The 72089-nt window shown below is 46.5% G+C and overlaps 1 protein-coding gene across 1 annotated transcript; it reads left to right on the top strand.

Moving 5' to 3' along the window:
• Positions 1 to 26866: 26866 nt before the first annotated feature.
• On the top strand, positions 26867 to 49008 carry LOC144180506 (uncharacterized). The gene is made up of 4 exons (XM_077708838.1): positions 26867 to 27056; positions 33414 to 33516; positions 43405 to 43700; positions 48245 to 49008. Exons 1-4 carry the CDS (start codon positions 26877 to 26879, stop codon positions 48659 to 48661), a joined length of 996 nt encoding a protein of 331 aa, XP_077564964.1. The 5' UTR covers positions 26867 to 26876; the 3' UTR covers positions 48662 to 49008.
• Positions 49009 to 72089: the final 23081 nt, after the last annotated feature.

Genomic DNA, 72089 nt, shown 5'->3' with positions numbered 1-72089 from the left:
ACCATTTGTGCACAATTATAGCTCCGTTTGTGCACTCTACCATATCTGTGCGCGTGTCTAGGTCGAGCGATAAACAACAAGATAAATAAACGTTAAGGAGCTTTCATGAAACCTTACTCACGCGCATCTACGTCCCAAAATATTCGCATACTAAGTACGAGTGTATAAACCTATGAAAACACTTTAAAAGCATCGCAATATTTTTATGTGCCCATCCAACGAACTCATCTTAGTTTCAGCAGTTTGAAATAGAGTTTAGCCGAGCAGTTGCATTCTCAAATACCTGCCTCTTCAAACCTGAATCTTCGGGCTCTTGAAGCCGGATATCTTTGGTTGCAATACACCCCCACGAACCTTTCGCCGAAATTTCACGCACACAACGGACATCAAATCACTTCCTCACACGTAAAAGGCACAGTGGAGTTTACACGGAGAAATTCGCTTCTGCAAGCACCATAAAGTCGCGTCGCCGGTCTTCTCCTCACAATAAGCTGCCCGCCAACTGCGGTGTTATGCCAGGATGCCCTGATGTAAAGCTGCATTAATCAAATTTACCAAAGCGACCAACGCAACTACTGCGTTGCAGGCGCCGGTTCGGACGTTATGCCGTTGTTTCATGCTCCTGGGGGGCCGGCGGCCCCACAAAAGATTTTCCATTGGTGGAGCGATCGCGCCTTCCCTCACACATACATTATCGCTTCCGGGAGGCGATGCACACCCACACGCACACTCCTGCACTCCTCTCGTTCTGTTCGCAAGATCGCGGGTTTTCGTCTTTTTATTTTTATCTTTTTTTGGACGGCGCTGCTGGTGTTCAGTTGAAGCCGTTGCGAAATGAGTGTGTCCGCGCGCAGCGTGGAGACAATCTCGCGCTTGCATACAACTGGTTTTTGTGTGATGTGCTTCGCCTTTGCGAACCGTATTTTAAGTACCGTTTGGCTGTTCGTATCGCACTGTAACAGCATAGCGGTCATTTGTTCTTTCTCTTGCTAATAATCGTACTGGGCTGAATGCTATGCCCCGGGACATCGTCTGCTAACGGAATTCAGCAGTTATGCCTTCGCTGTCCGCAAGATGGCGCTGAATACAGCACATCAGTGGCGCCACCATACCAGCGCACGAGGCCCATAAGAACTCCTCTAATGCTACGCTCACCGGAGGTTCGATTAAAAATCGATTAAAAATGCCGCGTCGCGAACGTCTTTGTCCTCCATTAATGTAACGCTACATAAATGCTACATAAATAAAACCATAATTTAAAACACCACAAACTAACCTGAACTATAAAAATTCCCCCAAAAAACTTGTAATGTAAAACAAATAACCGAGGTAAAAGCCGCACTCGAACCACCGCCCTTGGCACAAGAAGCTAAGCCAAAACCTCTACAACACGACAGCAGGCGCTCTGGCCTGTCTCAGCCCAGTCTTGAAAATTCGAACTCCGTCGGATGGCCCTCTAGTCATGGCTGCAGCGCTGACCTTGAGTGTCGTCAGACGGCACTCTAGACAGTACGGAAAATAAAACAACACATTTTACGTACATTAATGACTGAGTGTTCACTGATCTTTCGGGACTAATGATTACACCGCGCAGAAACCTTGAGAGAGCGTCGAAGCATAACCACGCAGAAACATTGGCCGAGACCTAAACTCGCATGAACTTAGCTGAGCCAAGAACACGCTAGGTGGGGCGGGCACCTTTGTGATGCCTCCCGCAAATGTTTTCTTCTCTCTTCGTTGTGATCGTAGTGAAGTGCCATTTAATGCAAAGTAGGATAGAAAAATTTACCAGAGACCCTTTATTTACAGAGGCCAAAATTTGTTTCGGTCCAAACTTGCCTTTATAAATCAGGGGTGTTGAACACCGGCGTCCTTATAACAGTGAAGAAAACGGTTATCGAGTACACAATATAGAAAGAGCTATCTCTTAGTGCACAGAAGCTACTCATTCAGCTGTGTGGGCATCAAAAGATGAATAGCAATTGCAAGTGTAAACTTATGCCGACACCGAAACAATGTTGAAAAATAAACCTTAATTTCACTTTATCTATTTATCGCGATGAAAAGGATAATGTAGAAAAGAAACGCTATGTGGACATTAACATGAGGTGCCTGAAAGACCGAGTATAAAGTTTGCTGAGAAGCACCTTTTAACGATCACCGCCTTGCAATCCAAACAATAGCAAACGAGCACTAGGCCAGTCTAATTTATTACTTTGAACCTCCCACTTCGTCATACTATTTCTCTGTCTTGGGTCACAACTATTACCTAGAACAGGAAATCAATTCCGGGGGGAGCTCAAGGACAACTTCAGAATTGCAGGTCGAGGTGAATTTCTATCATGTTGAACTCCGTATTCCTATACAAATTTTTCTAGTTCGTGGAAATTTTACATAAGAATTTCTTCTTGCAACGTTGCTCTTGCACTACCAATGTGCCATTGATCAACGTTCAAACTATAATTTTTCATGTTCAGTTGTAGCTAGACGCATATTCTCTGGTAGAGTTTGAATTCCGCTTCTTCATTTCAGGGCAATATGGGCCGATGCCTCTTATATCAGGATTTTTCACATGGCTAAGGAAACAACAGACTGACTTTTAGAACTGGCAATGCTCTGTGCAAGACCGCCACCGCCCTCTGTGCAAAACCGGAAACCGAAAGAATAAGTTTTTCTTTCGCTCAAAAAGGGTTTTGCACGCACAACCTTTTTCGACTTGGTGTCACCACACACCCTTACTGCGACAACTGCGGGTCGCCGGAAACCGTATAGGATTTGTTGCTGGAATGCTCCGCATACATACACGCAAGGTGCAGTCTTGTGCAGAAACCAGAGCATCTCAGCCCTCCACCAATGGCCTTGAAAGTACTTCTTGGTCCATGGCCATCTCCACCAGCTCAACGCTATGTACTGGAGGCGTTGTTCGACAATCTCGGCGAGATTGGTGTGATTTGAGTGATTTAGAGTTTAGGAGACAGACTTTTTAATCCCACTACTCACAAACTGAACGTCATTTTTTTATTTTTCTGTCGTATTTTATTTCTTCTCTTTCTTCTTCTTTCCTCTGCCTTGTAATCTATGCGCCCTTTTCTTTCCCCCTCACCCTTCCCCCGGCGAGCAGCATGTCGGTGTCGCAATTCCGGCAAAGATCTCGGCTTTCACTTCTAATAAAGAGCCTCCTCTCTCTCTCTCTCTCTCTCTCTCTCTGATACCTCACAGTGATGACAATTCATCATCTACCTGCCCATTGTAGTTAGGTCACCCTAAATATTGGAACATATGCTGATATTACGTAGATTTAGTGAGGCGCATAATTTTTAGTGAGATTTTTTTCTATTTCTTTGACTTAAACAACGGTTCCACCGGAAACCCGAGAAAAAAATGTGATCTGCCACGTTCTCGCGAGAAAAGACAAAGTACGAGGAAAGAAGAAGAGAAAGAGCAAGCTGACGTCCCTTCTGCTGTGCTGTTCCACGAAGTCCGCCTCCCGGAAAGAAAGCCGTAACTTTTTCGTTAGCTGAAGCGATCTAGCAAAGCACCCATGCTCCGGCGACAGTCGAACGCCGTGTCACCAGCCCCATCGCCAAGTGCTTCCCGAAAATCCTCAGTGGTCATCAGCAATGTTCAGAGGATCAGCCAATCGTCCAGCGTTCAGAGTGAGCTATGAACAGTTACGCTTTGCCCATATTCGCCCATACGATGTGTGCAGTGACCGTCGGGTCAAGAAAGCCATCCTTTGCACATTGAAACTGCTCACTATGGTAGAAATCCCTTATCTATCTTGCTCCCGACATGCCGTGGCAGCGCTCATAAATGGCGCCATTTTACGCGTTAAATTCAAAATTAGCGTGAGAGCGAGTATGACCGATTACGTGATGATTCTGAGTTGGTCTCCACTAATCAAGGTTATGGTTGCGGTAGAGTCTATTATCACGGCAACCGTGAGAATCGCCGTCAAAAATTTGTCATGGCAGTCGCCTCTCATTGGCTATGCACGCTACACGGAGACTCTGCGGGATATATATTCCCTAAAAAGCCGTGTTTGTACCTGCCCTTGAAGCGCTGTGGCATAGTACTGGGTTTTACGAGTCCGACAATGCGGGGCTTGTTTGGCTTTCTTTCGGAATTTTTCCGTCATCGTAATTTTGTTAATGCTTTTTTTATTCGGGTTTTTACTATATCAAGAGATCGACGCACACGACTTCTAGAATGTGTTGGGTTACGTTTAACACAGGTTGTGTTCTGTGTCGCTGGGCTGGGTTAGGTTAGGTTTGTTGCAGTTGGGCTGGATTAGGGTAGGTTCTGATGCGTTAGGCAAGGGTAGGTTACCTTAGGTTATGTGAGGTTATGTTAGGTTAGGTTAGGTTACCTTGGGACGTAGTATTATTCAGCAAATTTCAGGCCAGGCAGCTTTTATGGAAACTGCTTTGAAAATTTCCCGTGGGTAATTCGCACGGCTGCCGTGAGATTAAACGCAGCCTACGGTGGCGTTCAGAGGTGATCATACGCATAGAAATTAGCAAAAAGGCTAAACTACCTCGAGCGTAAAATAAACATGGGCTCATGTGCTCAAGCGTAAAATAAACATGTTTCTTAGTACCCACTCCTGCTGGATAGACTATTACGAGAAGTTAGCACAACTCTGACGACGCGTAATCAAGGAAAACGAAAGTTTAGTTAAACATAAGTAGTGTTATTGTGGTCGTGAATGCTATTTCGCTTTCGAGCGAACAGAACTCGGAGCATCAGCCATGAGCAAAGCAACAAGATAGAATACGACCTTTACAGCAAACAATTGCGGATGACAATGATGATTGCTCTTCCTGGTTGCTTTTGATAATGACTGATCAGTGAAACGATGCCACATTTGTATATTTAATCTGAATTTTTTTATGGCGGCTCACTGCACCGCCTTCTCACGACCAGTACCACTGAAGCCATACAAAAAACATAGGGCACCAAGCAGAATAAGAAAAAGAAACATAATAGAGCAAAAATAAATTGTGGGCTGGCTTCCAAGTCCGGAAGTCCATGGGCCCTCCTGGGGCTCGCCGCTCGGTCAACCAAGATTATCTGGTCGTCGAGGCTCGAGCTGGATAACATGTTCTCCCACTGCTGCGCGAAAGGGTTCGAAACGGGGGGAAGATCGGGGTTTTGGTCGCACTCCGAGACGATGTGACAGAATGTTCCTGAATGGCCGCAAAAAGCACACTCCGGGGAGTATTGTGTAGTGAATAGATAATTTAGTCGTAGTGGTTTGGGGAACGTGTTTGCTTGAATTCGTTGTAATGTGTTTTCCGGTCTTTTAGACAAACTGGGTCGGGCGGGGGAAAAGGTCCCTCTACCTAGTCTATACCTACCTATTCTATCTACCTAGTCTATCTACCTAGTCTAGTCTCTACCTAGTCTATCTCAATCGGCATTAGACTGTGCTTTTCCTCTGGAGCCCAGTTGGTGAGAGTGTGGGCAAAAGAATGAGCTGTGTCGTTGCCCGGGAGATAGGAGTGGGCAGGGGGCCACACAGTTCTGACCGTACGAGAGGAAGGGGGCTCAGGAGGCGAAGTGCTGTTGGAAAAACTGCGCTAGCCGAATAGCTTCTGCATGCCGCTTGAGAATCGGTGATTACCGTAATAGCGCGGGTTTGGGTTAAAGCCCTATCGATCGCCACTACTTCCGCTTTCTGGATGGAGCAGATCTTGGTTGTGAGGCAGGTGAGTGGTTGATCCCCTGAGATGACCACTGCTACCGCTGCTCCTTGGTAAAGCGTAGAACGAGGCGGCGCAAAGTTACGCCAAAACGTTTCTGCCGCAAGAAAGTCGCCCCCTCCTTTCTTTTGCTGGTTCGGCATGTCTTCACGCAGGGGCGAGCATGCACTGTAGTTTCCAAGCGCATGCAGCAGTGGAGATGAGTGGTGCTCTTTCGTGTTGGATAAGCATTTTTTTGTTCTGTTCGGGTTAGCATCGTCCGCAGAACGGGTTTTTCGGAAATTGTGTGGATAATAGCTATTCTCGCGCCAAAATAGCTGATTAAAGCTGCTTATATATAATTTGTGAGAGGAACGACCGATCACTTGTTTCAGTAGCTTCTACAAGGGCGTTACGCTTTCTTAAACGTTCCATGTGGTTGCCGGGATATAGCCTTCGGGGTAATCCCTGTAGGCGAGGATCGACATATCGATGGTAACGTAGTCCAGAGCCCCAGCCGAGAACCCACGGACTCTGGTATTACTATGTAGGCCTAATATATAGGCCCCCAAGCCACCATGGGCACCAATTTATTTGTACTTTCTAGTAATGATGGTTTATTGATTGTGGAGTTTAAAGCGCCGAAGCTACACTTGCGCTATGGGGTGCACCGTAGCAAGGCCTACGAATTAATTTCCACCACGGCGGGCTCTGCGCTGAAATGTCGGCACACCGGAGTTTTGTTTTAAAGCTGTTGGATGGATGGATGGATGGATGGATGGATGGATGGATGGATGGATGGATGGATGGATGGATGGATGGATGGATGGATGGATGGATGGATGGATGGATGGATGGATGGATGGATGGATGGATGGATGGATGGATGGATGGATGGATGGATGGATGGATGGATGGATGGATGGATGGATGCCTCTCCAAGGCTCCCGATAGAACTTTTGAGCAGCTCATTCTACTCGCAGGCACAGCCCCGAACCAAGCGCTGCCAAAAGACCAAAAAAACGTGTGCAAGTTCGCTGGACTCCTATTTCCGGTCTACCTGGCGCCGTTCATCTTTCAGGGAAGCCCGGTACGCTCAAACAAGGCCCTTTCTCGTCCGAGAATCAAAGATGGCATTCGCGTAGAGCATGGCCTGGCTACTTGCACTAATTATCTCCCTTCTCGTCAGTTTTTGCGGCATTACCTAGAATGCAGTTTCGTTCAGTTTTCAAGCTCACCACTGCTAATGTTTAAGCAATAAGAAGAATTGCAGAAATTTTTCACTTTAAAAGCCGTTCAGCGCTTTCTTCCACTGTAGCTGAACAATGACAAAATTTGACGTTTTTCCAAACTTAGAATATACTGACGGATACTTAAACCTATATCCTCCACCGATGCTGGTTTAGGTACCTCGTACATATCGTTCAAAGAAGAAAACATAGCGAACTTCTAGCTGGTATTGCTATAATTCGTAACTTAACCAGGGGATTATGTGGCAAGTAGCGTACAGTTTTTCTAGACATTTTCTAATGGTAACTGTCAGCCGTTTTCAAAAGGTTTCGATTTCGCAAGTCTAACATACGAGAGATTACCGCACAGCTACGTTTATAATTAGAAGCTTAAAGGGGCAAAGCAGCTGTTTTTCCACGGGCATCAGTTTCTCCATGCGAATTTCTCTGCGCGCACCAACTTAGAATTGGCGAGATATGTGTAAGGTTATTTCATCAGCCTCTGTCACCCCAAGGGGACCTCCAAAGCTGGGTGCCAATTTGTTTCATCTATGGGTACTGGCGGAGGGTTGGCTTCAAGTTCCCGATAGTGGAAGTCAGCATGTGAGGCTTGGTATAAGGACGCTGGTCTAACTTGTAGGTTCTTTCTCATTGCGCCCTGCAGGAGAGCCTGTGCTTGTACTCGGTGCTGCTACCCCTGTGCAGCTGGGCCACGGGATTAATGTCCAGCTGTGCCGCCGGCATGACACTCATGGTGACGTTGCCCACGCTGGGCCTCATGAGTGCCGAAGAGGCCGCCCAGGCATTCCTAGGCGTAAGCACCACTCATATGGGCGCGCTCCACAGCGCTAGGTAATCATTAAGGGCAGGGGAAAAGTTCCTGTGCCGAGGGGGACGGCACCGTGAGAGAACGTTATGGTAGGCCATAAAGATTGCGAAAGCAGGAAAATGTTTTTTATTATATAGTGTGAGAGCTCCTTAGTGTAGGCGCCCATGTGCTGTCGTGGATGCTGACAGCCGGAGAGCAGTATTTCCCATTTCTCTGGGCAGGGGTCAGCAACCTGTTGCCCGCAGAGCCCCGGTATGTTGCCCCCGGCATGACACCAAATCCTCCCTCCCTTATTAATTTCTATCGGAAGGCCGAGATGGCAGTTTTGGCCGTAAATAGCGTTAAAAAGAGAACAAAATATTACGCCCACCTCCTCTCGCGGGAACCCTGGTGTGATGCGACGCTGAAGGGGGTTCCATTGGCGTTTCCGTTGGCTCGATTAGTCGAATGGCGTGAAACGCGTAGTGGACGTCCATTGCGTTTCCATCACATCGTTGGGTTCCCGCTAGGGGAGGTGGGGGCCAAATATTCTAGTTCACTCTGGCCGGAGCGCGGTACTCCGCTTATATGCGCAGCGCGCCCGAAGGAGAGGAGACCACGGAGAGAGAGGGCACTGCACATGCGCAGCGCCACGCTTGCTCCGCGCGCAGTTGTTGGGAGAGAGTGTTCGCTATCGGCGCTAGCGGAGAGAGCAGAGGAGGCGAGCGGAGGAGAGACGCAGCTGTGCGGACGCGGACGACGACGACGCCGTAAGGACAGGGCCGCCGACAAGAGATGCTCCTCTCAGCGTCGCATCTGAAAAGATTGCTTCCAGCTGGCATTGCCCCCATCCTCACACTATGCCAGAAGCAACTTCACTTCCCTTTTTTTGCGCATGTCCAAAAAAGACCCCTCCCCATTTGCCTTCTGGCCCCCGCTGTGTCAGCTTCATGTAACTCTGCATTCCGCCTAAAAAAGGTTTCCCACAAATAGTCTAGCGGATGGGGACGGGCGAGGGAGGGGAAGGTCTCGGTTTTCGTTTTTTCGTCTTCGAGGTTCATGGCACAATTTATGTTTTACCAAGTATATTGTGGGGTAAAGTAAGTGCATACGGACTGAATTGGAAAAAAAATTCTTCTGAATAATTTTGCTCTTGGGTAAAGATGTGGGCCGACTGGGGAAGATAAGTTTCCTGCTTGGATACCACTGAAGGCATTCTGCACAGGTGAGCAAAGGTGCGAAAAAATGCCTAGTCTCAGCTGCTCAGCGAAAGAGATCTCGAGCCTCAGAAAGTGCAAGGTGTTGGTTGACATGTGAGGGGATGGGCTATTTGAAGTAACACGGAAACGTAACATCTCATAGCGTATAATGCGTGCGATCGGCGACATCAGTCATATCACCGAGGTCACAAGCGACTGTACAGTCACAACCAACTGCAGGTTCACCATGGCTAAGCAGCGTGAATCCGTAACATTTGTAGCAAACCGCATACAGCGCGAGGCTAATTATGGTAGGAAGAAGGCCGAGAAATTCTTACTTTTGTAGCGAGAATAATAATGTACACATGAGACCTTCAGGGTATGTTCCATGGGCAGGCGTCAGCCATATGGAAAAGTTGTCCAATCTACCCGTCAGACTATGCGCTCACGCCGGTGTCAGCGGAAGAAGCAGCTCCGCAGGAGTCGCTTTTGCGCGTGATATCGCCCATCGTATCGACGCTCAAATCTACGCTCGTTTCACCTTTCGCCCGTACATAGATCCCCAGAACCATCTGCGTGAGCCTCGACTATCTCCCTTACACTTTAAACACACATGGGAAGGCTGACGATGTGGATGCCGCTGTGGATTCAACGAAGGGGATGCAAGCGCCGCTTCTTCAGTATCAAGGGTACTATACTCAGTAGGGTGACACTTGTAATCAGACCAGTACCAGTAGACATGGCGACCCCCCCCCCCGCGGTTTTGGCGTTTGCGCTCGCGTATTCCTGAGCGTCTGCGGAGACTGTTGCTCTTGATGCGCCGTACAGGGTTTCTGTTGTTCCGCCGTTGTGGTGCTGGCGCTTATGCATCTTTGCACTGGGAGAAGCTTCAGCTTTGATCTTATTTAAAGAATTATGTTTTCGTCAGGCTCTGTTATTTTTTTTTTTTTTTTTTTTGAGGCACATTTTGAAGACACGTACCTCAGGTTCATGAGTACTTTAACAGTTTCAGATGGCCACATAAAAGAGTGTACCCAGGACAGAGTACGCAGGACAGGACTGCCCCTGCCCTGTACTCTCCTTTTCGGGGCCGTCTCAAATTTCAGAGTGCTTTACTTGCCGTTAGATACACCAACTTACCCACGAGCAAGTTCTTGTAAACGTCGTGAGTAATTGGCCTCTAGTCGACGTAGTGCTACTTGCGGGATTTGGGTGTTCAAGAGCACGTCTATAGGCTCGTTTAGGATATTGTTCCCTCCTAGCGCCATCAGGCCACCTGTTGAAAGGATTGTTGGAAGTACCAAGGCTTGTGTGTAGGCCTTGCGTATGATGGTATCGACCTTCTAGCGTTCTGTCGCTACGATGGGTACGGGTGCGACAACAGTGACTTGGAGAGCTTACCTTTTAAATGCGTTTTCAAGACTGGTCAATCGTGTGCGGTCTTTATACCGTTTGTATACCAACAAAAAGTGCAAAGCTCAAACTCTTGCCGTAAGCACGGACCAAAAATATATTTTAGTTCCCCAATATTTTCCGGACAATGTATCCATAATCTACCAACTCTAGAAGACATGCCATGTCTGCGAACTTTTTTGTCACCATTACTTATCCAGCGTCACGGTCGAGCAAAGAGCAAACTAGGTATTGTGATGCAGCCAACCACTTTCGTCCTATTTGTTCTCGGCGGCAGGAGTCTGTGCTCCAATTTACTGTTAGGTGTTCCTGCATTTGCCAGTAAGTTCAAACTTCGTAGAAGAGCTTGTTTTTCACACCTTACTGAGCTTGTATTTCAGAGGAGCTTTAATGAGGCAATTCGTGAAGCAATTAAAACCTCTAGTAACGTAGAAACCAGTGGGCAAGGTTTCTTCACATAGAAGAAACAAACGCATGGGCGGCTACTCGATCTCCTACCTCTGGCACACCATAGCTGCGGCACGACAAAACACACCTGTATAGACTGGATGGACGCATGCTGGAGGCGCTGGACACTTATCCCAACTCACTGTACAAAACGGCAGGTTAACGTGTGCTGCTGGAGTAGCCATCGGGATTCACGGACATTAAAACAAATATGTTGGTTTCAGCGTGTTTATGTGCCCCCCATAACGTCCATTCCCAATCACTGCTCTAATTTTTTATGCCAGAATAACTCCGTACCAGATTCTTGTGCAGCCTATAAAGAAAATGGAATTTTTACTGAAGGAAACGTATCCCAGTACAAAAAGCAGTGATAAATTTAAGCCTCAAACTTCTTTCTTCAAATAGCTTGAATGAACTAGAGAAGAAGCGAGACGAAATGGAAAAGTCAGGGAGCAAGCAAGCAAGCAAGCGGATAGTAGTTGCACAAGGTTTATCAGTTAAAAACGGCGCCTTTACCGCGCGCAGCCTTCGTCGCTGAGCGTGGTCATCCTCCTTGTCATTGTCACAGCGGGCTACACGGGCGGCAGCATCATTCCGAGGCTCAGCTTCAAGGTGTGCAGCAAGTTCGGCCTTCGGGTACGTAGCTTCCCTAAAAGTCACTCAGCGAGAAATCCACAAAACGGGGTATTGTGAAGTCTAGTTTATGTTACGTTTCGAATTGCGAAAAGTGTTGAGTATTCGGAACTTGAGCATGTAAAAGTGTTTTACGGGGACTGTCCATATTGTTCCAGTGCATTGCGGCGGCAATAGCAGCTCTCCTGCAAAAAGATTCGAGATAACCTAGGTATTCTTGAAATTTTCGTTCGCAAATAAGTAGGTCCTTATATCGTATTATGGCGGCACATATTGTTTTAGGAGAGTTGCCGAGTGCGATATGAGATTAATTGGTTGAACTTGTTGTGCATAATTTCAGTGACTGGATCCTGCCTCACAGGTTCCATTTGTTACTTTATAAAGCTCCAATACCGAGACAGAAATGATCAAATTCTGAAGTAGTTAAAATGCTGTTTATTCCTGGTACAGCAAAAAATGCTCTCGGGAAAAGACCCGGCTGGCTGCTGTTCTCAGCAGTGCAGGAAGACCTAGCGCGCGTCAAGGTGACTGAAGTTTAGCGCCAGGAGGCGCAGAGATCCTACGTTCAGTTTTCCGTAATCTTCGCGGCTTCCCACAGCATAGGGGGTGGAGATGGCTGGTCTGAAGCCTACCTGCATGCGCCCATGTTTGGAATTGGGTAGAAGTTTCTATTTTAGCGCATCACAGAGCTGCTAACGTCATTGATAAATTTACAGTACGAGTTGTAGGTTCAGGGAATTTTCATTCCCAATCAGGCTACCAATCTTTCGTGCTATTCACAAGCTACTTTGCTAGGCTACGCCTCCAGTTTCCGCATTTTTTTTTTGGACGGCACGCACCTGAATCACGTGGCATAATCGCTTTAGCTAGGTTGCCAGCGTACTCGTTATTCAGCGGTAAATGGTCAACACAAAATGTAGGCTGTTTGAAAATGTCATACGTTATCGGGGGGGGGGAAACGACAAACAAATCAGCTTTTTTTGCTACATTTTGAAACAGTGCTACTATTGTGTGTGACTTTTTAGTGTATTTCATTCATTGTCGCGAGAACATCGCGGTAAACGACTTTGCAATGCACAGCTGTACGCTGACATCTGATTCATAATCGCGCTGATACCTGAGGAGAAACGCTGTACTTTGACCAGTCTTGCAGTCGCAACATTGCACAGCCGTGGGAATCATTGCATGAGCACATTCAGCCGCGTTTTATAAAAAAACTTGATATATGGCACAGGTCCGACCGCTGTTTCTCTGGCTCATGGCCCTGACGTACGTGATGTCGCTGTTTCTGGACAAGACCGTGGTCACTGCGCTACTTACTTTGGCGGTGGACAGCATGCTGACATGTATTTACGACTGCGAGCTCGGCAGCAAAGTCATGGACGACGTAGACCTCAGGTGATCGCTTGTGCGCAGCCACTTTAACTCGAAGGGGTGCGGCAGTGGGTGTGCTTGTAGGTACTGTAAGGGGCACATGATCACGGAATGCTATAGGGTCAACCCGAAATTTGAAAAAGACCACCAGGCTATCTTATATGTGCATTTAAAAATAAGAAATAGCATCTCTTTCTTTCAAACAAAAATAAATCGAGTATGTGTACTACCTTCCCGACAAAGACGAAATGGTGCAGATATCATTGCGTCGTTTGACAACGTGTATCCTTCCAATATAAATGAGTTTCGATGGATCAAACTGTCTTTTCTGTGCGGTAATTCTATAACCCATACCGCGAGATAATTCATATTCTTGTTGCTCCCAGGGATCAATATCACGCAGTAATATCTCATTTTCCTCTACGCCTTAACGTTCCATACAAGCCATGAAGAATTTATTCGTACCTCAGACAGGTTCAAGCGAAGAATCATTTTTTGTAATCATTGCGGAATACCCATCTTCAATCAACAAAAAACAGACACTTCGGTCTTGAAAACATCCAAGAGTTTTCGCACACTTGCCTCCTTACAGTTTAATTCCTCAGGTAATGCGGAGATTTTCTGCATCGCCGCAGTGGAGAAGCGCCCCCACCTTCCTTGACGCCCAAGCAAGCGGCCCCTCCCACAGTTTCGCCGCAAGCAGAGCTGCTGTTTGCAGCCCTGGCCGAAGCCGTGGGTCACCTGGATGAAGCCGAATCCAAGAAGTGAGCCTCCGAGTAAAGCCAGCAACATCTTCCGTGCAGCGTCGAAAAACAGCCCGTAACAAGTGACGCTGGGTGCATAGTGATGAGCTTACGGAACGCGCATCGGAGTTAGTGGAATGTCTTCTTTGCTGGAGCTAGTCCTAAGGCATCGTTTCTTTCAGCACTGCAAAACAAAATGCATTATTAATGCTACTCATCAAAGTGGAATGAGAACCCTACGAGTGCGACTTGTATCACGCCGGTATGCTTGATCGCGTGCCTGTGTGTCTTGATTATAAAGTTTGGCATGTGAAGAAAACATAGCTGTTAAGTTATTATAAATCGCCGGTTCTGCATGTCGCGGCCATACGTATATCAATAGTTGAATAACACGTTCGTCCCCACCCCGTAAACGAGCACCACTGTTTTGAAAGAGGTAGTAAACCTCAGGTTGGCAAAATATTTCTGTCTGTCTGCGTTCCTGTTTGTCTGCAAGAGGGCGGGGGGGGGGGGGGGATCCTACTGTCATCCTCCACGTGCGCATCCCCCTCATCTGCTGGCTGCCTGAGCAATGGTGGTTTCGGCTGCCTAGCTTTGGTTTCGTAGAAAAACGCGGTTAGCTGGCGACTAGGACCCACTCTTAGGGTATTCAACGCCCCATTCGAGCTACACCAACTCCCAGGTACTTTGAGGGCCGTCACCTTCCAAGAAACCTATGCACGACGCGAACGCAGGCCCGGATAGCCTGGGTGGCTACCGAGGTAGGTGCTTGAAATGAAAAATCGATCAAAATTGCGGTAAAATGTCGCGAAATTCGAGTAAGCTGAACCCTCCTGCACGGAAACGTGCGCCTGGCAGCCGACGCGGAGGTTCCTGGTTGGAAAATCAGGTCGTACGCAGGGAACGCCTGGTTGCCAGGTCTCCAATTGACACCCTGGAAAGCAGTGGTCTCTGCGGAAAACGTGGTCTCGATCTTCTGACGAAAACGAGGAAAGAGTGAACTGGCACACCGACCGGCGGAACTCTCCTTGCTGAATACGGGCTAGTAGGGCCGCACTGATCTACGGGGTGTAGGCCTGGAGCGGCCGTTCGAGTGGCGTCCGCCTGTACTTGGGGATTGAAAGTTTACTGGTAAGAGGACACAACAGGTCAGGAGGACCGCAGCGATTGGTATGGTGTGTGCAGTTTCACGCACAAACTACGCGAAAGGCAGGGGCAGCCAAGTACCCGGATTAGTGAAAAAAAATTCTCTCGCACTTCCCCGAGGGGGAGAGTGTGTAAGTGCGAATGCACGGTTGTTGATTGCGCGATTACGGTGGATATCGTGATCTTAATGAGTAGTCGAGAGATTACACACACGCACACAACTACAAAGAAAGATATTTCACTCGTTATTGCTGGTACCGTCGCACGGTCCGCCATCATCGTTATCGAGATGCAGGACCAGCGACCGCTCTCGACGACGGCGCGCGCTCGACTAATACCCTCGCGCGCCACGCGGCCGCGACACGAGCGCCCTCACGCGTCGGAATGCAGAGAGCCCGCTACGCGAGCGAGAGCTCTCCCGCCCGAAGTGGAGAGGAGGCGCCCAACACCCGCAGTCACTGAGCGGAGAGAGGAGGAGGAGAGTAGCGCGCGCCCATCTCCCCCCGTTGCTAGGGGAGACGAGGAGCGCGCGCACCCGCAGCTGTTGCTATGCGGACGACGGCAACGGACGATTCAGGCTCGCTTAAGAAGTGCATTCGCGCTTAAAACTCCTTAGAGGAATTTTTAGTACAGCTGGTCGGGAGCTCGCTGGAAGCACGTGCGCCGAACCGAGTGTCACGGGATGGCCCAGGGCAGCTACCCCCTGATACCCTCTGATAGGTTTTCTCTGTCTTTCCCGGTGGAAGCCGAGCAAGTGTACCTTCAGGTGAGCAGGAGGGGCCGCAAAATGTGTGAAATAACATTGTGTGATGCCCTCTTGAGGTGAGAGATCAGGCCTCAAAAGGAGTCAGACACCTCTGGATCAGAACAAAAACTCGCAGCCCCATTCCCTTCCCATTTCCTATAACCCCTTCCCTCCTGGCTTTCCCCTTTTCCCTTCAACCCAGCCCTTTCCGGTATGTCCTAGGGGAGATCGTGGGGGTTCCCCCGGGCACGTACTCTCCTGGCTGTGTTCGCTGAGTACATTTTCCGCTTTATTTTATCTTCGCCCTGTGATCGTCAAAATTCCACTTGCCGTTTGGTCGAGTCATTTCTTCTACTGTTGGGTATGAAGCGGTTGTACGTCGTGTAGCACCGCTCGAGTAATTTGTTTTGTATTCTTTTTGCTCATTTATTCAATGTCCATCCGTCCCTCCGTCTGTCTCTCTGTCCGTCTGTCTGTCCATCTGTATTATCTCTTTCTGTCTGTCTATCTGTCCATCCGTCCGTCCGTCTACCCATCTGTCTGTTTCTGTCCATCTGTCTCTCGGTCATTCTATGTGTTGGTCCGTCCACTTGCCACCCGGGGTCACCAGTGAATCATGATTGTGTGACCCGGGAACGTGGCTCGAAAGGAGAGCAATGGGGTTGAGGGGATAGAAAATGTGAGGGGTATAACGGTATGAGGAGAATACGTGGATGGGTGTATGTATGGGAAAATTTGAGTGAAGGCAATAATGGGAAAGAGAAAGCAGAAGGTAGGAGGAGCGATTGAATATAGAGAAAGGGAAGGGGTGGTTACCTGGCCGGACGGTTAAAACGCTGTCATTTTTTGACGCCACTTGCAGCTGAGCAAGATGATACGCGGACCGTTTTTGCAGTGACCAAAAATGGGTTTCTTTAACTGCGGTGACAAACGATTACATAACTAAGATAAAAGGATTAACTTCGGGTCAGATGTTTTAGTGCGAGTAATATTGCACCAAATTGCTCAATCAACAAGAGATAGTTTGTTTCACTTCCTTCTAATAGTTACCATCCAACGAATCATTATATTTCTTGTTTAAGGGCGTAGCCTTTTGGCGGCCGTCTCTGTGCTGAGGCGCGTGGCCGTCGTCAGGACCGAGCGAACGATGGCAAGACCAAGGAATAAAAGAAAAAGCGAACGATGAAAAAAAGCAAAGGAGGAGAGTGTCGCGAAATTGGGAGGAAAGAGTGGTTCGCCGAGGCAGCGCAAGCCACCACTCTCCGAAAGTGTGCGGTGGAGGAGGGGAGGGAGCAGTATGCTGTGCCCGCATGAGGCGCTAGACGGCGCTACACTTGGCGAAAACGTGAGAGAGGCGTGCGGATGATCAGCGTTCACTTAAGACGCAGTTCGCGGTCCTTTCCTGAGACGCACTTGGCGCCGCCGACGCAGAGGCTCTTCATCGCTGCCGTCGAGATAACCCACTAGTCAGTGCTGCCTCAGCGCACTTCTGCTGCGCCCAAATATTGCATTAAGAAGCATTGTAATCGCCAGGCAATTTTTTGAAAGTCACATGGCCCGGAGAATGGCTATACGCATGCCCTGGAAGATATATCTTAAAAGAAATTACCCCATGGTGTTGGTCTACTGCGAATTAACATCTATTCGGAGTTTTATCTTACTGGTGACCGGAAATGTTGTAAAAACAAATTTTCAAAAGATACATGCATTAGCGCACTCCCATTCAAGTAGCCCTATGCACCAAGAGGTGAAGGGCTGTAAAACGAGATGTCTTGTAAAATTTCCTAGTCACTCAAAGAATCACAATTTCCTTCCGCAAAGACGTTAGAGCTCTTGTAAGTTTTCTTTTTGTAGTTACGTGAAACGTTTGTGCCAAGGAGGTTGTCATATACAACCTCCTTGGTTTGGGCAATCAAAATTGAAAATAACTGCACTGTGGTGTACGGCACCAGTTCTTCCCACCCCCGTCAACAATACTCAACGCTGCTTCTGGCGCCCAAAATTTTATGTTCGCTCCCTGTCTCCTCAAACATTACTTTAATCGCCTATTACTCATTGAAGCAGGTTTCCTAAAAGCGGCTCTACGCGATCCCCACGTGCACATCGCCTTTAGAGAAGACATCTTGGCATTTGCGCGAAAACGCTCGTTACACTGCATGAAAGAAGACCGTCAGCCCCATTGTACTTGTACTTACAGGTCACACTACGTCTGCAGAGCATGAACACGGTAATGGTTTTGCTGTCACTTCACCATCGAGTGTGAAACAAGTGTGATTTTTGTGACTTCAGGGCAAGCACGCAGGCCAACAAAAATCCCGACGTTCCCCAGGAACTTTGCGACAGCAGTGGGCCACCCTCACCTGCGGTGCTGCCTGACTCTCCTTCCTTCATGGGGTAAGAGCATACCTTACATTTTTATAACGGACACTCCTCACAAACCTCGATCGCTGTTTTAGGCATCTGGACTCGCAGTAAGCGAGCTAAACCGGCGCTACGCATACCCTGAGTGGCAGCAGTATTCACTGCGCCACTTGAGCATCCAACTGATTAAACAAGCTGTCCAAGCGGATCATGATATGCGCGCTGTGCTGACGTCACGTATTGCGTTGTAAACCACTATTATAGAAGTCGCGGTCACCTAATGCTGTAGCGCACGCCACTGCCAGCGCTACAGCGGAGAGAGCTAAGAATAACTAAGTCCGGATAGGCCGCTTGGAACGTGACCCTGGCAACATTCAACATACGAGCCCTTTCAAGCGAGGGTAGCTTAGCTGTACTACTAGAGGAGCTCTCACACATTAGTTAGGATATCATACGGTTAAGTGAAGATTGAAGAACAGGAGTGGACTTCAGCAGGCAGACTAGCGGGCATATTTTGTGCTACACAGAACTCCGTGCGAAGAAAGAACACGGACTGGGATTCTTAACTCATAAAGAATTAGCAGGCAACACGGAAGAATAGTTCAGCGTTCACGAAAGAATCGCAGCCGTTGTGGTTAAGCTAATAAGCGTTATAGCTTAAAGAAAGTACAGGCCTGTGCACTAACAACCAGCTCCGATGATGAAGCCGTAGACATTTTCTACGAGGACGTGGAATCAGCAATCAACAAGGGGACAACACAGCTCACGATTGGGGTGGGTGACTTAACGCAAAACCCGGTAAGAAGCAAATTGTAGAAAGGTCAGTGGGAAACGTTGGAATAGATAATCGCAACAGTTGAGGAGATACATTGGTGGAATTTGCAGAAAAAAATAACCTGCGGTTGATGAACAACTTCTACAAACGAAAGTAAGGAAATGGACGTGGAAAAGTCCTGATGGTACAAGAAAAAACGCAATGACTTTATTCTGAGCGAGAGCCCAGGTATTGTGCAGGACGTAGAGGTGCTAAATAAGATTCAAAGCGCGTTCATAGGGTGGATTTATGCAAGGTAAGCCTGAGTCTCAAAAGACAAAGAACAAAACTCATAAAAAGTAAGAAACCTAGCATGGGGTCAGTCAGGGTCAGACAGACGAGTTTAATATCTCTCCAAAACAAATTTTCGCTTCCTAACGAGGAGAACTGCGATGGTGTAGACCATCTAATTACAACCTAACAAGAATTGCAGAATCTGCCGCAGCTCTGGAGGAGCAGCATGTAGGATAGAAGCTATAAAACTGACTTGGAAAATGAAGGAAGTAATTACGAAACGTGAAAACATGAAGGTATCAAGTGCGGTGGACGAAATTGAGTTAGCAGAGCTGCCCAAATTGATTAGCAGAAGTAAAACAAACGACATTTGTGCGTATAATGAAAGTGATCAAGGAAACGCTGCAATTAGGAGGACGCTTGAAAGCAACAAAAAGGAAGCTCGCCAATGGCAAAGACAGAATGTAAGGACCGAAAGACGAGCAGGGTAACATTACGGAAAAGCTGGTCGAGATACTAAAATTAGCAGAACAATTCTACACCAGAGTGTATGCCAGCGACGTTACATCAGAGGAAACTACTGAGAGTACAAGCTCAACTTGCCATATCCCGCTAGTTAATGAAGCGGAAGTAGTAAAGGCTATCAAGGACATGAAAAGAGAAAATTTTAGGCGACGACGGCATAACAGTGGATCTTTTGAGGTAGGGAGGAGAAATATTACTGGAAAAGCTTTAGGAATGCTTAAAGGAGCCATGAAGAGAAAATACAACTTCGTTTAATTTGAAAGAACTAGGATTCAGTATCTCACTCAGCTCCATTACAGCCACAAAAGATGTTTTTTTAACGAAAAAAAAGCAAGAAGTATTTAAAAACTTTCAAATTTAGCGCCACAGTGACGTGTTATGAGCAAGAATGATGTCATACGGGCCAACAATAAAACATAATTTTCAATGCGTTAACTGCACGTTAGCATTCAAGTGATGCGGTCAAATGGAACTAGAGGCCCCATTGCAGACGTCCAGTTATGTGTCGTCGCGACAGGTCAGTTCGGCGGCCGCCAATCGCACAAACAAGGTTCCGTGACGTCATAGAAAAGTTGCGGGAAATTGGCTAGGGGGTCGCGACTGCTTCACACGTTTTCTTTAATATATCCGTTATTTTTTCGAAGATTGGGACGATATTGGTATCATTGTTATCGGGGCTAAGCAGTCTTTCTAATAAACCCAACTTGTATTTTGTCTTCATGGCTCCTTTAAGGACTTCAAATGTACCCATAGACTGGAAAAACGGCAAGAATATTTCTATACAGAAAAAAGGAGATACCAAGGACCCTAATACCTACAGGCCCGTTGGTCTACTCTCAGTAGCTTGCAAGGTGTTTACCAAAGTTATATTTGACCGCATTGGAGGCAACCTGGATTCTTAACAACCCAGACAGCAGGCTGGGGTCAGGAAAGGTTACTCAAGCATGAATAACATCAATGGATCGCCCTAAACCCATCTACATCGATTTTATAGATTACGAGAAAGCGTTTGACTCCGTACTCAATGCAGCTATTTTGAAGCACTAAAAGACCAGGCAATAGAGGAAACCTACACAAAACTTCTAGAAGGCCTATATAAGGGATGCACGTGCAGGATAATCTTCCACAAGCAAAGCGATAAACTTCCGATTAGAAAGGGAGTAAGACAGGGCGACACCATCTCTCGAAACCTATTCACCGCATCTTGGAAGGGGTAATTAAAAAGCCTAAGAAAACATAGGATTAACGATAAACGCAGAATACTTGGGCCATTTGAGGTGTGCGGATGACGTAGTCTTGCTAAGTGAGACTGCAGAACACTTGCAAAAAAAGGCTTCAGGAACTACAATCAGAAAGCACGGCCCTGGGGCTAAAAATATATATGAAGTAATCTATAGTAATGAGGAATAGATCTATAGTAATGAGGAATAAGCATGCCAAGAAACGCTAGAACTGAAATAACGTATCTACCTCGGTCAGATAGTTAATGCCTACCACAACCACGAGAGAGAAATCAGGCGCAGAATAGGTATGGCTTCTGGTGCACTTAAAAGGCACTTCTAAATAGTGCAAAGTAAGGTACCTCTATCAGTAAAGAGAAACATGTACAACCAGTGCTTCCTGCCGGTGATGACATACGGAGCAGAAGCTTAGCGCCTGGAAACTGGAAAGGAATCTTATATCGGCTCAACAGGCTATGGAACGAATAGTAATAGGAGTAACATTTAGTGACAGGAAACGAGCTTCCTGGATCAGTGAACAAAGTCGTGTAGATGATATCATAGTTCAAGTAAAAAACAAGAAATGGACTTGGCTGACCATGTAGTGAGACAAACCGACAACCGGTGGGCAAGTAGGGTAACAGAGTAAATACCAAAAGATGGGTCTAGAAGAAGGGGAAGGCCATTAACACGATGGAAGGATGAAATACGGAAATTTGGTGGCCAATTGTGGACTCGAGCGGCGCAGGACAGGAGCTGTCGGAAGTCAGTGGGAGAGGCCTTCGCCCGCAGTGGGCCTGAGAAGACTTTTGTTGTTGATGATGATGATTATCATGATGATGATGTTCTGGCAGTTATTCCCCAGAGCCAAAAAGACAACTAAAAATATATTGTAAGAAATGAAACCAAATTCTCAGAAACATCAAAGCTAAGTTACTCCGTAAGAAATGCAAGGTAATTGCATAAACCTCGAAATAATTAAAGGCTACGTAATAATGAGTAATTTGAGAGTGAATCCGAGAATTACTAGTAATAAGGAGCACTTTGTAGTAACATAAGGAAAGTGAAGGAAATTTCCCGCCTTCTCAGGAGCGAGTGTTCAACGGTGTAGGACTCTATCAAAGCCAGCCACCCGACTACAGACGCTGGCGTTTTTGAGCGGTATCACTGTAGCCTTTTATACTTTATCAGTGTTAATTGCACTTTATTGGACTTCATAGTCTTTTAGACTTCATACCCACTAGTACCAACCGGTTTCTGCCGCAGAGCAAGATTTCGAATTTTAAAAATAATTTTAGGGAACTCCAAACGAGTGCTAGTAAATTCGAAATCTATTTTTTAAGAGAGAACACGTAGCTCTGAGTAATTTCTGGTATTTATGCGAGTGATTCTGGTAACAACAATCATGTGCGATTATTTCTGCGGAATTTGTTTTTAATTCCGAATAACTTTGCATCGAACAACTAACTACATCATTTAAGTTCTTGTCATTTCCGTTCAATCTTTAGGCGGTTATTTCAGAACGCAGATTCTTTAAAACTTTGGGTCTAGTCCACGCTGCGAAGGTGGGTGGACTGCGACGCTGTAATAGACACCCACAACGATTACCCATCCGTCACATGAATTCCCACCGGTGGCTCTACAAAGAGTGAAACCAGGGACTCTGGCAGCCTTTACCTGGATTTCGCGGGTGCAGAATCCCCCACGAAGCCGCAACGGCAGAAAGAAGAAAATAGAGTGGCTGGCGAAGGGCGATGCGGAGGGTGGCACTCGCGGGTATAGCGCCATCTCTCTCACAGCCTCCTCCCTCTCGTTTTATACGTCCCCACCAAAGAGTGCCTCCGCACCCTTCTGCTCACCAGACGCTGTTCCGTTCGCCGCTAATACAATCCATGTGAACGCCGTTGTCATACATTATGGGGTTTGCCCTCTCACACGAGAGCTTTCAATGAGCGCAGGTAGGAGACCCGCAGCTCTACTCATGAGTACACCGTTCGTCTCCGCGTCTCCTCGTGTGGTCGTAGCTTAGTCGGTATGACGACGGGCTATCACTCCGTTATTCTATTCGGTTCCATGGTCGATTCCTGGCGGTGCCAGAAAGTGTTTTTATTTAGCCTGGGAGACGAAATTGTTCATGGCTGGTAGAGGTACACTGCTTCGCAGTAATAGTTTCAGCATTGACAGTGCAAGTAATTCAACATCATTCAATACTAATTTTTGACGGAAGAGTGCAAATAGTAGTTTAAAGAAAGTACGGGGCTCTTTTGCGCAGCACATATTCTTGCGGGAAGAAAACAGATAGTCTATCTTTGGGTGCTAAATTATAGAAAAGCGTTAGGTGCCCCATGAGGCGAAAAACACGGCTACCGAACTGTCAATCCGACATCTTAATAGGCATGGTACCCTTATTACGTCAAAACGAGCATAATCATCGTTTCCAACTGACAGTTGCTGAATTCAGGGGGTACCGACAAGCAAATCCTTCTACAGCGTACGCTACAGCCCATCCCAGAACAAAGCCCAGTTGCAACAGTCTATACAATCTTCTTCAAATGTTTCCAGCTTTTTTCTCAACAAACAATGCTCCACAAACGGCACTAAGGGCCCTTCTCTTGTATCCTTGTTTTTTACACGGTGGGTACCGCTATGTGGTTTGTAAAAAGGGGGTTAAAATGTTGTGTTCAGATGCAACTGGCGTTTGTTGCCCTTAACAATGCACCTAACCTAACCTGCAGAGTAAAAGCGTTCTGTACAGAGGAAGTGTAAAAGCAGTATCATCGAGATTACCACCGAAACTTGATCTAGAAACTGTGCTGATAATACTCAAACAAAAAACACAATCTTATAAAAGGAAGTACTAGCAACTTATTTGAAACAGCCACGAATACCTCCCGCAAACACCTGTCTAATCTACCCCAACAACCCGTGTACAAGATAGGGGTCTTTTACATCCTGAAAATAAAGAAACGGTTTACACAAGTTCACAAAAAAAAAATATGTGACAAACTAACTCCACATCGCGTTCGCCCCGGAAGAGAATTGTACGACTCGTCCGCTCCAATAGTGAAGCCCCAATACATGTTGCGAGAAGAGGATGCAACTTTACAACGTCTTCTATCGAACAATACTTGTAACATGTACCCCAGTTTTGTCCCCATCAAAAGGTCGCAAAGAGTTACGCAAGCGAAGATGGTCATTTTCGGGCTTTTCTAATTCCCTGCCTCTTCTCGTAGTTTGACAGCCTGTCTCCGCCATGAATGGTCAATGTCAGAACAATATCTAAAAGGCACGCCATTTATACTCTGGCCTTTCCGACGGAGGGGCGATCGGCCGCGCGAACGGCAATGGCACGTCGGCTTGGCTGCGCCAACCGCAATTTCTTCCCTGTACACTCCATCTTGGCCGGCGCAGCTCAGCTATGCGTAGTCAGCGTGCCCTCTGGCTGTCGCATGTGCAGAAGGTTTTGTGATTACTAACCCGACTGTCGTGGAATTCACGAAATGGTCGAGTCTCCGCTCTAGCCCGGCCGTGGGTAAGCGAACGGGTGTGAGGGTGTCCGGTCCGGGCGGTCTGGCGCGGTGCATTCTGGGATACGGACGGGCATGTATGACGCGCTCTGCGGAGATATAGGCTAGCCATGTCTCCACGGCCGTACCGCCGAAGTGCGCCGAGAACGTGACACCGGCTATTTCACGTCGGAGCATAGAACTCCCCGCATTCATCGACGTAGCGTAACCGTGCCGCGCGCGCACGCCTACGCTACTTTAGAATGCAAACGCGCTTCAAGCACCTAACCAGCGACGTTACCACCTAAAATTTCAGAATACCGCCGGTGTTGTACTCACCTCTTCGTACGAGACGTTGCGGCGCCTTTCCCAGCTTACAACACATCTACTGGCGTAGAAAAATCATTTTAGCATGCTGACAACTTGTGCGACCCTTTCTTGATCAACGCCGAAGACGGTTAAAATCGACGCCGATGCCAAAACTCAAACGTTCACTCCTCAATCCTCTGTTTTTCAATATTGTTACACCTTATGCAAACTTGCCTGAATGCCGATGATGACATGTACTTTGTTAAGGATAGTGATCGGCTTCCCTGGTAATCACGCTACATTAGGGGAAGCAACGGCCGCTCAGCATTCCCTCATCATCACTTCACTTGCGTTCACTTGCATCATCACCATCGTCATCAGCATCACCCACAGCCGACTAGGTCGGCTGCAGGACAAAGGCTTCTCCCATCGACATCCAACCGCTCCTCTCCCGCGACTCTCGAGTTCATTCTCTGCCTCCGCAATGCCTTATTTCGTCCCTCCATAGAGTAATCGGCCTTTTCGTTATTCTAGATCCGTCCCTCGATATCCGCTCCGAACAAAAAGATTTGATGCATATGGACCATTTGAAAGGAGGCATCGACACCCCTGCTTCTCTGACCAATCTGCTTCTACGCGCCCTTTTACCACCCGTGTGTACAGTTATCCTGGTTGTACAATTGTTGCTAGCCATTTCCGCATCTTCTAGCTTGAGAGAACAAACGTTGGTAAGTTGTAGAACAGGAAACGTTACGCGGACACAATCAAACGCCTTCACGCTTACACATCACAAAAAAACAGATTTGGAGGTATGCTTAAGTACGCTTTTGTGGTTTCAATGCGAACAAATTGTGGCTTTCATGGCGATATTCTGCTGGGGCATCTCCAGTTTGTCGTACTGGTTTTATGAAGCTACTAACATGCAGATTTCTAGCTTTAATGACCTCCGCACTGAAAAGCTACAAAATGGTAGAAATGTTTAGTCGACATTATTCTCGGGTTTAATGCAGTGCAGAATTCTCAATTCAGCGGCAATGTGTGAAATACCCTTACTAATGCCGGGGTCAATGCCTCCTTTTTGTCTTTCCAGGTCCGAGTTCAGGACAGCTCAGGACAGCGTAAGTCACTAGATACGGTTTGTGGTTAGCTCATGAGAAAATCGCGTACAGCACATAAAATGTATTGAATAAGAGGCCTAAACGTTGATGCCGCAGAGGAGCAAAGCGTGGAAGTCGGAAAGCGTTTTGTGATTTTGTTTCTCTCATATTCTAAGCAATATACTTCAGGGAAAACATGCCCTTGTACAGAGAAAGTCTTGCAAGTCGTGCGAACGGCAGAAAGGCTTTGCTAGTCTCAGTCATTCTGAAGAGTTGCATGGCAATAGATTGACGGGGTGGGGCCAGGGAGACAAGTAGGAGAGAGGGAGGACAATAAATTAAGGGAGGAAGGAATAGTCCGGGACCAAATACGTTCTAAGGTGACGCTGTGAACTATGGGTAAAGGGGAACCCTTTCTTGTCAGACACATGTACGGCCTCAAATTAGAGGCGAACTAGGATACAAAGCCGTGTGTCTGTAAGCCCCATGGCCTCGTGTTCTTAACGCAAAAAATGTGCCTATCTCGCTGCAGTTCCTTCTTGAACGATAGCCAAATTTTCGGGCTCTTCTTTGTGCAGGCGTGCCGTTTCTTTGATATTGACAGAAAAATATGTGCAATATTTTTAAGAGTACATTACGAAAACCTACGCTGAAATAACTTGAACATTTAGGTTTTGAAAATTATGGGTGTTTTACGGGCAAGATACAACTTGGTGCATGCGGCCCGGCCCACTGTAAGGCTGATGACTAATTTAGACCACCTGGGTATCTTTCACATAAGCCTAAATCTGACACAAAGGCTTTTCAGTTTTTCGTGTGCACACACAAAAAAAGAGCCGTCGTGGCAGGGATCGTGACCGGGCCCTAAGGGTCAGCAGAAGAAACGGCTTAGACGCTGTGAAACCGCCGCAGCACGGAATTATCTGCACATGTTTTCCGGAATGTATTACAAGTTTTCAAGAATTCCGGAGATTGTGCTCGTTCAGAAGTGCGTTCTACAGCAGGAAATTCCACGTAATTTATAGTGGTATGTTTCCGTTAAGCCAGTCCCTTTGCTTATTTTCGCAGACATCCGTGGGATCGACATCAGGCCTCAAGTCCAGCGCTTCCTCAAGCGTTACTACGGTCATGGACAGTCCGACGCCGGTGGCCAGCCCGGCTTCAGCAATGACATCCGTGGGATCGACTTCAGGCCTCAAGTCCAGCGATTCCTCAAGCGTTAGTCCGGCCATCGACAGTCCGACGCCGGTGGCCAGCCCAGCTTCAACAATCACCAGTGAGAACACGGCCAGCAACCAGCTCGGCGACAAACCTTTGGAAAGAGTGAAAACTACCAAGCTAGCAGCTGCATCAAAAGCTGACACTGCACGTTCCATTCATACTGACAACATGGAATCAAGCCAAGGTATTCCACTCTGGCTTCGTAAGAAATCATCGCCGAATACTGGCAAGGCGATAGATGCCCTTGAACCCGCTTCAAAAGAAGGCGGCGGCAGGAAACGCGCCAGAAAGTCGCGTTCTCGGAGACAAAGTGACGCGAAGAAGATGGAGAACAGCAGTCGGACACCGGTGAGCAAATCGCTTAAAACAAAAAAAGGAGAAATTGAGAGAATGGGGGTATAACAAATATGAAGTAGTAAGAGGAATGTGGAAAGGAGTAATGGTTCCGGGTCTCACGTTTGCGAATGCTGTACTCTGCTTAAAATCAGACGTTCTATCAGGCCTGGAAGTAAACCAGAGAACGGTAGGACGTTTCGCCTTAGGCGCGCATGGAAAAACAACTAACGAAGCAGTTCAGGGAGATATGGGCTGGGCGTCGTTTGAAGTTAGAGAAGCTCAGAGCAAAATATGCTTTGAGATGAGGTTGAGGGCAATGGATCCACGAAGGTGGGCAGCTAAGGTTTTTAGGTACCTATACTTGAAAAGCGTGGACACGCAGTGGTTAAGAAAGACTAGAAGGCTAACGATGAAATACGGAAAGAACAGTGGGGAATCCAAAACAGCCAAGGTAACCAAAAAAGAGGCAAGGCAGATTGAAACGAATAAATGGAGGGAAAAAATGGAAGCTAAAACGTCGTTAGAGATGTACAGAGCTCAGAAGATGAACATCTGAAAGGAAAATTTCTACGATAATTCCCAGGGCAGTGCTTTGCTTTTTGAGGCTAGAGCAGTTTGCCTGCGAACTAAGAGTTTTGTGGGGAAGTATTCACAAAATGATGGGGTATGTGTGGTCTGCGTAAAAGAAACAGAAACTATGCAGCACATAGTGTTAGCATGTGAGGGTATCCATCCAAATCTACATGAAGGGAATATTAAGCTTTCAGAAGCCCTTGGATTTGAGGGTATCAGAGAGGAAGTTAACTTCAAGGCTGTCGAGGGGACGAAAAGAAGATTAGAATGCTGGTGGACGAAAAGCAGAGAGGGGAATATTGCCTAGGACAGTTACCACCTGTAACAGGGAAAAGAAAGTATTTCGGGCCTAATAAGCTTTAGTGCCTGCCCTAAGCAGCGCTAGTATTAAAGCAAGAGTGTAAAACATGGTTATATTAGTGCTTTTTTGGTAAGATGACATGTCATCACCCCGCTTCAAAGCGGAAACCAATAGGAATCATCATCATCATCATCATCAGCCTACTAGCGCGTAGCGTTCTTATGCCGTTTGTCTAGAGTGTGAACTATTTGCAGCTAAATATGTCTATGAGTAGTGAAAGACGTATTATTTTATTCTTCATAAATTTTCTTCGGTTTCTTCTCGTCAATGATGTAAATTTATATCATTATAGCAACAGCAACAGCGCAAACAACACGAGACGAAAAGGGGGCGCAAACACAGCGCTGACTCACAGCTGATTTTTATTCCTTCTGATAGTATTTTTTATACACGCACAGGCAACAAACAACAAAAAGGAGAAGGAAGGAAACAATGAGTTCGCACGTGAGCACGTGAGGGCGTGAGCGTCGCGTGATAATGACGACATTTTTTTTACGTTTTAATCTGCTTACGGGGCAAGTGCGATCAACACAACACACAATCCGCGTTAAAATCGAAAGAGCTGTTTGTAAACCGAAAATTGACAGGTGGGCTATTCTGCGCCAAGAATCAACACTCCTTGTCTGAGAGGGCAATAGCGGTGGTGCTCATGCATTGGTCGGCTAACGTCTTTATTTCCGTGGCCTCTAAGATTTCTCGCATGTTTTGGTTTGCGTGCTCCCCTATCACAACGCTCTTGTCCAGGAGTGGTCGGCATTTGCTATCGCAGTCGCAACAATGCCGGGAGAGATGACCAGTGAACGGTTTTCGAAGTATTGTGGTGGTGCTCCCTCATTGTGTGATTCAAAAATCGGCCAGTTTGGCCGACGTAGTGCTTACCCTACGAAAGAGGCAGAGAATAAACAACTTTTTCGGTGCAGGTAAAAAACTTATTATGGTGTTTCGTTGCAAACTTGTTAGGCGTTGTGATACCCGAGTTTACTTTTCGGCACATTTGCGACAGTTTCGGGGTGGGGGGGTGGGGGGGGGGTGCTGAAAACACCACCTTCACATTTCAGCCGCTTCCTACTTCCTTCAAGGCATGAGCAACTGTGTGCGTCTATGGCACCACAGCAATTGGCTCTTTCTTTGGGGGGTGGACTCATGGGGGTCGTGCTTCTTTTCTTTCTTTTTAACACAAAAGTGTTTTATTCCGGGGTACACAAAGATGTACCTGACGTCATATCCCTCACGGAGGTGACGCCAGTACAAGGAAGCAAGCGGCCTGTAAAGGATGCACCCCTGCACATATGGGCCTCTTGCGGGGAAGGCCCCTTTAGTACTAAATAGTACGTTATACTTGGGGTTGTTCAGGTTCGCGTTTTATATTTCAACACGAAAGTGTTGTATGCCGGGATACACCAAGATTTCACTGACGTCATATCCATCACAGAAATGACTCCAGTACACCTTTTCCGAAGCAGAAGCAGGACTTCGCTCGCCAAGCACACTCACAACCCAGCCGCCGACCCGCCAGTCATGCTCAGCTGCACATTTCGCTGCACATTTCACTTTCGTGTTTTACTGATTCCCATGTAAGAGGAATAAACCACATTTTGGTTCTTTCAACATCGACTCAGCAACAGCTGCCACAACACACGTTCGATACCCCGCGGCCAAAAGGAGCTGTACTTGTGCCTCAAAACTGCTCTGAATGGCATGGGGGCAGTATTTCCCTAAGGTGTTGCCAAGACAAGTCTTGACGATTGCTCTTTTCACGAGTTTCGTATGACCTGACGCGTAAGGTAGGATTGGCTTGTTGCCGCGTAGGTCGTACTGCCAGTATGCGCAGTTATTTAGCAGCCGGAGTCTCAAATCAAGAAACTTGTTAGAGCGATTTGATGGCTCTTCCTAGGTCAGGACCTCTGACGACATACATGCATCAAAAATGCTCCTGATTTGAGCCAATACCGATGGGACGCCTGCGTCGTCAGCGTCATATAATACAAAATAGTCATGTACATAACGGAAAACTTTTGCCACGCTAGAACAAAGTAAGTGGCTTTCAAGTGACCTGTCACGACTAGTCAAAAACAAGTCACTCAGAATATTTGTGGAAATCCAGGGCTTAGCACGGTCCGCAATATCGTCATTTTTTATTTCTTATTTTGAGCGTTTTTTTGCGATGTTTTCTTATTTATTCTTCAATTCTAGCAGGATATGTCTAAGACGCTATTTACCGCCAATGAGATGCCTATCTTTGATTTTGGTAGATCATTTTTGTTGAAGTTTCCTTTTTTATATTTTTCTCTTTTTTTTTGGTTTTTCAAAATTCTGTACGACCGATTTTCTCTATTCTTGCGTTTTTTTACGAATAAAGGTGGCGTTTCCACCAAATCAGCATTTTTGTAGAAATGCACGTCGTGACATGGCTTTTCGCCTTTTCCGCTGTATCTTTATTTCGTATTTTGAATGTTCTTTTGCAAACTTTGTTGTTTATTGTTCGATATTTGGATAAATATACTACATGCAGATTTTTTTTCTGTCGGGTCATTTTTGTTAGAATTTTGTTGTTTTTTATTTTTATTATTTTTACTTTCTCAAAATTCTTTGCAACCAGTTATCTCCACTTGCGCTATAATAAGAAATAAAGGTGAAACTACCGGCAAATCTGTATTTTTGCTGAAATGTAGTGCGTTACGCGGTTCACGAATTCGCCATTATTTATTTCGGTTCCTCAGCGTTCTTTTCCGGACTTGTTTCTTTTGTTGTTTGGTTTTTGCGAGAGATTTATGAGATGCGTATTCTTGATTCTGTCACATTATTTTTAATAAAATTTATTTTTCTATTTTTTTTTTCAAAAATCAGTGCGACCAATCATCTCCATTTGCGCTATTATAACGAATAAAGGTGTAACTACCTCCAAATCGGCAATTTGTGGAAACACAGGGTGTTACGCCGTCCCGTCTGCGTGCGAAGTCGGCAAAGAATGGTACGCATTAAGAAGCTTAGTAAGGGCGTTCGGCCGCATAGGTGGTACGGGCGTTCGCAACATAATCAATTCGCAAACATCTTCTTGCAGTCTCCATTTTATAGCTCCTTCACGCTGCATTGAGTAGTCAGAGTTCATGTAGAGCTCGTTCTTATTGTTTGTGCAGTTTCCCTTCCAGGATGTGCGAACGGAAATGTAGCAAGGTACTTCTGCACCATTCGATAACAGCAGGATTGTGTTGTCGCCTAAGGTGTAGACACATGACTAGTGCATACTGCTGACACTGCGTAACATTCGGGGCCGGAATTTGGGCCTTAACTGAAACATTTATCTACTCCATAGGCGCGAAGGAAAACGCAATAGTTGAATTGGTGCCACGCTTGTATACCGCAGTGTGGCTCTGAGATCAAAAAGCAAAGATTCCATCCTAAATAAAACATAATACATGAAGTTGCGTCGGACGGTTCACGCGAATCGCAGACAAAAAGTGAGCAACAATAGGATTCTAAAATGCCGGAAATAGATCTGGATGAGGCAGGGAAATGAACAGAACGAATAGGCAACCCAATTTGCAGCAGGGAATGGGTTTTGCTTGCTATAAAGCACCATGATAGAAGGAGGAAAACTTTGGGGAGTGACATCGAGGGGAAGTGCGCGCCAACTGGCAGGCGTTGGGCCGTTTAAATAAACACAGAGTTCTGGAGAAACGCACATGGAGCCTGGGTAGAGCCATTGCAGTGAGGAAAGATCGTGCCAGTAGACGCTACGTACAATATTGGCTTTGTACGAGGCTTTGAATGCAAATGATGCCACTATTTTCTAAAAGCTTAAACATTGCTCAAACTATTAAAGCCATAAGCGCAACGGAGCTTCAACTACCATCTGTCCAAACGACAACTATGTGGGTACGCGAATCTTTCTAAATACACGCCAAACACTAAACGAACCAACTCAGAGGCGAGCGGGCCCACATAACATTTATTTACCATACACATAAGGTATTTATTATGCGGATGGTCTACTGCAGTGCGATTGTGCTCTCGTGTGATTTTACGATAAGGGCATTACCGTGGCTTTCCCTGGCGATCAACCATTGTCATCGCTACATGGAGGGATGCATTTTCTGTATTAATGTGCGTGTCCATGCACCCCTCTCCAATTCCACGCTTCCTCGAGCGTGCCGGAATAGAACAATCGAGTATACACCCATCTTCATAAGCTTAGGGCCCCATGGTTCTATTCCGAGCAGCGGAAGCATTTTAATTATTCTTCACTTGACTACGATCATCTTGCAGTGGATTGTTGGGTGCACTACAGACGACATCAGTGAGAGACTGAAAGTTTCGCTTTAACGAAGGTTCCCTCAGAATCCCCCCCTCCCCCCTCCCCCCCCCCCAAAAAAAATGTAACTAAACCCTCAGTTTGGTTCGACTTGTTTCATAATCCAAACTTCACTTAGTGTGGCAATATTTTCCACCTTTCATACTCTGCGTTGATGTGTGTTTTTTTTATGTCTCAGCAGCTGTGTATCTTTGTACTTTTGCAGCCTTAAGAAGCCACTGAGCTACTTTTTTTTTCAACTATTTTGAATACTAGACCGCTACTGGAACATATGCAGTTAGCGTGTGCGGTACGTACGTTACGTCACAGCAGAACACCTGAACAAAATGAAGCTATTCTACTGAACGCTCAACGTCAAACAGGTTAAGCTCAGAAGATATGTTTCTCTTTTGGCGTCCTTCGGAGACGGGCATTAGGTATCGGCTGATAGTAAGTCCCACACGGAATTTGTGGCGCCGTTGGCCCGCTTTCTTCCCTTGAGTTTTCAGCTTTCCTCTTTAAAACTGCGACGGCATGTAAAATGAAAAAAATCTTTCTGATGCGTCCTGGACCCTTAATTGTCGTAAAGAGCGTATAAGAAATTCTTCAGTAAAGCGTTTTGATCATAAGAATTATCCCTCTTGCTGCTGATACCGAAAAAACTGGACTTGTACCCCAAGAAATGAGAACTGGCTAAGCCATTTGTAATGATGTATTTACAGAATTTTTCACAATCAGGGTACTTGAATATTGGTTGAATACTAGTAAGGACTTTTATTTATTGCGATTGCTTCTGTCAGAATACTCTACTCTACGGCAATTCTGCGGTTTACCTTCACCACAATGCAATTGAGTGTCCAATTGATTTCCAATCCAATCCAATCCAGCAAAGCAAATTTGCTGAATGACAGCAGCGTGTCTGATACTTGATTCGAAAATGGGATCTGTGCTGCCGCCCAGCGTGATGGAGGACGCCGTGCTTGAAGCTGCGACGGCAATGTGCGGTCCCTAATTTTGACTCGTATTATAAACGGCATCACTCGTGCAATTTCCTGGCTGGGTGCGTGAATGCTTCTGTAGAGTAAACTGCGGTGATCCAGAACTACCCACCTCAACACTTTCCTTATTAACCCCTTTCAAACAGGCAAAGAAGAAGCGCGACCGCCGCGTCAAGTCACCTAGCTTGGCCAGTACGCCGGAGAAGTCGAAGCACTCGTCCAAACGCCACAACAAGCGCACCCATGTCGGTGAGCAGCTCTACATCCCCGCGCTTCATTGCGATCAATGCGAAAGTCAAAGGTATAAAATCGCTGCTATTTGCGGCGAACCAACCTGCTATACGCATCGAGCGCTGCCGATAGGGGCGCTTCTGAAGTCTCCCTAGCGGCTCCGTTCGGTAGAAGTCGCGGGAGTCTCCAGCCTGCTCACCACTGTCGCCGCTGCTTTTTCGAGACGCTGACGGCTGATATTCACTGTGTGTATGCCTTGGTAAGACATATTTATGTAGAGCAGTCACTCTGTTCCCAAATGTGGTGTATTTACGAGAGTAACTGCCTCTGACGCGATCTTAGTGTGGTACATTTGGTCCGTATAGGCCTAAGCGTCAGGCGTTGTCACAGGCCGACGCCGCGAAACCAGCATATGCGCGGATATGATTATAATTCCACTGTCCTTAAATTTACTAACAATATCTCCGTAAGCAGTGTTTCTTCAGATGGCCAGGTTACGGCTACACAGTATACGATGCAAATCGGTTTTGTGTGCTTACAAATCTTGCGTAGAAATCATGCCTAACCACGCCAGCTACGCTTGACAGCTGAGATATTGATGACTACCCTGGAAAAGCAATGTGGCATAAATTTCACAAACATAAGAAATAAGTACGATGGATTACGCAAAATTCGACGCGCCGAATCAGCACACAACAAAAAATTTATAGCTGGGCAGTCTTGTCCCGAGGGAAGCGCTCGCAATCGGGCATCTGCTACGTATTTCTTCCGCGAGAAGCGCGGAGGCGGGCTTATAGAGTAGTCCGCGTGAGCTAATAAATTCTTCTTTGAAAAATCGTCATATGACACAAGAAGCCTGCAGAATCTAGCAGAAACTGAAATCGGAGGCCTTATCAGATACCACACGCTTCCAAGGCCACCATTTATCGCTTGTAAACTTAATGTATACTTACCTACTGTACACATCAAGAAATGCTTTCGCTGGGAGATCGTATGTTCGTTGAAGTCGAAAAACAAAAAGAAAGTGAACGCGAAGCTTGTGCGCGTGGGATTGCTAAAACGTTCATGCCTTGATTTTGCTCCGCATTTCTACTCAACGATAGCTAAGCGTCCCCCACCAGCTCTTCCCCCCAACGTCTTGCGAAATATCAGTGCATTTCACATCTGGTTGCTCTGCTGAGTACTACCTTGCTTAAGTTTCGACAGACGTCTTGAGCGTTTCCGAAGCTGCACTGTGTATTTTCATTCACGTACGAACTGCTCTGTTTCTTCCGGAATTGGCAGATCATTATTTTTCCGTGGTTTCATTAACTTTCCTCGGTCCTTGATGTAAGGCCTGACTCTGCACATAACGAACCACAGCCTTGCAATATACGTAAAATTCTCGCGTCGCTTATATTCCTATAAAATCCACAAGTTATTGTCAAGTATTGGGTAGAGCATTCACGAAACATAGTTTTCTACTGCGTATATATTCGAAACAAAGCAACATTCGTTGTTCTCGCTGCAAAACGAAACCAACCGCTCACTGTGCCAGTATCAGATCTAAACAAGACGACAAAAGAATTCACCTGCGCCTCACGTACTCGGAGGTGACTGTGGTGATAGGCTGCTGCCGTCGCGGACGCCCGTAAGAGTGACCTAAAAGCGCTCATAACCGCGTTCCCGGATACCTCTTGTTGGCGTTTGAGCACTCTCCCAAGACGCAGCTGTTTTTTGAAGTGCCCTAAACGTACTCTTTGCTTGCATACATCACCATAACAAGTTGTTTAGGACGCGAAAAGGCAAAAAGCAACGAAAGAGAAGCAAAACACTGCATGATCCCCTATGAGCCACGCAACGCCACTCCCGTAAGGGCCGCGGAGAAGCGGCGGCATGCGGCGAAGTGATCGTGAAGCTCTAGGCGTATTAGGACGCACAATTACAGCGGGTAAGGGGGGGAGGGGGAGGGGGGGGAATGACCACCGTTATTTCATTGCGACCTCAATTTTGACGTCCGCTTGTACACTATAACCGAGAAGGTTTCAGGGCACAGCCAAAACAATCTCATTCACGCATCAAACTGTACCCAATCGTTCCGTTCAGCGTACCGTACGGAACGCTGTACATAACAATTTGATCTTAAAATTTCTCTAACGTTTTTTACAGGGATACTCGATTGTGAGGAAGGAAGTGTTTTGATTGTATCTAAACTTTGTCACTTGATTATATTTAAGGTACGGCCATTCAAAAGTAGCAAATGCTTAATGCAGTAGTGCTAACTTTTCACATCTTTCTCTCTATATGATAAAATAGTCCCCATAAGGTCCCAAGGCAGACTTTTTCTGAACCGCACCTTGGCGTTAGAGGAGGCACATCGAAAAGTACAATTAAATGCATGACCGCAGTGAGTGTGGTCGCCCAAAACCATTCGTCTGCTGCTACTGGAGCTAAGCCAGAGCATGTGAATCAGCTGTTCTTTCTCACTCGTTTTAACAGCCGAGCTGTTTAAAGGGGCACTGACACAAAATTTTGAAGGCGAGATAACTTCGGAGATAGATTGGTGGGAACACATATACATCATCTGCAAAATATCAGCGGCGAATACAGCCTAGAACATATTTAAAATCAATTTTAAAGTGTGCGAAACGCAAACGAGCAGCCAGCAGAGAACCGCGCGCAATCGACATCCCGAGGATACTGTGTAAATAAACAACATACAAACACGTCACGAGTTTGTGTTTGCCGCTCCCGAACTGCCGGCGTTTTTTTCGCCGGCTCGCCCGGCTCGCCGCTCCAATCAGAGGGCCGGAGGGCGGAGCTTCTGCTCTCGAGAACGAACGACCCGATCGTTGGCGGCGGAGGCGCCGTGATTTCGTCAGCTTAGTATAGCATGTTGTTGGGCTAGTTGGTGCAGCATCATGAAAGTAGAAAAAACATGCGCTTGTCCTGTCTACTTGTCACGGTCCTGTCTTTTATGCGCAGTTTTTTCTACTTTCACGGTCCTGTCTTTTACGCGCAGTTTTTTCTACTTTCATGATTTCGTCAGCTCATCGGGCAGCTGGCCGCGACCAAAGTTCTACTGCGATATCAGGCACTCTGTTACTGTTTATTACCATTGGATGCGAAAACCCGCCGGAGGCACGAAAAGCCCACTGAGCTAGCCGCACGGTCGCTGTGCAGGCGGCGGCCCCGGCCGCGAAGTGGCCCAGGCCGGCGCAGGTAGCTCGAGTGATAGCTTGTTACCGCTGCACGAAATTGTCCCCAAGTCCCGACCGTGGTGGCTTACATGAGAAAGGAGTTAATGATGCGATGGCGGGTTGCATTAAAAAATGTCGTCTGCACCGTTTACGAGAGCGGCACTCGAATATCCGCCGCAGTGCTAAGCCGAACACATCTGTAGGCGGACCTGTAGGCAGACCGGCCGGCTGCTCCCAGCGCGCGTCTTGCCACCCACCGTCTCGAGCGTCGCGCGTCGTTCTTTAGCCGCGGTAGCATTTGCACTCGCAGCGCCTGCGTCACATCCACGGTCGCTTTTCAATTAAGCGCCGCACGAGATCAGTACGTGGGAGCATTCGCAGAAACTGCCGTCGATGCGGATTCGACAGTGCTACGGCGGCTATGCTCTGTGATATACCTCCGACGGCCACGTGGTCAGCTTTGTTCACACAAAATCCACAAAATCCATCGTTTCGCGGCACTCGCTGAAACCGAAACTGCGACTGGCCGCATTTAAAATGCCTCTAATTAAACAACCGTCGCACGCTGAAACAAATGAGGTTTCTACAGGTTATAAGTAGGCCACTAGCTACTTATCGCAACAAAAAAAACAAGATGCGAAATTTTTGTGTCAGTGCCCCTTTAAGCTTGCCACTTTGGCACCCGCTACCCGCAGACGGTGCCCCTGTCGGTCCCGACCAGGGGGGGAACAAGTCAGTAACCTTTATCGGTCCTCCTCTCAACTCTATTTCTTTCCTATCTCCTTTTCTATGCTGTCATTTCATCTATTTTATTCCCCAATTTCACATTTTTTTCGTGGTTGCGAGGGTGAACCCTGTGATCGAAAATCAACCTCCATCAATTACGCAGGGTTAGAGCAGCCGTGTATGGCTAACATACATCAGTTGCGTTCCCATGTTGGGCTCGATGGTGGACGGCCAGCACGACCGCTGAATATAAGCAACAATTTATGGCAACCAAATCTTTTTCAGTGATTAACCCCCAAAACGGGGGCTCAGCGAAGTAGCACAGATACCGAAATCTTACAACTTCAGAAAGCGTTCCCGAAATCCATGTCATGCACTTTGAAAATAAGAAACCTTTATGAGACACCTGTCACCATTTCTAGTAGCCAAAGTTCTAACAAATGAGATAGGAAGTGGCTAGAAAGTTAGCAAGCTAGGATGTGGCGACCTCCTGTTGGAAGTCAAACATGCAGAACAGCGTGCAAAACTGACCAAATTAACTACCGTAGGTGGCAACCCTGTGACCGTAACACCCCACTGGTCTACGGACACTGCCAGGGGTGTATCCTCCGATGGAGATTGCATAAGTTTGTCTGAACAAGAGCTTCTTGGGGGGTTCGATGGTCAGAATGTCATCAATGTTCAAAGAATCAAGATACGTATTGATGGAAACCAAATACCTACCAAGCATGTCATTCTCACTTTCTTTACAAGCATATCGCTTGAGTCTGTTGAGGCAGGCTATGTTAACATGCGTGTGCGTTCTTACATCCCGAACGCTACCCGGTGTTGCAAATGTCAGAGATTTGGTCATGGATTTACAAGCTGCCGAGGCAAGGCAGTATGCGCAAGTGTAGCCTTGCTGACCACACGTCTGACAGCTGCGAAGCTCCATTTCACTCTGTAAATTGCAAAGGAGACCACGTCGCATTCTCACGCTCTTTCCCAAAGTAAAAAGGAAAAAAAGTCATTGCATTGCAGTTCAAGTAGAACATGACTTTTTGGGAAGCACGCCAGAGACTGTTTTTGACTCACACCAGCTTTTCCAGTTTGGCGCGTCAGCGGGCAGCGCTACATTCGGCTAGAGTGCACCTTAATACATTCCCAGTGAGGCCCCAAGGAACGCAACTCCCCCCTGGGGTGCCGGCGGCTACGGCCGCTGCATCTGCTCCAAAAGAAGCATCCGAGGTTGCCCCGGCAACCCCTGATGCCCATGCTAGGCCCATAGCTGGCACTGCTGTGCTGCCGACGGCTGAGAGGCATGCTTCCTCAAGCAGCCAGCCTAGCCCTACGTGGAGGCTTCACAAGAAGCCATGGGCACAACGCCGAGCTCTCCCGTGCGTGGGACGCAACGAGGGTGCGGCACATCTATTGACCGGACAAAACAAAAGCCACCTAGGCTCAGGCCTCCTGGAAAGGCGACGTGAGCCTGTGAGGAGGGCAGAACAGCACTAATCTCAACCGTTGTTAGAGCGTATTCTGATGGTGGCTGATAACATAGTTCTCTGAAACTGCAGAGGCCTTCTAAAAAATTTAGGCGATTTTTATAAATTGCTGTCGCAACACCAAATGAGTATTATGTCTTTAAAAAACGCATCTCAAACCTAGCCGAAATAACTTTCGTTAAAACTATTCTGTATTTAGAAAAGACACGGACGGTTCCGTGCAGCTCTCTGGAGGAGTTGCAATTGTAGCACAACAGTCAATCCCATACCAGCACCTACTCCTACAGACCAAGCTGACGCCGTTGTATACCAATACGCCTTTCAGGAAACCCAACTTTCTCGGACGCTGATGATGCATGATCGTAGGTGGAGTGAAAACGAAAAACGCTTCCCGCGTCTGTAATCGAACCTGGGTCCCTCGCATTATGAAATCGGCGTCTACCCCATTGCTCCATTTCGACATGGTCGAAGGGAATGCCAAGCAGCGGTACCAATTCGTGCCGTACTCCCCAAACCCAAACTCTAGGCCTACGGAGTGCACACCCGAGAGTTGCTGTGGGTATTTTAGAAAGGTGGTGCCTACCTCCATAGTAGCACATTCTCGCAGTGTGGGATTGGCTAACCGAACAATTTATCACCACAAAGCTTCGCGTTCAACCATCGTCGTCGTTGGACGGAGGGGTGCATCATTTTTTCATTACTCTCTGAAGCTTACGTTTTGTGCGCATTAGGTTTCTGGATATAGTTACTGGTGCCTATTCCGTGAGAAATAGATGGGGCAAGTCAGCCAAACTATGCGCCACCAATTCGCCGAGAGAGAGCGAGAGAACAGATATGGAGCGAGGGCGGAGAGGGGAACGTCAAACCGAGCCCTAAGCCGGCGGCGGCACTGACTGCTGTGGCGCCGTTGATAACCTACAGTTGTCAGAGAGACGTTTAGTCGGAACGGTAACGGCCCGCTCTTTCTTCCCGGTGAGCTTATCATTTAGCTCGCCTACGCGTACAACGAATCACTTGTACGCTTTCTAAAATGGAGCGGGAAGAGTGTCAAGAACCGAGTACGCGGGAAAACGTGGAATGGGTACGACAGGTACGAAATGTCGATACAGGCAGGCAACAATTGGAGCTACAGCCAACTATTTCCGCTGCTTAAAAGAGCAAACCTGAGCACTGTTGTGCCAGAGCGCCCGGCCCACATTCGTTGCACGGGGCGACGTGCCAACAGCGGGGCCGATTCACGCCTCGTCCAAAACAGACCAAACCGCCCATGCCCGACAGGCCCTAACATGCATCGCCGCAGAGGCGTCTCTCCTTTTCCCGTCGCGGCCGATCGGCCGAATCATGCATCGAGTTAACGACCGGCAACCGACATGCCGCCACACGCCTAGAGGTAGCTTCGCAGAGACGGCGACGGCGTCGCCCTCCCTTTCCCCATCGTGGCGGCTCGGCTTACGCAACCCCTTCGCATCCATTCGTCGGATTGAAACTTCGGCCAGCGAGAGTCGTTATTTGAGTGATTCAAACTTCTCAGTGCTCCAACGGACTCCCAGGGGTATAAAACCCGCCTTGAGGCATTCTTCTGTGTTACGTTTCGGAGGCGCCGAGTGGAGAGGTGCTGTCGCCTTTGTGCGAGCCATGTAAGGTTTGCTTACCCTTGTACATACTGTATATAAATGTTGCTTGAACTTTTCGTCGGCCCGAGAACTTCATCACTCTGCTCTGCACCACGTCGATAGCGGACGGAGCAAGGCAACGTCGCTTCACCGGTGACTGCGCTCGGATGGCCAGTCGTAACATGGTTGGCTGCGGTGGAGGCCCAGTCTCAACAGTGGTGAGAGCGTCGGGATGGCTGATTTTCAACATCGGTGACAAGCTGGGATGCGAGTCACAATACTAGTGACTGCGGTGGGATGCTCAGTCCAAACAGCAGTGAGACCACACTAACGCAAATCACGGTTGGCACGATGTGTCAAGTTAAAGGGACACTGACGTGATTTGTAAACATTGCTGGATTACTAGCGCATATGGTCGTTCTGAGTCCATAGGCCATGTTTCGACTGCTCTGACTGCGTTTACGCGAATTTATTTCGTAGAAAAATCAATTGAAAAATGCTGTCCTCCTCTCTGTATCCTGGCCCATTTTCTGTGGCGTTTTCATGTGACGTCAGGAGGAAATGACTTGGCATGACTGCGCTACTGCACGGCTCGCCGACCTTCCGAGAGATTCAGTCGGCCCAGCGTTTAGTCCGCCGGCCGCCGACGGGTCGTCGCAATTCGTTCGCTCATTTGAATATAAGCCACGACACATTTATGAATGAAAGAGTGTGCCTTTCTTTACTTTGTTAGTTTGTACACTGTATCTAGCTCGAATTCCAGGTCGCTCCACACAAGTGCTACAAAAAGCGCACATGCGACGCTTCGCTGACTGGTACCCTAGTAGGAAAATGTCAGGCAACTTGAGGGGGGGAGAAGTCAGCGAAGTCAATATAGGCTCTAAGGAAATAAAATTGGCCAAACGCTTATGCACAGCGTACAACTATGGAGCAGGAAGCACCTTTTTTGCGCTGGGTGAACAAGCACAGCGGGCAGCAGCACGACCACAGATCTGCGAACTCGTTTCCGTCTAAGAAATGCAATTTCACGAGGGCTATGCAACAAATAGTCACCTAAGCTGATTGGAATGCTAAAACTAAGTAAACGTGTAAACTGGTTATACGTTATATGCCTTATATTTCCAAAGTCGGCAGCTCTGGCCCGCGGTCGAGTGGTCAGGAGACCTAGGTGGTTTATTTTGCAAGTCGCAAGTTCGAATCCCCGAAGGTACGTTCTTTTTTTTTTGTATGTTAATTTTTTTCGTTTTCGGCCGATGTTTTCTATCCTAAGTTCACCATTTTTGGGCCGCAACGTTCACTGATCCTCGAGCGAGTTCGCAGAAAGTGCGCAGACTGACAGTGATGCGCTAGCGAGTTCTCGTTGGCGTGCTGTTGCCATAAGCACTGACTGCTTGCGGGTAGGGGGCACAGCCAAGAATCAGCAGACAGGTCTGTTGCGAACACGCTCTGTACAATACCAGCATGCGTGAGGAACGCTCCAAATATGGGGGAAAAGCGCATGGCATTTGAGCGTCTGCTGTGACACGGAGGGCGTTCATCCACGGCATAGGCCTCAGGTAGTGGTGGCTACAATTTCAAACCGTTCTGCAGGCTTATCTTAGGCATTTTACGGCCGAAAACATGACAGAAGCGCGTTATGGTGATTTTTGAGATATTGAGAATGCCCATCGAACTATAACGTCGGATGTCGAGCATGTTGTTCTGCAAAACCGAAAGCGAAACTTGTTTGAATTCTAATCTTGGGCATCGTCCAGTCACGGTGCACCTCCTCCCGACGTCACAACCTTTTGGTGCGGCCGCCGCAGTCCGCGCTTGGTGGTTTTTCTTCTTTAAGCTTGTTAAAATAATTACCGACGTATCAACCAAATAACGAATGAAACGTGTGTTAATTTCAGCCAGTCTAAGCAGTGCACGCAAAAACGGGAGCTTGACAAATTCACTTCAGTGTTCCTTTAGGGTGGATGATGATGAGATCGTCAGGGACTCATAAGGATTCACAAGTGGATCTTCCAATTATTCTTTTGGTCAATTACAATCTGCACTAATAAAAGGGCAAACATTCTTCAAGTTTTATTAGCTTTGGGGTATTTATTGGCATATTTGCAATTATTATTCACCCAGCGAGGTGCTAACATGTTATGTATGCTTCAAGGGCATACGCACACGCAGCGGCAACGTGAAATGAACCGTGTTAGGACACAACTGAGCCCACTTTTATCTCGCCCGCATTTCCCAACTTCCTCTCATACCTGCATAAATCACGTCAGTTGCAAATATCGGGAACACTCAGTTTCTTGGGCCTGGATGCGGCTCTGAAACGTTAGCTGTGATTGCGCCAATCTAAAAAAATGGTAATTTTCAGTCGGCCGCCGCACTGCGACGAAATGCAATGGGAGACTGATCAAAGCAACGCAGCTCCGCCAGCTACTATTTTCAATAATCGAGGAGCGGCCTTGCTGATCCGCGTTAAGAATGACCTATATGAAGTTATCACATATTCTAGAGAGACAACAACCTGATAGGCTCTTCAGTTAAAGAAACACTGCTTGCCTTGTTTATGCATTAACATCTTACCCTAAACGTCTTCAAGCCTTGCTTTAACTTAACGATGATCACGTGTATGAAACGTACCTCCATCGCTTGGAGCTGATACATTTTTCGCCAGTGTGTTATTCTCTTTCAAGCACACTTCTAATGACGGAAGCTCTTTTTTGCTTGTGTAACGGCTCACGAGCTCAAATTAGCGTTTTAAATATTGCGACCAATTATACGTGCGACCCAATTGTACGTTGCGACCAAATTATACAGTATACGTGCGGAATTCTGATTTGCGTAAGGGCCCCAGTGCCTTCTGACTGCCTCGGAGGGTTAAGCTAGGTATGTGACTCGACCTTCCTTCGTCAGCTGTCCCCCAGACACCGACTTCGAAAGAAGCCAGCGACCCCCAGCCGTCGGTTGTCGCAGAGGCCACAGCGAACGAAGAGGAGGGCTCTCCGGTGGTCCCCTCCAGGGTGGACGTGCGCCGTCCGTCCATTCTGAAGCCTAGGCCTCGTGCCATGAGCTGGGTTCCACAGCTGCTTATCACCGGAATTGGCTGCAGCCCGCCGGCGCCCAGGACGCCAACCGTAGGCTTCGGACCAGCTGAGTGCCGATCCATATCTGACCTTACTCTGGAGACAACGTACGACAAGAGCGAGAAGGTACGGCAATAACTATATCGTTCACGTGCGCCGTTGGGCACTGGAAGCCAGTCCATAGTACACCTAGACAACCTTCACCCAGCCATTCGGGCGAACACGGCAACTCAAACAGAAGAGCTTGGAAAGGGCACAATAGTGTGTTTGCAGCAGAAACAGGGACAAGAACAGGGAAATACTTGTGGAATGACTTCGAAGAAACCATTCGACGGATTCGGAGCCGTTTCCTTTGGCCGGCTGTTACGTCGATAAATGCAGGTTGTACGCTGTAGGCTTTCCTTGTAATGTCTGTGCTGTTTAATAAAACAAATTAGGACAAACCCTCAACAGGTATTTTTTCGAGTAGCCGTGTGTTGTAAACTCGAAAAATTTTCTTTGCCTGCCTGTTACGAAACAGTGTCACTAGCAAATGTCAGAAAATGTTCACAACAGAAACGAATAAGCTATGACGCACGAAATATTGCTGTAGAATAAAGTTTTCTTTTAATCACCGTCAGTTTATTTAGACGCGGCGAAGGTCACTTATTTCCAACGCCCCCATGCTATAGGACTGGCAAAAGCTGCATTGGGTGCTCTCGGGAAGCTGTTTTTACTTCTTATTCTTACTTCCCACGAAACAATACACTTTCAATCAATGCAACTCAATCAATTCTTTATTTTCCCAGGGATTCCTTAGAAGCTTCCTGGGCTAAAACGAGACGGAGACGGTCAGATCCCAATGCCCACAAGGACGCCTTAGGCTTAGTGCGCTTGCGTGGTAATTAATCACGAACGCGTTGGCGAATGATTGGCAGCAACCGAAGGGCCAGGAAAGTTAATCATATGATGATGCGACGACAGCTCAGATCGAGTGGAGAGAGGCGAGCGGTTGCAGTTCGCAAGAAAGGCAAACTTCTTTACCTGTAAAAGTGGCGAGATTTCGCAGATTTAAAAGTATCTTTCATACACTAGACGAGTGCCTCAAGGAAAGGTTGGTCCGATATATAGAGCGAAGCCTACATGCCCCATTGTGCTAAAAAACATGGTGTTTGTTGTTTTAGTGGCCGGTCAAGAAAATGGCCGCCGCTGTTTAAAGAAACTAAAAAATATGTACCGTTCTTTCCTAAAGAAAGTGGAGAGAAGGGCGAAAACACAGTGCGTCAAACCTTCGTTTGAAGTGCGTCCAACCAATCGTCAAAGCGCCAAAGATTTAAATTACAAATAAAGAACGAACACATGCTACAATTTTTGGCACACTAAGTACACGTACCGATGAACGACCCAAATGCATACCGATAAGAGGTTTATCACATGAAAGTAAACTATTGTACTTCTTCATGATTTGGTGCGCGTGTTGCCTCCTATACAACCGTTCCTTCTTCGCGATCTTGAAGTAACCGCTTTGACAGAATGAAAGTTCCGTTCTACGCACGCATCTTGTGTCCAGAGATCAGACATTTTCGGAAGAACAACCAGCTTTTGGGGAAATGATCAGTTTCCCGACAGGACGCCATCGGTAGTACTAACAAGAATGTCGCTTTGTATAAATACTTATGGGATTTCTCTAAAGTGGGAGCCCAGTGCGTCACCACTGCACTATCACCTACGGCTTTCGGCCTGCGGAAGCATTCCGCGTCGAAACACAAAGAAACGATAGCGATGAAAGATAAGCAAGACAATGCGACAGTAGATAAGCCGTTGATAAGTAGATAAGTATCGCTAGGCTTCCTCCTTCAGAGTGCGTAGGCAGACGTAATTGTCCCGAGATTTTTTTTTCGCGGTGCTGCGAATGGCTAGGGTCTAGTAATCGCCTCCGTTGATGTATACCAACAAGGTTTCCCTTCGCCACCACTAACACCTCTGGCCAAAGGGAGAAGATTCTGAAACCGAAACTTTATGTAGCCAAAACCTTTCCAAACCACTAAACGTGTCACCGTAATTCAACTAGAGGAAACATGTCAACAACATGTCAAGCAAACTGGCCTATTTTAGCAAACATTACATTACAAGTGCAAACAATGTTCTTTTAAATTGAAAGTGCAAGTGGGCTTGATTTTTGAACCAGCAAATCTAAAAATACTCGTTGAAAACAATATTTTGACCCCAAAATACAAAGACGGCTCACGCCCTATCCCAAACCTCGCGCCGACACCTTGTGACGGATTCGCCTCCTGCGCTGGAGTTTTGGCGACATGCAGCGCCCCTTGTGGCCGACGCCTCTTGGTAGTACAAAAGCAGACGACCCTCGCCGCCGTCCATGTGTTTTCAATTACAAGCCAGAGTGAAAGTTAGTTGCACTTAGTTTAATCGCTTTGTGGCGCGTTTAAAGGACTGCATACAGTATGAAATAGGTCTTAAAGTAGCTGCAGAGGCTAAACAAAATAATATCCGCTAAAACAAGCCGATTTATTGGCTTTCTTTTGAGCGAGCTGTCGCGGTCGTCGCGGCGTGGGACAGTATCGCCAGGTCGGCTGGTCTAACTTCCTGACGACCATTATCGTCCTTTCTTCTTGCGTGCGGTCGACAAAGGAAAGTTCACGAGTAGCATAAACACGGAACGCTGCTGGTAACTGCAAAATGTTGTTTCAGTGGGAGCATGCAAGCGAACGCAGGAATTACACAGTCGACTCAGCTGACACTGCTGGCCTGGCACCACCTCGAAAACGAGTGGAAATTTTGTTTTGTATTTTCGCAAACTAAATGATTCTTGTGTAACCTCTTACGCCGCACGATTTACGAACAGCAGGGTACATGTATACTAGCGAGTAGGTGAGGCAATGGCGTCAAATAAACAAATTAAGCGTGATTGAAGGACGCAAAACAAGCACCAAATCGCACGCCCGCTACCTGCAAAGATGTGTACTTCTATATTTGCCTAACATAACAGCCACATACACCGCGCGCGGCCCCAAATATTTACATACGATCATCACTGACTCTGTTGGTTATCTTCTAGTGCAGGGGTCGTCGCTAATAATCTGAACGCCGACACGCCAGTTTTGTCTTCAAATGGAGTTAGGCAGCGAGACAAGAACAGAGAATTTGTCGCTTCGAGTTGAATTGTCCCCCATCTTCACACTTGGCCAGATTATTCTCAAATATGAAACTCGGCCCTACAATTCAAAACGTGTCTGACCCTCATTCTAGCCTATTAAGTGCGAACTGGGAATATATAATGCAAGAGCGTAATTAAGTAAAGTGTGTGTGAGCAAACAAAGAAAGCCAACAGCCTCTGAGTTCGCCCGACCACCTTAATTTCGGAATCGCCAAACAGATTTCACGTTTTTGACGCTCGCTGCATTTTGTCACTGAGAGACGAAACAAAACGGCAAGCTAACGCTGCACCATGTATTCGTAACGGCGATGCAAACGAGCACTGTTTATAATGAAAGTGCACGCATAGAGCGCAGGTACGTAAAAGAGCGGCGCACCGCAGCAGGCGAGCCAGCGGTCCGCCGGACTCTGGCTTTTTAAAGCGCGATCATCGCCGATTTCGCCACTCTTGTTTTTTGATCGGCTGTTGTTGAAAAGTCCTTGTCACCTAGAGTATTAGTTTAAACTCACTTCAAATGTACAGTGAACCTGCGAGTGGGAGAGCGCCGTCACCGTCCAGGCGCTTTCATCGGCGCTGTAAACGTATTTAGCGCTGCAAAGCTTTCCCCACTAATGCCAAGTTGATCGCCAGAAGAGACCGGGCTCGTCGGGGATGGGCTGGTGGCCATGTCGCAAAACAATTGGGACCATCGAGCTCATTTTGCTTCTGTCAACACGCGATCCTATGGGACCCGCGCAGCTTTGTACTACCCGGAAGTGCTACCCGGAAGCTGCTTGCGCAGCGCCCCCTGGGCAGCGCAGGAGGCCTATAGAAGGGCAAGAGTAACGAGAGGTTCCAGTAGATGGCGCGCGAGCAATGAGACGCGGGAAAATTGAATTGACTTTGGCGAACCTCCAGCGCGTTTATGGGGGGTACGCGAGACGGGAGGGCAAGAACGTGTGAGGTGGGCGGGGCAAAAAGAGAGGCTTTTACGTGGCAGGGGCGGCAGAAGACTAGCATCTTTTACGGTCATTTGCCGCGAAGTGAGCAGATACGGGTCTCGTGTAGTTTGTTCGGAGAAGTAGGAGCGCATAGAGTTTCTTAGAAGGTGTAGTAGACAGGAAACTGGTGCTGCAACCATCTGTTCCATGTGAATTACAGTAACAGTATACTTTTTCTCTTGGTACGTAATCGGTTTGGATTGCGACATTTTAGCGGGAAATGAAACAGGGAACGTGCCGGAAAATTGAGGGAAAAATTGTTTGTCTACGTTAGGAATAAAATCAAGCCTCAGCATTTAAAAATCCCCACATTCTCTGTTTTCTATTGGGTTTTGTAGATCCATGTTTTGGTGAACATTATCGTTTGTGAACGCCTACGGTTCTGACAGGCAAAGCTAGCAGTTACTAAATACTTTACTTTCGCTATACCCCACGAACACTCACCTAACTCGTCTCGTTATTCTTTTAAAAGAATAATTGTCACATCAGTTCGTAAACGTTGCCTTCATCCATGCACGTGCATCACTTCCCAGGTACCTCATGCTTCTGACAAGCAGCAACAGACACGACTCACCATTGAGCAGCCGGATCAAGAGCCATGGAAACAAGGGACCGTTGAGGCCTCGCGCGGATCACCCTCTCATTCAGAAAGCGGCGTCGTCCCTTCTCCCGCAACCGCTGCTCGCTCATCGGGATCAGCTCTTGCGAAGGCCCCAATCACGAACCCAGGTTCACGCCGCACATCGACTACCAGCATTCTTAGGCGCGATAGCGCGATCTCTCTGCAATGTGTTCCTACGTCGGACGGGACAGCCTCTCCGACAAAAGGGTCAATCAGCTGGTTAGGCCAGAAGGCCAGTGATGGAAGTATGGTCGCCCATTCCCACCTCTTCGAGCGAAAAATATTTCATTCCGCTCGTGCTTTTAAACAGCCTGTAGCGGAGCACTAGCTGTAGAAGCTGGGCAAAATTGTTTTAATAAATGCAGGCTATATTGGTTAAAACTGTATACGACAATAATGTGAGGTGGTAAGTGCATGATACAACCATACAGCGCAGACTGCGCTATGTGATGTGTCGTTTAATTCGGTTTGTCGCGTTCATAGCGCATTGCATTACAATCACGGCCGACAAACCAGCCCGCGAGGTTGGTATGATCTATTTAATGTACCTTGAACAAAGATAGTCTTCCTACATACCTTGAAAAGAGCATTGTGTCGCACCTGTACCTGACATGCTTCCTCTAACATTGGCGTGGATGGAGCAAATCCTTAACGGATTTCGTAGTCTGAATTTGAGCGCCTGGGTTTCGATCTCCGGCTCCGATTAGGTTTCGACAAGGGATTCCAATAAATACCTCCTGCATATGCTTTGTGAAAGTGCTTGCTTGTTTTTTCACCACACAATATTTACAAAGTAGGGTATTTTCAAGTAGGGTACACTTCAACATTATTTCCATCCTGTACTTCATTCACCGTCGTTACATCATCTAAGATAAGGGAAACAAATTAAGGGCAGAATTAAGGACGGAAAGTTCCGCTAGTTGGTTTGAATACACTCGGTACATTGTACTAGCGCAAGGACAGAACACAAGAGAAGGAAAGCCACAGGACGAACTCTAGCGTTCCTCAATACACCCAATATAAAGGGATACAACAGTGAATTTTATACAGGATGTGTACAAGCCTAATTCACATGTGCTACTTTTAAGCAAATGCTGCAGCGCCTCACCTTCAGTAAGGGTTTAAATGATCGTTAGAAAACGAGTACTTGTCATTGCATTCTATAAGTCGCTCCAGTGACATGACGCGTGTCAGCCAGAATCAATGAGAACTGTGCAACACGTTTTAGGGCAAGCATGCTCGGAACAATGGAGGGGTGTTCTTAACCAATATGTGAAAGGGACGTTCGATAGACTTGCCGTGCGGATTACTTCCGCAAGGTGGGCGACACTATTAACACGCTCGCTGCATAAAAGGGGTAGACGGAATAATTGGCGGGCGTCACGGATTAAATTCAGGGTACAGCAGATAAGAAAAGTTGTTTGTAAAGCGGGGATTCGCATGACAGAGAATGGAGCTAGTTATATCTATTCGTGGACGTACCTTTCCTCCAGTTGTAGTGCAACGTGTAATGGTAGTCACAAAAGCAGGCGCCATAATGCACAGTTGCCACTAATACAGAATAAACTGTTTTACTGATCTTTAACTCTAAGCACTATTCTTTAGGCGAACAACGTCTCCGCACTTGTCGCAATCAACTTTCGGTTTGAAGATAACGTTTGTGACGTACGCGTAATATACTCCTTGCTTGTTTCAAATCAATTTAGGTATGTTTCAATGCGGTTGAAATTTCAACATTTCAATTGCTCTGTATTTGCAGCTTTTGCCTCTTCGACAGTGTCGCCCAAGGGTGATAATCTGGCAAACCCATTAAGGTAGGCATAGACGTCTGAACAAGTAGCCACTGGGCTGTAGATTCGCTGCAATAGTTCTCCGTTAAGTTTGCGGTGTGTGGCGTCGAGCAAGTGAAATGACGTTCGCATTGGTAACCACATTGGGCAGCATGATCATAGCACTACTACTGCTTACAATTATACATCTTCAGTGACAAAAGAGCAGGGCCGTTCAAATAACAGAAAAAAGGTTGGTAAACATTGCTTGCATCTGTTGTTTCGAAACTGAGTGTAAAGTGTTTGGCAGTTTAAAATATAACAGAGCCACGCTTGATTGTTTTTGTTATGTTAAGAAGGCTTCAAATCCGAAATTTCGTAGAAAACCCAGTTTTACATTTCATTCAGCAGTGCCGCCTATAGCTGACCGGCATTTTTGATTACTTGTGCGTGAATACGAGTGTTACTGGACTCCGCAAATGTTTGAATAAAATTGACTTTTCGGAGTTTTTTGTTCAGAGCGGGCTCTGAAAATACACTACAAATGGCCGTTAAAACTATCGAACCACGTCCACCTTCATCTTAACTGTGTCTTTATGAAGGGCAGTTTTGAAACGCATGAGAAGAGCCCGCTCTTGAAAAAGATCCGGTGAAAACGACGGATTGCAGAAAATGGCTAGAAATGAGCGGTAATCTGTTTTATAAAATAAACCTACGCTAATTTGTCTCCTTGACTATAACAGTATGAAATTCAAGTAGCAATCGCCTAATAACTCATAACAATGCTAAACCCCTACTTAAATATGGTTGTGGATTATACAGGCTGATCGGCAGGATTATTTTTAAATTAGGTGCATAAATTTACGTGCAAACTACCTTTACAGTAAGGTTATGCGCCCAGGGGGACACATAATGAAGTGGTAATTATTGATGCAGTGGGCTAATTACCTTAAATTGAATATTTAATTTTTTAGGGGCTGCAGTAAATAGGCATGTTTGTATTGAAAAGTTATACGCAATTGTCTTCCTACGCAGTTTCATTTGGCAGAATTCTTCTAGCGCATCCGTACTCCGAGATATCGAACTGCGAAGTTTAATTGCCATTCGCATAATTACGCATGCTACACAGCGAAGATAGTCGCAAAGCTCCTCCCCTTTGTTCTTTGTTTCGACAGCTGTTCCGAGTACTGCAGATTGCGATAACGCCAGCCAAGACTGAAAGGTTTCCAGTTACAGTCAAACCCGTTTATAGCGAACTGCAATATGCACCGCGATTAGTTCGATATATCCAATAGTTCGATATATCCGAACCCGCCTATAACGAGCTTATTGTTACGAGGTCGCAATCCGCGGGAGCCCCCGCGCCCTCCCCAACTCCGCCATCCACGTATGCAGAAACGAACACAGTACAGTAGCCATTACTATACCAAAATAAACCATTTATTGCAAGTAATAAAGCTACTTTATTAAGCAAGTAATAAAGCAAGTAATAAAGCTACTGCACAAAAAAAACTGTGATTTTTGTTTTCAATTTTGTTTTGACGGCTTCAACTAGCATAGCATTCTCTACACGAAACATTGTTTGCACCAGTTCGAGTCCGCGTCCTCAAAAATCTAAGAAGCATTGGCGGAGCACATCGACTGCCGAAAGCGCTTTATTATAAGCGTCGGACGGATTTCACTCGTGACATCATCGGGAACGTTGGCGAGCTCTCCCACCGTTCACCGATGCTGCTGTCTTGGTCCGGACTCGCTGACTGGGCGGGTTTCGTCCTGAGTCCCGCGCATCGGAAACAGTTACGAAAAGTATTGGGCGTCACGTCGCTCCGTGCGAGGCGCAATGTCTCAGGCGCGGCTCTTGCTCCGTGGTCGCGGCCAATCCACATCTCAATCGCAGCTCGAGATCATGCATTTCGGCGGCCATTCTAGGCGCCCAGAGTTCGATATATCGGATGTGAACTTCGTTATAAGGAATATGTTTCCCATGTATTTCCGTAACCTAATTATTTTTGTTCGATATATAGCATAATTCGCTCTATCCGGGTTCGTTATAGCCGGGTTTGACTGTATCACTTTGACTATGCCTCAACCCCGTTGTCAAAGTAAAGAGGGTACACAGCAGGAACGTCACAAAAGTGAGGAGCTTTGCGCTGGTCTTGACTGTCTTGAATACGTAATATCATGCGAACGGCAATTAAACTTTTCAGTTCGATATCTCAGAGTACTGATGCGCTAGAAGAATTCTGCTAAATTAAACTGCGTGGAAACACGATTGCGTCCAACTTTCCATTACAAACATGCTTGGTTACTGCAGCCACGAAACAGTTAATTAATCAATTTTAGTTAATTAGGCCACCGACATCAATAATTACCACCTAATTCTTTGTCCCCCTCGGCGCCAAACGTTACTGTAGAGGTGGTTTTCACGTAAATCTATTTGCCTACTTTTAAAAAACCTGTCCACTTAACTTTGATGACCCTGTATATATAACACCCCTGAACAAAAAGTCCCCTTCTCACTGCGGTAGCTTGCAACATCAATCCCGAGTTCGTCGACCGGTATTACGAGGTCGATACGTTCCTCTACTTTTGAACTATTCACTGTAACAATGAAAGTAGCAGCTTTTATTAGACTGGTTTATTTTTCATTACAGGGGGCAATATGCTGCAGGCCTGCGGAAAAAGCTGAGGGAACACAGCTTGGCGGAGCCGCATGGCTTCATGTTGGCAGGTGCATGGCGCATTGAAAAAATGTGCAACCAACTGTCATACTATAACATATATTTATCAACACTACAGTTAGGTAGCCAATATGGCAATAGCCCGCAACAAACTGGACGAGCAGGATCTCTAAAAATAGCACTTAAATAGGACGCAGGGTTTTCAAAAGGGATTACTGTAGTGTATGTTGTAAAAGCTATCACATGCACACGAAAGGATCCAGGTAACAATTTATTTACAGAGCATGTGCAGAGAAGTGATTGCTGAATTGTTTTATTTACGTACTTCTAGTTTCGCAATTCTTAGAAAATGAAGAAAATATTGAAGAAATAAATTACGAGAAACAACACCATATATGTAAACGGTTTTTTCGGACTTAAGAGAAACGAATGTTCTTTTTTAGAACTACATCTCTGATTTGGCTGGTAAATTTTTAATGATGACATAAAGCACATATGATCAGGTAGTTTGCATAGGACTACAATGGTTTGATATGATAACACATGTTGTTCATAATTGGTTCTGGTTATAGGAGTATGCCGATTTCAATGCCTTAAGGAATAGTACGTTCCGTCGCGTTCGTTGAACCCGAGCAGTGCCTTATTTTTACGGATAATTTGCAGAAGTCTGATGTAATACTTCTGGTCCGCTAGAAGCATGAAGTATTGCCCGAATAGTGGAACCGTTCGCAGGTTACTGATGTAGCCTCCGCAATTAACGTGTATGCTTAGCATTCTAGAGTGGAAGGTAATAATTATTTGTAATTTTGATAAGTCGTAGTTCCCTATACAAGTGCATCATAGCATAACTTGGAGTAATAAAGGTTGTTATACTTTCTACTTTTAACCACAGTGGAATGACGTGCGCGATTCGGTGCAACATTCCAACGGTTCGGGTCAGTTCCTTGCCTGATGGTGTAATGTGAGCGCTTTAAGTTAAATTTTCGTTGAACCATACTCCTAGAAATGTTCGCTCCTTTGTCCCGTAGAGGAACACTCTTCCCAATTTCAAGCCCCGATTGGCGTAAAAAAAGTTTCAATATCAATTGGCGCAAATTCATTGGCGCAATATCAATTGGCGCGAATTGACGCAATATCAATTGGACCAATTGGCGCAAAAATGTTTCAATATCATTTCACGCATTATAATTCACATTCAGTCTGAAAAGTTAAGTACGTGTTCTCACCCTAGGGTATCTCAACAGCGAAGTGGGGAAGGGGGATGCACCACTAATGTGAATTTTATTCAATGTGTTTTGGTCATTCAGGAAGTGAAAGGTTTTGGAGTTTTCTTGTTGTTTTCTATGCTGTGTAACTGACAAGAAAATCCAGTGTAAACGGATATTTTCTTCGTGGTTTGCTGTTAAATCTTTCAATTGGCTGTAATCATGTTTTGCGCCGGAGTATACAAAAATTACACAAAGCGATAACCACACGCTCACTATATTTCCCTTAGGTGTTTCGGCTTTGCCTTTCTGTTTTTTTTTTTTTTTTGCAAATGTGAATCTGGCTGTTGAACGAACTGTGAACTCAAGAACAAAATCTTCAAGGCCGAAAGATTAGTATTTAAAATAGCTGAAACGGCATAAAAATATAAACTGAACCTTTTAGACTATAGAATCACAAAAACCAAAAGTGTAACAAAGTCAAAGCTAGCCTTCATTACTTTCTCCTGTGTTGCCCAAAACTTTAACGCATCATCAAGTTGTGCGAGTGAAATATGCGGTTTTTAAAGAGTCCTGCCAACATGCGGTGCCCAGCGGCTCGATGACGATGGAATTGAGATTCAGAGTAAATGGCCATAAAGACCATGATGCATGAGTGTGTTCTATGCTAACGGATAACGATTTATTTTGCCAGACGATCGTCACCGTCTTGGTACTCGAAAATTCTGCCTGCGGTATATTAGATACATTCGGCGCCTAGTACGGTTGCGTTTAACCTCGTATTGTAAGACCAAATTACCTTCTGAGCGTTCTGTTCATCCCCGGAAATCGGAACGTAGCCGAATTTGTACCACCATCATTACACAAATGATTCGGTGGGCTTACAAGGCTTAAGTAGTGGCAGATAAACTTTAAAACCTTGTTAGCATGGGACTGATTTTCCACATTTGGGCGCTTGAGTAAGTCTCCATTACGATATAAATAAGGTTCTTAAATTACATGTCTATTTAGGTTTACGCTTTTAGCGCCATACTGGACAGCAAGGACTGCATTGCGTTCGCCCTAACTCTGATGTATATTAGGGTATCTGAAAAAGGGTAGAATTCGTGTTTACTTAGCCAATCAGATGATATAAGCTTTGCTGTCAGTTTCTCTTGTTGCATGCCTTTGTTGCTTAGTCCCTTATGTCCATCGTAGCATTAAGGCCTTTTCCGCATAATGCCTTTTCCGGCGTCTTGTCACAAAACCTAGGTACTATGATGGGCATACAGTTTCTAACGCCTTACATAAATCACTCTTACCTCGGGTTTGACGTTTAGCCTGCACGATTCTCTGCGGACGGCGCTTCTCCTGTGCTGCTCTCTCGTGACCATGACCAGCAGCCTGTCCAGTTCCCTCACCGTGGCTGCCAGGGAGGCTCTCTTGCAGCACGGCATCATGTGAGACGCAGGCAACTGCATATATCCTGTCTTTTCCGGCTATTACACACTCCTTTCTTCACGTGGGTGCTGGTAGATGAATTCAGTGAACTAGAGCCTGAATTAAGTGTGGCGCCCAGTGCTAGCTTGTAGGAGGATCCATAATATTTTTTTACTTGCGATAGCCTGGCCTGAAGCACAAATTGCCGTCCCAAAGATACAGGCTCGTACCAGTTTCTCGGAGGAATTTCAGAAGAGAGCGGTGGTGGGGCTCCCACAGTGATCGCTCGAGATCGAAGGATCTATACTATGAAAACTAGGGGCTCGCTTTCCGTCACGTTCCTTTTCGTTTCTTTTTGTGTGCGTTTGTATTAACGCACACTACAAACACGGTCGAATTATTTTATCAGTTGTATATTGAGATTGTTTAATCTGATTGAGAGTTTATCACGCAGTTATCACCCGCAGTTTTTTTTTTCGCGAGTAATATGCCACTTAAAGTGATGTTTTCGATCCGAGCTCTTCGCCGATTAGCAATAAGGGCTGCGACGACACTCAGTACAGGCCGTGGGCTGCAGCTGGGTTCAACCCACATAAAATGTGCATGCATAAGGGTTTGACGTTAAGCATGAAATACATAGAAATAGAAAATAACACGATGAATGCCATCGAACTTCCCCTAAAAGCCTGTGTGGCGGGATTGCATATGATCGTTAGGTGGCGCGAAGGCCGCACACCGTCCTCTCTTCTTATGGTCGTTACAATTAAATATTATAGTGAAGGTTTAGTGTTCTCACTGATGACAGTGCAGGCCGATACGCCCTGCAAAAAATTCAACTTTCCCTGACGATGACGATGAATGATCACGCGTGAAGTGAAAGAAATAACGCTTCCCGTGGCCATAATCAAGCGTGCGTCCCTCGCCTTATGAAGCTGTCGTCTATCCTATTGCTCAATTTCGACATGCTCGAAGCGAACGACGTGCACACGCTTCGCGCCGTACACCCAAGCCCAAACGTTAGGTCTACGGAGTGCACATCCGAGAGTAGCTGTGGGTATTCTAGAATGGTGGTGCGTACCTCCGGAGTAGCACATACTCGCAGTCTGGGATTGGCCAACCGCAGGATTCATCACGAGAAAGCTTCGCGTTCAACCATCGTCGTCGTTAGATGGAGGGGTGCACGATTTTTTGCAGACTTTCGCTGAGTATTCACATAGAGGATTACCCAAGTAGAACTACACAATCCTACCACACATTGTAATTTGACGTATCGCGTAACAGAGCAAACACACACGGACCAAAGGAGGTATTAGAAAGAGAAAAACACAAGGAAAAAACAGTGCCCAGAATAAACAAAAAACACCAGCCTTGCTGTTATTCGATATGTGCTCAAACTATCGCATGGTCTTAAGAAGGTGCTATACGTATTAGGTGTCAAGGTGGCATTTCGGCGCCTGTGGAGATCATGAGCATTTGTCCGGCAGTCCAAACGCAATCTGAAACAAGAGCTCGTGTTCGAAAAGGGACATGTGGTATCACCCATGAAAAAGTCTGCGTTGAATGCACCACAAACCTTGTTTATCAAATACTCCCGTCATGTGGTGCTTCGTTTATCGGCCACACTGGCCGGTGTGTTAGCACGAGGCTAAGGGAACCAGAGCCACGCTTAAACAAAGTGGCCATCCTCACTGGGCTGGGCACTCCCGTGAGTGCGAGTACCAGTGTCATCCCGTTCTGAGACGATGGTCATTTTCAGACTCAATCACCGTAATATTCGCGAAATTGTGGAAGCACACCGCATTGGTAAGAGAGGGAGTAAATGTGTGAGCCAGGATTATATTAACTTGTTTAAAAGAGAGATAGGGTTCCTCAATGAAAGCTAGTCATGACGTTGCTTCGTCTACTTGCGTTTAAAAGAGAGATTGGGTTCTTCAATGAAAGCTAGTCATGACGTTGCTTTGTCTACTTGTTCATGGTGCACGGTTTGTCACCTGGTGTCAGATATATGTGATTCTTTAATAAGAACAACTGTTGATAGTGGGCGCTTATGTGTATTTCCTTTCTTGGGTCTGTGAGTTTGTGCTGTCGTACGATATGAACTTATACCAACTCACCCAATGCGGGGCCTTAATTATATTTTGGCTATTTCCCTCCAGCACCCTTTTAAACAAAGCCTACAAAAAGATTTAGAGTATTTCAAAGATGCAAGTTGTTGCTTTTAGAGACACTGCAAAGAAGAAAAATAGGAAAAATATGTAATAAAGCTCAACACACCTTACGCATCACGGCACTTAAGACCTGTAACTTTTTCTAGAGTGGCTGACAAAAAAATTACAGGACGAACGTCGGTGCTTCTTCTTTACAGATACAACGAAGTCTTTTACACACATAACGTCTAGTTGATCAATCGAAGATGGTCATTCAGTGTCCGAAGCTTGTATAGAATTTCAGTAACGTAGTCAATGATTTCATTTTGAACAGGAAATGATCCGGTGGGGATAGCAATTAAGTGGGCTTCGTAGCTTCCAGTTCCACCGAGGAGAATAGAAGGCTATACAGCAAAAAAGGCTATAGAGAAAAAAGAATAGAAATCCTATAAAAAACAATCATGGCTTATAATAGAGGCGGCTTGCAGCACCATAGATAATGACAAATTTCTGTCCCTCCTTTCTCTCTATTACGATAATTCATGCACCTGAAACACTGCAACTCCTCTGTCAGGTGGTGCTGCATCTGGAAAAGACGAGACCAACAAATATTCTAGGGCAACTATCACACCTTATGAATAGTGAATGCAAAAGCGTTTGTGTTGAATTGTCGAACAGTTATGCCGATATTCTTTCATGGTGGCTGCTGACGTAGACGGTTCAGGGTCCATCGTCAGACACACCGCAACGATGAAAGTTATAAAACGGTCGCGTGGTAGGCAGTGTGTTCTTGCTGTTCACGGTAACGATGTGTTACCTGCAGTGGGAGGTGTATAGTAGTGCGCATGTGTCATATATTTATCATCATCATCTGTTTTCTTTTGCGACGTTTTCTTCCTCTTTTGAGTTTCCATAACTGAGAGGTTGTACCAAGCACCCTTGTTAGCCCTACATAGTCTTTTAGCGGGTGCTTTCACGCTCACCTAATTGGTACTTGTGGAATAATTAACATGCTCATATACTTTGTGCAGTATCGAATACACTTTTGTAATTTAGGTTTACAGGTCATAGGCCCCAGTTCATTCACGAGGCTCACCTTTAGTCAGCACGAATCCTGAGGCTGTGGTGGTCCAGTGGCTCCTGGCTCGTCTCTCACTGCGGAGGACCCTGGTTCTAATCGTAGCGCCCAGCGCTGAATTTAAAATGTATTTAGTTCCTTCGTTTGGGCCGTCTTTTCTTAGGAATGTGGTGTGTTTTCGAGCATTCATCAGCCAGTTTTTATTCTTTGAGCAGTAGGCCAAGATATGGGCCATGCACGCCGAATGCTTGACCAACATCGGTAAGGAACGCTTTCGCAGAAAAGCTGCGGTTGGTGACAGTTCCACAAGCGTATACAAGCAGTAGTTAGGAACCTTTGCTCATTATTGCCGGTTGCCCCCTTCCTACTGTTGCGATATTGCGGTCGTACCGACTTATGCTAAGTTCTTTCTCACGCCATTATAAAAATCTAAAAAACAACGCACACAACCATAATTTCTGCAGTAGGGTGCTCAAGCACACTAGCACTCAGGTCATAAACCGGGCTACTACAAGGAATTTAAAATTGTTCACTTGGTATTGTGGGTATGGCTGGAATAAAAGGTGCATTGAATATACCCGTTGTGATTTTCGGACTTTATAAACGGAGATCCTGCTTGCACATCATACATTTTGTGCAGGCTTGCCCGGCGTCGAATTGCCTTTCTCAGATGTCGCCTATACGTTTACGCAGCAAGCGAGGCATGAAGGGAGCCCTCGGCTGGTTCCTCCTGGTTACACCCACCGCTCTGCTGGCCACCGCGACCTGCTGCCTTCCGCTGTACATGATGCACCTGCGCAATCGGTACTCCCTGGGTTACAGACTATTATCTTGGTCGCACATAGGTCAACCCCATTATACTTAACACCTTCTGGTATAGATACTGTGAGCATCAGGAATGCCTATTCAGAATATTCCCCGTGAACCCGGCATCATCATCATCCATTCTGGTACCCCAAGGGGTATGCTCCTCAATCACTCATAGCCAGCCGCCCATTGTCATTACCATTTGTGGATAATCTTCATCATCGTGCGCTCGGCCTCCTCGGAACATTCGGGGTCAGCAAGCTAATAAATGCGGTATCCAGGAAAAACCCGCCTCTCTCAAGTGGTGGAGGGTGCTTTTCTTCCCGCTGCCTACCTCTCGCGGTCGCACCACTGGATCTCCGTTCAGGTCGGAGGTTGCTTCTGCCCGCCAACTCCATGCACCACGAGAGCAGCCAGTCGGGCAGCAACGCTGCGACCCCGGTCCAGCCTGTTTTACCCTCATTGGTCCCGAGCGCGATCCTCCGTTTTTTCTGGTCTCCGCAACGACGCTGTTGAAGAGTGGCGTGCTCAGTTCAACCGGGTAAGCGCATTCAACCAATGAGACGATAAATTCAAACTTTAGAACGTCTCATTTACTCTGGCCGAAGTGGCGAAGACCTGGTTCCGCAACAATGACAAAGACACCTCTGACTGTACCGGCTTTGTTGAAGAGCTGTGTCGTATTTTTAGGACGTCCTCAAACAGGTCGGATAGAACCAAAAGACAACCGGCGGTCTGTGTGCAGCTTCCGAATGAGGCGTACACTTAGTACATCGAAGGCGTCACCGCACTGTACCGTCGGTCTTACGAAGATATGTCAAGGAAAAAGGACAAGGAAAAAAAGGGATCGCCTCTTTCGCCGTTAATGCGCTAGCGGTTCAGAACTCTACCACCATTGCTGGTGTACGCACGATCTGTCAGCGCTTGGACCACCTGCAGTCCATTCGCCTCCAACATGATTGTTCTCGTTCCTGCTCCCTTTTGGATACAGAGCTCCGTACTCTGATCGGAACAATCATATGGAAGGAGCTACAGAACCGCGACACCACCTGCTCCCAGAACACCCATTTACACGTCCATGGCCTGCGTGAATTAATCAAAGAGGAGCTAGCGTGCATGGCCTACGTTCCATGGCCTTTTGGTCTTGCTCTTACGCACGTCCAGTCGTACTCCGAAGCTGTTACGAGACCATCCCTACCCATGGAGCGAATTCCCCCTCCGACTATTCATGGGCACTTGACGGCTATTTCTGCGCCTTCGCCTTCACCGCCTCCATTCCCAGCTTGGCGAGCACCGCGTCCAGCAAGCGACCGGCCGGTGTGGTATTACTGTAGCATCCGAGGGTACATTTTGCAGTGTTGTCGGTGATGCCAGCTGGACGAACGCCGTATAAGTGCGACGCCTACTTTGGATACGCCCCTCGTCAACGCCTGTACTCGCCACCTTCGCGACAACCTTCGCCCGTTCATGACGCCAGAAACTGCCCTCGCGATTTTCGCCCGACCCGACGTCGTTGCCCTTCACCCTTCCGTCGTACCCTATCACCTCTCCGTCCTGTCGCCAACTGCAACGTCCCCAACCAACAGTAGGAAAACTAGACAATGTAGTTTTTAGAGGGAAAACCGCATTTTTTGGACCGATTACAACTCCTCGCTAACTTCTGTGTGACTTGTTATCAGTTCTCGTCGAAGGAATCGAAGTGGAAGCGTTAGTGGATACTGGAGCTAGTATTTCTGTGATTCATGCTGATCTGTGTTTCCGTCTGCGAAAGGTCAAGACTGTATGGCGGTCCCTATTTAGATGGCGCAAATAATCAAGACATCAGGCCCTCCGCTACCGTGGGCATATTAATTGGAGAACTCCGCCATTCTATTCAATGTGATGTTCTTTCGCCCTGTGCTCACCAGCTTATCCTCAGATTGGGCTTTCTTTCCTCTACCTCTGCCGTTATTTTCTCCCGTGAACCCGCCATCCGTATTGACGATACTTATAATTCCAGTTGTCTATATTCGCCCCAGCACACAATCAAGCAGCAATCTGGTGATGTTTTGGAAGCTGGTTGTGAGGGAATTCTCTCGCTCTCCTCGGACGACATTAACGCAGGCGATGTTGTGGTGCTGCCCCTTGAGAGAGAAGGGTTGTTCCTGGAGATCGCGTTTATTGCTGTCTCCGAACGTTCCGCAGAGCTTGCTGACTCCGAACGTTCCGAGGAGGCCGAACGCACGATGATGAAGATTATCCACAGATGATAATGACGATGGGCGGCTGGCTGCGAGTGCTCGAGGAGCATACCCCTTGGTGACCAGAATAGATGATTATGATGATGCGGTTTTAACGCGGAATACTCTCAATGTGCATTCCTGGTGCTCACAATACGAACTTCTGGCCTGATACATAGGATGAAGTATTTAGGGCAATTTACTACATCACTGCGGCGCCTGTACAAACTACCTCAGTTCCTAACAATCGTTTAAAGCTGAAGAGCAAGTCTTATAGAGGGTATGATTACTATGACTCTTAGGAAGAAGCAAGTTGTGTGAGATACCGGCAGCGCGAACCGCCTAAGAATCGGCTGTTCATTGGCAGACCACCCCGCTGGAGCACACTCCCTATACAATCGGTAAAGGAGTTCATAGCTGATGAAGAGCAGATTATGAACGCATGGGAATGCAACAGCACATCTCAGTGCAACCAAAACGAATTAGCACTCAGGCTACGGCTATGGGCCGTACGATGGCTCGAGATGTGCCTACAGCGAATGCTGAAAATAAAACAAATACCCTACCGAAACGCACCCTGCGAGGTTACCGGCTAAGCTGTTGCTATTTTGACAAATGCCGTCTCCCAGTAAATATTCTGACGGAAGCGGTCCAGAGGCACTAACGTACACGAAGGCTGTCACCGCTGTCACAAATATTTTTAGAATGGTGGCGCAAATTTACGTCTATTTTTTACAGATAGCCTGCCCAATAACGGCTATAAATTTAGTATGGGTCATTGCACTGGAAAAGCCATTTACCGCCACAGGCAATCTATATACTCTGACGGCATATTTTTGTAATTCATACTTGATTGTTGCACAACAGGGCTCCTGTGAACAGTGCGAATCCTCATCCGGTAGTGGGACCAATCTCTTCCCTGTACACACCCATCATATCCATCATTTTTACATCATTACCATCGCGCGCGCCTCGTCCTGGGGCCCCCGAGTTCACGACGGGCTTCGTGAACGAGGCGCCCCTTGGAGCTACTTACTGTTCCTTGTGCGAGTATATTTTCACCTTAAAATACAACTGACCTGTAAATTCATTAGGAATTACGCAGCACACTGGTCCCAATTACGACCTTTTTTTATGTTGATTTATGTATACATACATTAATTTGCTGATTAGTATGGTGTTTTAGGCATGCAATAAGACTCGAGCGGGGACGTTTGTATTGGTATGAGTTAGAGTCTGGTAAACACTGGTGTGCTGGCCATAACCCCAGTAAAAGTGGTCTCGTGAATTTGCTTGCTACCGGTTATAACATATTTAAATATTTCAAACGTTCCCCCAATACATTGGTGTTTTTCAGGCCATTGCAGGGCGCTGAGAGCACGAAGGACATATGCGTTGCAGCGACCACAGTGCTCAACATGCTCGGGCCCGTCAGGTACGCTATCAAGCCGTATCGCTAGTGCCATACCACCCAATTGGCTCGGGTAAACGGGCAGGACAAATGCGAAAGTATCAAGTGATTCGGTATGCCGACATCCGGCATCGTAACCAGACGATTACAGGCAAAATGGCGGAAGGTGCAAAGCGAATAAGAGGGAAATATTTGAGCTGAAAAGAAAAATGTGTAACTTTGTGTTAAGGGCTATCAAACCATGGGCCTGTTGAATGCGAGAAAACCACGCATTCACAACTCCACTTCAGCTGCTCGGCCATATGTGAGTGTGACTGCAGTTAGACCTAGTAAAAGCGTTTGGAGCTCCACTTGGAAACGCGTGTTTGCGACATGTACTGATGCTTACGTGACTAATTTTTGCATGATGATGACAAGTTGCAATTCGGTGGGTAGAAAAATACGTTTGCTAACGGCCTTCTTTGCTCGGAAATGCAAGCTACTTCGTACAGAATCACTATCCACCGTTCTGCGACACTGCTCCCACGGAAACTGAATACCAGCCAATACTGCGGGCGAAATTTTTTTATGCACCCTGGCTTTCTTTGCCATAGTGGGGCTGTCTAACGCGTCGTAGCCCATGGAAGTTCACCCCGCGCCGAGTGTTCCTTGCTGTTTTTTTTTTTCTTACCCACTATAAAAAACAGCGGGCGCCAAGTGGTTTTTGGTGTATATTTTCTCTTATCCATGCTATGGAATATTACCCGCTGAGTATTTCGTTTTGTTTTATTTATTTGTGACATCTTGAATGCTATTTAACGCGTTCAAAAAATAGCACCTGTGGACGCTTTCTGCAGACGATACCCCGGTTGGTTACACGTTCGGTGGGGGCCAGCCAGGTACATTCTTTGTCAAAATTTTGTGGGCCACGGCGACCGTAGCCGGAGCAGGCGCGCGGCCGAGCAGGGGCGCTGCGCTTGCTACTGTCGGCTGGTTACGCGGCTAAAGGGAGTGAGGTGAACTTTCGCGCTTCCTTTTGTAGTATGGCTGGCATGATAAATGCAGCGGGGCCAATGTAGGCGAAGTACCGGGCGAACGAATTAGAATGGAATCAGGAAGTCTTCGTTTATTACTCAGCATAGATATGAAACCATCCAGCGGCTTCTATAATATCCCAAACAAATTTGTTAGAAGGCAAGCTGAATAGGTGTTTAGATGCCTATTAGTGCTCTTTAAAAAATCATCACGAACTTGTGAGGTTTCTCCAGAGCACAAAATTGTTTATATGTCGGATGAATGATGTGATTTTGCAACTACTTTTAACTTCTGTCCGATTGCGCTCACTGCCCCAGAACGACCAATAAGCTCAACCAAATAGTATGCTAATTTGGGGAATGACGTGGCCAAGCATACGACTACCGTAAAAATTTCAGGGAAGCTACCACTCACGCACAGGAATAGAATGACGAAGGTGTTGTAGCTGACCATTGCCGGACACGAGGTGTTTTTTTTTTAAGTCGATGGTCTTTCTTAGGCTACTTCAACGCAGAAAGTTCGGTCTGTCTATATGTCTGTTTGTCTACCTGTCTGTCTGTCCCTCAAATCAGCGGGCCGGCCAAACTAAAACAGAAGTTGAGCAACACGTTTATATACCCACAGCCATTCATAAGCATCCGGATCTGGTGGCAGTGTTCACACTTGTCAATATTTCTGAACAAAAACAAGACATTACGCAAATCGAAGGCACAAAATAAATACATAGGTGATATTTGAAGTGTTTCTTTGTTAAAAAATACATTTATGCTCGATTTTTTGCGATAGAAAAGGAAATACTACAACTGCAGAAAAAAATCCCACCGTCGCCTGCTGTCGCCCGCGCCAGTATAGTTACTGGGGGCATTCCAAGATGTTCAACAGTAATGAGATTCCAGTAGGTGGCGTGCGGACCGCGCATGGCGAACGGGCGTCACAGTGGAGCAGCGTAACGCGGCAAATTTGAATGAATTTATTTGGCAGGGGCTCCACCCGGCTATCGCCTTGAAACGACATTTGCGACGAATTGAGCACATGCGCGGCCAATTTTTCAGAAATGAGCCAGATCCACAATCCGAAACTGAGTCAGGTAAAACTGCAGTGACAAGAAAAACTCGGCAACTTTGCCCTGGAAAATAGGTGGCAACAAAATAGGTGAGATAACGCCTGCAAACGTGTACGCAGATCATATTTCGTATCGACAAGAGCCAGATCTTACAGTGGCATAGATCGGAAGGAGTCAGTTCCGTATGCCCAATGGGATTTTTCTTTTGGCGTGGCTGTTTGAACTGTTTTTGGGCCCGACATTATCTAGGATAGAGTTATGTTGTTTGCTGTAAAAACTGTATAAAATGTTTAATTAGGTTACTTTTTGTTAAAGTTTCCGATATAAATACATTGTTGCGCTTATAAACCCTTGGGTTTAGGTAGTGCCGAAATTTGTGAGGGAATGTCTCACTAAATTAATTAAATTTACACCTTGGTATCTTTTACGATCTGAGTGTATACCATCAAAGTAACTACTTCGTTATTTTATACCTTATTTTCAGGCGCTCCGATCTTGTGACAGCGTACTTCTTCGTGAGCTACATGATCTTTGTGCTCTTGGGACAGTTCCTCGACTACAGCACATGGTTTGTGAACAGAAACGTCTATAGTACGGTATCGCTTGTACTGCACGTCACAGTGTGAGTGTGGTGGCCCTGTCCGCGTTGTTGTGTGTTGTGCCCGTGGCCTGTGGTAGCCAACGTTCGTAGTTGTAAATTTCTAGAACATATTATCGCAAAATATCTGAATAACTTTCTTCAACCTCAAAATGTTCTCAGTCGACACAAAGAAGGTATCCGGTAATGTTTTTCTACTAATACAGAATTATTAACACACATTAATAAATTTGCCAAGGCTTTAGGTGCTGGTAACTACGCTGACGTGAAATGTTTTTGGCTTCTCGAGGGCATTCGAGGAAGTTTCTCATAAAAAGTTAATGACTAAACTGAAGTCAATTGGCGTACCTTAAAAAATAGTAAGCAGATATACAGGGATTGCGCTCGCGTCTTTTAGATGTATTTTCTAGAGTACCGCAAGGATCGGTAGTCGGGGCTATTTTATTTATTATTGATATTAATGATTTCGTTCAAGGAATATATCCTCCCGTAGCAGTTAAACTATTCGCAGACGGCTGCACTCTTTTCACAGCAATCAATTCTACATCAGATTAGCAAGTTTTAAACGCAAATATCGGTCGCTTGGAAATTTCGTGTGCCGAGTGGAATATCTTCATTAATTTAGACAAAACTGCTCATTTGTCTATCACGAACGAGCTAAACCAGTTTCATTTCAAAGATAATGTAAAAGGAACTATGATTTGACATGTGGAAAAATTGATTGATTGATAGGCTTTAATGAGAAAGAGCAAGAATCCCTGGCGGGAAAAATGGAATAAGGGGTGGGGGTGGGGAGAGGGCTTACAGATTATTGAAAGGCGATAGTATTTAGCTCTTGTGTAGTGCTCTTGAGTTAAAAAAAAAGACATTAAAGGGCAGTACAGTGAATGTGCAGAAAATGGGCAACAGTTGTGGATCTTGCAGAGGATGCACTGAAGAAGGGACCGGCGTTCACGTAGACGATAAAAATATTTGGGCACAACAATTAGCTCTAGCCTCAACTGGACAATCCTCAAAGTTAACACATCCTCAACTGCACGTAAAAACATTCTGTTTCTAAAGCACCGATTAGATAATTCCCCCCCGTTCCTTAAAGCTTAAAGCGTACAAAACAACGATAATACTGTCTTTGGAATACCCCTCTGTAGTATGGGACACTCACGCAAAGACCAACATACAAAATCTTCAAAAAATTTAGCACCTGGCCCTCCGCTTCATTTACAGTAGGTACAGATGTCGAGATTCCCCCTCGACGATGTATCAGTTGGCAAACCTTGAACCTTCGGAGTACAGATGACGGGCTGCTCGACTTAACGTACTCCATCTATTATATTTTTCCTAAACTACAATTAAAGCCGGATAATCTGATTGTAAAAGATTATTCCAGGCCTTCCCGTCCCAAACGCAGCTGTATCAATCCAGTGCCCCCAAGCACTAACATTTATAAAACTCTTTTTTTCAAAATCATTACCTCAGTGGCATATGTGGCCCCGAAACTTAACTGTGCTTTCGGTTCGAACGTAAAATGCGTTTCGTTTCGTGAAGATTACAATACTTTCTTCTTTAATTTTACTATTGACATGTTGTGCGCCTAATAGCGTTAGGTTGCAGTGCGTGCACTCAGCCCATGTGTTTTGAAAACGCGTAATATTTGATGGTGTATAAAATGTTGTTGTACCGTTCATGTATCATTGTTCTGATCATTTTTTGTGACTTTGTTCTAACTTTGTTGTGCTTTTGATCTTGCTGTATCTTTCGTGCTTGGCCCTCAAATGGTTCATAGAAAATAATAAATAAAATAAATTTGAGAACATTGGGTTTATGAAGTTGCGGGGTGGGGGGCGGGGGAAGGAATCAATCGTTGACAGCTTAACATTATTCTTGCACAGATTTTTTCTGATGATGGCATCCGTTGGAGGTGGGTGCCCCTAAAAATTTGGAAATCTCACCCTGAACGAAAAAGAATTCCACCGTTTACAATACATTTAGTTTTTAAGTCTGTTGGCTCCAATATTCTGTTGTGTTTAATCTCCAGCCCGTATATCAGTTTTCTTTGAGTTGTACAAATACAAAATCTAACAACTCAACGACTGTAGTTTTAATAAAGTGCCTGTTAAAATATTGTTGTGCACCGAATGTACTGCGGGGACAACGGTGTACTCTCCCGCGAGAAAATACGAAACGTGCTTGATGCTTTGTGATGACAAAAAAGCGCCTTCCAAAAGACCTCATTCGTGGTTTTGCACAATTTGAAGGAAGCTTGAGCTGCCATTCCTCAGCGTGATACTGCTGCTGTCCGCCGTGATCCCGGCTGATTGTCACAACTGCCTGGACGCCAAGCGCCGTCTAGTCGACTGGACAACCGCCGCACGAGGTGTGCCCTGGGCTGTGGTCCTCATCTACGGCACTGTTCAGCTCGCCACTGGCGCTGTCCTGGTACATCGAACAGCTGCATCCGCTTCACTTTATCCTCACTTTTACATTATACAATACAGTAATACCTCGTTAACTCGAACTCGCATATCTCGAAAAATCGGCTAACTCGAAATTTTCCGTGGCACCGAACATTTTCCTATACGTCCCATGTATATTTTTCCTTTTATCTCGAAGTATTTTTGGGTCGGATTGCGGATAACTCGAAATCTTGACTGGGAGTGGAACGAAAATTCCGCCGCCGGACCATTTCACAAGATTCGCGCGATGCTGCCACGCCTGAAGTCCGTCGATTTTTTTTTCTTATTTAGCCGCGCCTGCCATACGTCGATGCTTTCCGCGAACGCGAAGTGCGCGAAGTCTCAGCCCAGCGACAAATCAACTTTGTCAAGCAACCCTGTGGCACATCATGTGACACATGCGCTGAGCAGGGAGGCCTTCTGTCCACGCTTGGCGTAGTTTGTCTCGTTCGCTTTGTGCAGTGCACATGATTTTCCCTGAGGTGTGATTTCCGTTCATCTGCGCAATCCACGCGGTACGGATTTTTCGCTGACTGAGTGCAGTGCTCGTGATTTCCCCTGAGCGCCTTCCTAGGCCCGAGTACGACCGCAAAACAGACGAGCATTAGGCAGTTTTTCTCTGCTAAATAAAATGGCAGTGCGGCAAAACCCAGCCGGTTAAAGTCTCTTGTATGTTATTTTTTTCTCTTTTAAACCTGCACGAGAAGAAAGATTAGAAACTGCCGCTGAAGAGCCGGTAAGTAGTAGTGATTTTTCTGAAGAGCGCTCATTTTTCCCGGCGATTAGCGCAACTTTGCTTATCTCGAAAATCCGTTTATCTCAAAATTTTCCCTGGTTTTTACGACTTCGAGTTAACGAGGTATTACTGTATAACATACGCATGCCTAGCTATGAAGAAAAATTACGCCCATCTTCCCGCGAGGGAACCCTGGTGTGATGCGACGCATCGGGGGGTTCAATTGGTGTTTCTGTTGGGTTGATTCTCTAAATCGGGTGAAACGTGTTGTGAAGTGAAGTCGAACGAGAGCGAGCGCTGACTGAACCGCTGCAGAGCGCTACCCGCTTTATATTCACAGCGCCTGAAGGAGAGGAGACAGCGGAGGAGAGTCCCTCATGCGCGCACTTGCGCGACGGGAGCGGAGCGAAGTGAGCGAAGCGCGCGCATGCCGATGTTGTTTATGATAAAGAGACGGAGTGAGAGTTGCGCACAGCTGTTGGAGAGAAGAGGGGAGGAGAGTCGCGCATGCGCAGGTGGCGTGCGGACGCCGCCGACGCCGACGCAGGAGGGACATGCCTCAGAGCAAGAGATGCGTCGCATCTAAAAATAATATTGTTGGTTGGTCATGGTGCATCGTCACCCTCATCTACAAATGCTTTCATTGCCGGGAGTGGTATCCAGAACAGCGTCACGCCCCTCATCATCCCGATACTCAGGTTAAGCAGAAGCGGAAAAAGCAGCTGATAGATATACCGATCATCACGGGATGTCACACAGTAGAGTAAAATGTCTCGCCATCGTCCTCCTCCATACCTCCATGAGGAAAGAAATAAATAGCGCCCTATCCAGCATAACCAGCCGTAGAACGGAGATTTCTATCAGTCAGATAATCGCGTGACCCCTTCACTGAGGAGTATGAGCGAGTGGGTGGGTACAGTGTTTCTAAACATACTCTTCAACGTTGCCTGTATTTTACCACTTCCTTCTTCAGCATCAATTAATTGTAATCTCATGAGCGCCATTCAAACCTGTCGAACCCGCTGAAAGTCATTGCGCCCTTCCAGGTGGTTTCCAATTTTTTACACCACTGATCTTACGCCGAGTCAATTAACACAGGAACAACATGTGCCTTAACGCATGTGTGTTAGCTCATAGCGAACTTCGAAAATGGGAGAGGTACTGTCCACAACTTTAGAAAACCAAGAAAATTGGCGTCAGCCGCAGGCTGATATCACACGCAACATTTTAAACAGGCTGTTAACTCTGCCACAATTTTTAGGCGTGTTTAAGGCAAACAAACATGCAGGACGTTTATGCCCCGTGAGTCTAAATTTAGGCGCACGTTAAAGATCCCCATGTGGTGAAATTATTCCGGAGCCCTCTGCTACGGCGCACTTCATAGGCCAGGTCTAGCTTACGCGCGTTAAACTCCACAAAAAGGATGCTTCGCCCTTAAGCATGTCAAGCGATGGAGTTATCGTACTCAGCGAGAAGAAGATCCTTTAGTGGGCCCAGCATAACTTACGAAACCGGGGCCGTCATACGTGCACCAAAAGGGCGCGTACGTTTACGGCGGATTACACCCAAACGACGACATCATCGCATTCCTATAGCGGCGCCCGAGAGCGGTGAAAACTTTCTAATCCTGCTCGCACACCATCTGCAGGGCAACGCATTTAGTACCTGGCGTTTAAAGAGAGTGCCACAAGGTGGCGCTCTGAATTTTTAACTCGCGGTCAACGGCGCCAACGATGCCGGATCTTTTTCTTTATTGGGCATTTAGCCTTAGGCAATGGCAACAGAGCGCTAACGTTCGAAAGGAGTACAAAAAATGTTCCAAATAAAGAGGAACCTGGAAAATAAAAAGAAGATAAGATAACTCAACCGAAGTTGTTCTAATATCTTTCGTGCGAGATTTCGGATTACGGGAGCTGATCCTCAATGGTTTTCGTAATGCCTTGGCTGATGCAGCATACACGATAGCCCAGAAAACGTATAGCCAAGAAAAAGAAGTACACATGGCAGTAAAAAGGAGAGGCTTAATCAGAATGATGTGCCTTTTTTAGGCGAATTGTACCCACCGAAAATACGCGGTTCTCGAATAGGACCACTCTAAAAAAACGTGCCCTAAGAGCTCCCATTAGCCCACGCGTTTCAAAAATTCCGACGTCTTCACAGTTCCTGTCGATCTGCATGGCACAGGGGTCCAACCATTCATTTCGCCCTTTACATTCGCAGAACGTAAAGTCTTGCCGCTGGCCCGCGTTTATAGCGAATGTTTAGGTGCTACTATCATCAGGACATTTCTTGACAACAGCGGTTACAGGAACAACCTCCCCCCTCACATACAAGAACAATCTGCCCCGGTTATCTAGGAGGGTTGGCCGTTGATAATATCGGCCGTGGTAGGCTGAAGAAGTTAATGAATTATCGAAGCAGTTTTTTTAGCTTACGGCGGTTTTGTACATTCTTTGCAAAAGTATTGGAGTAAAGAATACATTTTGCTCCATTATGAATAATTTTGGAAATAAGTGATGTCTGCTCGGGTCTTGAGGCTCGGTGCAAACCTATGTTGAGGTGCACTAACCACTCTTTTATATCATGCAGCGCTACCGGCTCCTGACGGCCGTAGTGGCCAAGCCAGGGTTGGTGTTCTGGGAAAGGAACACGCGGCTTTTTAACCAGGTGCTCTTCGGTATCATCGGCAGCCTGCTCGCAGAAGCGCTCGACAACGGCGAACTCAGCGCCGACCTCCTGCCACTCATCGTGGGAATCGTACGTCCTGTGTCGATTGCTGTGTTTGTGTCACATGCAGAGCATGTGGAGGCAAACCCCTAATGGTTTTTTACCGTGCTCGTTCTTCAAAACTGAGTTGAGTTTACAGGTTCTGCCCTTCTGCCCTAGGACCAGTATGGTGCTCGCTGTGCAGTACATGGTCTCACGTATGCTTAAAATTCACACCCCAAGTCACTTTCAGCTTATTCCATTTAAACATTTTGAGTTGTGTAGCCTTTTTTTGAATGCAAAATTTGGTAGCACTATTTGACATCAAAAGGCTTGTAAAATACAGGTCGTGGCTCAGTGTTCTGCCAGTAGGCCATTTTTGGGAAGGCGCGAGACGTTTTGTGGACTTCTCTGAGTCTCATGTCTTTGCAACCACCCTCGTCCTGCCCT

This window comes from Haemaphysalis longicornis, unplaced genomic scaffold (genome assembly GCF_048455015.1).
Source record: "Haemaphysalis longicornis isolate Haplotype H1 unplaced genomic scaffold, Haemaphysalis longicornis Haplotype H1 scaffold_4, whole genome shotgun sequence".
Classification (NCBI taxonomy): Eukaryota; Metazoa; Arthropoda; class Arachnida; order Ixodida; family Ixodidae; genus Haemaphysalis; species Haemaphysalis longicornis.
Note: the sequence above shows the minus strand (reverse complement) of the source record. Positions and strands in the feature narration are given on the sequence as shown.

What these genes read in the sequence shown, in the direction of transcription:
- LOC144180506 (XM_077708838.1), top strand. Translation starts at nt 26,877, where the DNA reads ATGGAATCAAGCCAAGGTATTCCACTCTGGCTTCGTAAGAAATCATCG. An exon ending in AGAACAGCAGTCGGACACCG is followed by an intron (nt 27,057 to 33,413) that starts GTGAGCAAATCG and finishes CCTTTCAAACAG; the next exon opens with GCAAAGAAGAAGCGCGACCG. An exon ending in CAACAAGCGCACCCATGTCG is followed by an intron (nt 33,517 to 43,404) that starts GTGAGCAGCTCT and finishes TTCCTTCGTCAG; the next exon opens with CTGTCCCCCAGACACCGACT.